General features: G+C 42.5%; 2 protein-coding genes across 2 annotated transcripts; both read left to right on the forward strand.

The window, feature by feature from the left end:
* Positions 1 to 2,101: 2,101 nt before the first annotated feature.
* Positions 2,102 to 17,894, forward strand: ANKRD34C (ankyrin repeat domain 34C). Its single transcript, XM_023193404.2, has 2 exons — positions 2,102 to 2,603; positions 12,895 to 17,894. Exon 2 carries the CDS (start codon positions 12,939 to 12,941, stop codon positions 14,544 to 14,546), a length of 1,608 nt encoding a protein of 535 aa, XP_023049172.1. The 5' UTR covers positions 2,102 to 2,603; positions 12,895 to 12,938; the 3' UTR covers positions 14,547 to 17,894.
* Positions 17,895 to 30,992: 13,098 nt separating this feature from the next.
* TMED3 (transmembrane p24 trafficking protein 3) lies at positions 30,993 to 41,714 on the forward strand. The gene is made up of 3 exons (XM_023193395.2): positions 30,993 to 31,341; positions 33,653 to 33,901; positions 40,859 to 41,714. Exons 1-3 carry the CDS (start codon positions 31,168 to 31,170, stop codon positions 41,093 to 41,095), a joined length of 660 nt encoding a protein of 219 aa, XP_023049163.1. The 5' UTR covers positions 30,993 to 31,167; the 3' UTR covers positions 41,096 to 41,714.
* Positions 41,715 to 57,910: the final 16,196 nt, after the last annotated feature.

Consider the following 57,910-nt stretch of genomic DNA (forward strand, 5'->3'; position numbering starts at 1 on the left):
AAAAAAAAAAAAAAAAAAAAAAAAAAAAAAAAAAAAAAAAAAAAAACGAGGATGTAGGAATAGATTTAAGGACATGAAAAATTATAAAGGAGCATAATTTGTAACATTATGCCAATACATTAAAATATGTAGATGAAAGGAACTTTTTTCTAGGTAAATACAAATTACCCAAAATGACTCAGGAGGGGTTAGATGATGAATATGCCAGCAATCACCAATGAATTTGAGAAGATAATCAAAGATCTATCCTTCTAAAATCCATCAAGTCCAGATGGTTTCATGGGCATGTTCTATTAAACCCTCAACGAACAGATAGTTAACTTGATGATTTGAATATTCCAGAGTGTAGGAAAAAACAGAATGCTTCCAAAATCATTCTATAAAGTTACCATAACTTTGCACCAAAGCTGAATGAGAACCCTTATCCCCTAAGAAGGAAAAAGAACACAATTTTTATTTATTAATATAGATTAAATAATCCTTATATTCACATAAATAAATAATTCCAATCTAGCAGTGTATTTGTATAAAATAACATACATTAACCAAATAGAGTTTGTTTTGAGAAATATAAAGTATTATAAAGGTGGCATTCAAATCAGTGAGAGACGAATGGACTTTTTGAATTGGTGTTGGGACAATTGGGTTCTCATTTTTGTCAGATCCTTACCTTACCCTGTGCACAAATACAATTTCCAGATGAAATGATAAACAACAGAGCTATACATTACTAGAACATTTAGGGAACTGTATTGTGATTCTGGTGTATGAAGCCTCCCTTGGCAAGATGGGAAATCTAGAAACCATGAATGATAAGACATGTATTTGAAACTACTTTAGAGAGAAAAACTCCATAAACAGTAGTCAGTCATCATAAATATTGGGTACTAGGAAGGTACATTTCTCTAAGTGATACTATAGACACTAAGTGATAAAGGCAACTTATGGAACAATATTTTTGCACTTAAAAGACAAAATTGATAATCCTCCAGCAAGCTTGATTGAAAAAAATGGGAATGGAGCAACAGAAAACACAAATAAACAACATCAGCAATAAGAAGAAGGCACAGAACAGTATCAGAGATGAACATAAATAAAAGGTGACACTATTTGTAACTTTGTGCCAGAAAATTTGAAAATGCAGATGAGATGGACAATATCCTGGGAAAATATAAATTACTAAAAATGACTCAAGAAGTAGGGATTTAAAAAACATAGGGCAAATAGAACCTCTGTGTGCATATACATGTATCTAGACAAAAATGCTGGTTACCTCTGGGGAACTGATTACTGGGGAAGGACACTGCAGGGTGGGGGAGGAGGGGGCACTCACTTTCTGTTTTTTTTTGGAAAGCATTTTAGTTTTATTTTTTTTTTGTAGAGACTTTTTTTTTTTTTTTGTAAGTCTCATTATGTTGCCCAGGCTGGTTTTGAACTCCTGGCCTCAAGCGGTCCTCCTGCCTTGGCCTCCCAAAGCACTGGGATTTACAAGCACGAGCCACTTACTTTCTAAATACAATGCCTTATGCTTTCACTCATATACAGTAACTATTAACTACTTTGTAAAAAGGAAACGAAGATTGTCAGCGAACGACTCCACGGGAAGCCCTGGGAATAGGTAGCGGGCAGGCAAAAGCATGGATTTGGAATGAAATCCAATGGCCATGGAACCAGCCCTGATCATCAGATTGCTCCCCAGTTTTGAGGATCACACTGGCACCCTCCTGTCTCCCTCTCTTTCCTACACTGTGGACAAACAGCCTTGAGATTCCAGGGCATGTGTGAAGGAAAGCCGAGGAGGGCAGGGCCGCAGAAAGAACAAAGGAGATACATAAGTTCAAATCCCTGCCAGGGTCTGAGACCTGCAACGTCAGACTTTGGGAGCGTCCCTTCACTTCTCCGGACCCCAAGGGTGGCCGCGCCTGCTCCGCGCTCACCCTTGGGGAGTGTAGGAGCCCCCTGCTAAGTTGCTGAGCGAGTCGGAGCCCCAAGAACTAGGGTCGAGGGGGTGGGGCGGCAGGCGCCTCTGCCGAGGCTGCAGGTAGGCACTTCCCCACCCCCGCGGCCCCCTCCTTCCTCCTTCCTCGCAGCTCGCACACCCACACAACCCTTGCCCGTCTCGGCTGGAGAGCTGCTTTCGGCGCCAGCGGGCAGCAGCGCGTCGTCAGCCAGCACAGCCGGCCGAAGACCAAGCCGGAGGGCTGGGGCTGCGCAGAGACCTGCACACCCGCAGCGCGGAATTGGGGGCGATTCCTGTCTTTCTTTCATGCTTCTTTCTTTTTCTTAAAACCAGACCAAACCAAATCCAAAACTCCCCTGTTCACACCGCAACTTGGAGGAGCGGTGGAATGATTTGAAGGAACTGACGCAGAGGTTTTATTCATGAACCTTGAAGAAGTTCTGGGCAAGTGACTCAACAGGACCCTCGGGGCCCGGAATAGCCCCAGCTCCCGGCGCTGGTTCAGTCTGGCAGTGCCCTCTGCCAGCCAACCCGCAGCTGCAGGCAGGGGTGCGAGACGCCCCCTGATTTTGCTTTGGGAATAATAATGACACTACCCATAGCTTGGACCCAGGTGGCCTCGCTCGGCGATTGTCCCCACCAGGTAAGCGCACCCCCCAGGGGTCTGCATTGGTCACCCGGGTGGAGACCTCGAGCTCCTGAGAAGTCAGTCCATGCTGTTTAGTCACAGGCAGGAGTGGGGAACTGGTAGGACAGAGCTTGCTTTTATCACAGGAAATTGTGGGAGACGGGAATGGAAGGCGGATTTAACATTTTTTATTTTTGCATTGACGCGTGGGGCTGAGATGCGTAGGGGCCTGGATTCTTGTAGGAAATGGTTGCGGAGCAGGACTGGGCGATAGGTGTCTGGATTTTTGCAGGGACTGAATGGGGAGAAAGGTCGTTAATTTTTGCAGAAACCTGTGAGGAACTGGCGGTGAGAGGTTATGAACCTGAAAATGTGCAAGAAATTGTAAAAAGTAGGCATCTAGGCATTTCTGGGAAATGATGGGAGAAGCACTTACCGCCCTGGTTTCACCTGACCCCCATGCTCGGCCTTCTGGAAGATGCCCATAGACACTGGCAATAATGGACGCCGGCACACTCTGCCGGCGCGGCCGGAGCCCCGGAGTTCAGTACCTCGGACAGAGCCCGCGCCCCACAGCCCAAGGCGCACAGTGAGCGCCAAACAGCCAGGCTCCCTAGCCCCTCGCCACCGCTGCTCTCAGTTCGGGGCAGCTACGTAACACCGCCCCTAGCTCCGCTCCAGAAAGGGCTCTCGAATCGCAAAAGCAAACGTGTTCGATTTCTGATCTGCTCCTAACTGCTTCCCGTGACTGCAGAAGGAAGAGGCGGAGTGTAAAGATATCTCCCAAGCTTCCGCGAAAACTACAGCCAAATGGTGTGGCCTCCCTGGGTTTCGGAAGGTGTACCCAAACTTCTTTAAAACTCTAGCATTTATTAAGCGCTTACCATGTGCCAAGGCCCCGTGCTAAGCCAGTGCACCACAAATTTGTGTCCTATGAATATCCCCACTTTACAGATGAGAAAACTGAAGCAAGAGAGGCCGAGTAACTTGTCCAGGTTTATGGAACTACCAAATGGTATGGCTGCGCTCTTAAACGCAGCCAGATTGCAGTGGTGGGAAGATATGCTTGAGTGGAATTCCCTGCGTGAAATAGTTCTGAAGTTGGGGTCAGAGGAACAGAGTTTAAATCAAAGCCGTAGCACTTACAAACGTGTGCCCTTAGACAAAATTACTAAATGTGTCTGAGCCTCAGATTTTAACTATCTGTAAATACTTGATAATGCTTTCCTTGCAGAAGTGTCAGGGGAGGGTGGCCAAGGAGATAATACGTGTGGAAAGACCGGAAACTGGGAATTGTGGTTGGGTGTTAGGGGCTGAAAGCAGGGAGCAGGTAATTAGAAGAGAAGGAGAATGGCGGTGAACACTTCCCTCAGCACACTTCAAGGGGGCTGGACACAGAGCAGGGCTCAGTGGGAGGAATTCTGGATGAGCTTAGTTCAGTGTGTAATAGCCTCTTAGATTTTTTTAACAGGACTTTATAGAGAGTGTGGACATACTGCCTATCATTTGATCCTTGTAACAATCTTGTTAAGTAGGCAGGACTGGGGTTATTCTACTCGTTTAGCAAAATTATGCTTGCCTGAAATTACTCAGGTACTTAGTAGCAGAGCTGGGATTAGAATACAGAGCTCCCACCTCTTTAGCTTATAATTCTTCCACATGGACTGGCACATCCTCAGGAGCTTGGATTATGGGGCAGTTACAGCACTAAAATGTATTTAGACAAGTACTATAAATACGTGACGTTGATGTTTTTTAAAACCATTTTGAAACAGCAGTTTCATATGGATCAACCTCATAAACATTTATTGATTATATTCTATTTTGTTCCACAAAGAATTTAAAGCAGTTTATAAGGCTCCACAAGATGTCAGGTTTGCATATATTCGAAGTAGTCAAGAAAGCACAGGTGAAACAAGATTAAGGCTATAGCCACAGATAGAATGAATACAAATTATATATATTATAAAGTCCTAGAAACTTGCTCTGGTCTCTAAGTACTAGAAAGTGTATATCCAAGTCCTTTCTTGGAGGTCTAGGAACTTTGAAGATGTCTGCAAAAGTCTGTGGACTCTTCTTTTTTGTATAATTTCATCCCTTACCCTCTGTGAGATCTTCACTGTGCCAAACAAGGGATGTTTGACTGAAAATACAATGTCAGTGTGACTCGAAGAAGGGGAAATAAAGTGTATGACATTGTATCTGTACTCAGGTAATTGTTAGTTACATAATTTCTAATGGTACACATGAGTACACCATACTTTAAAGTTTATATAAAGGTTTACGTCCATTAGCTTATTTAGGCCTTCTAACAACTCTGAAGAGATAAGCAGCTATGAAGTGATAGGAAGGACAAAATGCTAGCATCATGATTTTATATACTATGTATTTTACTTTCATACACAAACCGGCATCCCTACACAGGCAAGTTAAGTAACCTGAATGTTTGAATTGGGCCAATTGTAAGACTATGGAGAATGACAGAGCCTTTTCAAACTGAGCAGTGAATAATCCATCTTAAAACATTCAGAGAAAATTTAAAACACAGTGCCAGCCAAGCAAGACATGACTGTGGGCTACACTGGCTGTCAGACCTTTAATACGTAATCTTGGTCTAAACTACTCAGGCTAAGGATGTGAGACGGCATGGGAGTGAAAGACCCTGGATTCAGAGAGAGAAAAGTTTCAATCCCTTATTTAAGTTTCCTGTTTCTAAACAAGGAAGATTGAACAAGATGGCTCCTCTCAGCTTAAAAAATATAAGACATCTTTAGTTTTGGGGACAATAAAATAATCAAAGGACTTCAGGACAAAGATAGCAAACATTTACATCTTCTTATTGCCTCCATGAAGGAGGCATCATTTTAATTTTTGACACTGGTGATATTTTAATCTTCTGTATTTCCTCTCCAGCCCCTGTGCCATTGGAAAATATATTGGCCATCGTTATAATGGAAATGCGTCCAACAGAAAACAGCCCAGAGAGGTGAAAGTTATAGCAGGGGTGGAGTGGGGGTGGAGGGTTGGTGGGTAGAGACAAGGAGGACAGCAAGGGATGAACCAGGCAAACTTTGCTCACTTCTCAGTTTACTCTTCTTATGATACACATGAAAAAAACCCACATTATGGTTGCTACTTTTTTAAGACAAAAATATTCTGCCCAGAGCAGCCAAAGTGGATGGGATTTCAACATTTTCTAGGAATGCATCAGCTTTTTTCAATCCAGATTGTTTCTTTTCTCTCCAATAAGCTTAGAGATCCTGTAAATCACTTAATAGTTCTAGTATTCCAATTGAACAATGAGATCACTTCGACACAGGAAGGGGATTATCACACACCAGGTCCTATTTGTTGGGGGGCAGATAGCAATAGGAAATATACCTAATGTAAATGATGAGTTAATGTGCATAGCACACTAACATGGCACATGTATACATATATAACAAACCTACATGTTGTGCACATGTACCCTAGAACTTAAAGTATAATAAAAAAATAGTTCTAGTATTCCATGTTTTTAATATTTGTTCACTTTGATGCATAATAGTAGATAAATTTTCAAATTAAGGTAAATTAGATTTTGGTTGACACTTTTGTCGAATGGACCACTATTCAGTTCTACCTTTCAAACATCTCTCCAGCTTGAGTCTTTCTCTATCTCCCGGCTGTGCTGTTTCTGATCCTCTTCATCTCTCAGAGGCTCCTAGGTGACCCCCAAGCCTCCCAATCCATCTCCCACACTGTGGCCAATGATCATGTCATTCTCTTCCTTAAAATTCTTTATTGGTTCCCTATTTCCACATAACAAACATCAAACTGCAGGACAAGGCTACAAGGAACTTGGAATCTGATTTCTGCAGACCTCCCCGTATTTGCTTGCTCCGTCAGTGCACTTCCCAACCACCACCATGCGCTAACCATCAAGTTCTTGAAATGTCCATGTTCTGTTACTTTTTGCCTTTGAACTTGTACTTACTCCTGAGTGTAAGGACTTCCCCCTTTTGGTTCAACAAATTTCCACTCATGTTTTTCAAGTACTGGCTCAGTTTTATTCTCTTTGTGAGCCTTTTCCTAATCTGCACCCCGAGTCCCTCCTGGCACTCACAGCTCCTTGTTTTATATTTGTCTTCCATTCTGGGACTTATTAATTACTTTGCACTACAATTATGTCATGTAGAGGCTAAGAATGTGGACTTTGGGGTTAGACTGCTTGGATCTGAATTCTAGCTCCACAACATATTGCCTGGGTGATTTGAGGTAAGTGACTTTACCTTCCTGAGACTCAGTTTCATTTTTCATAAAATGGGGATAATAATAGTACCCACCTCATAGTATTACTGTAAAGATTAAATGACACAATGCATATAAAGTGTCCAGCACATTGCTTGGCACATGGCAAGCATACCATAAATGTTTATTACTGTCATTAAAATATACATCCACCTTCCTACTAAATTGTAAATTACTTAGCAGCCATTCCTGAATTTTATACCTCTTTATCCTTAACACCTAGCCTGGAGTAGGTAATCGATATATGTTTGATCATGAATGAATGAGCAAGTAGATAGTTGATATATGTTTGATCATGAATGAATGAATGAGCAAGTAATGCCAGTGTTTTAGTCAAGGTTTACTTGCTTATAAGTAACAGAAGTTAATTCAAGCTACCATAAACAAAAACATGCTGACTTATTGGAAGTCTTCTAAGGTGTTCATGGACTCCAAAGACAGTTGAAACTTCAGAGGATAGAGGAAAAGTACTCTCTTCCTGCCTCTCATCTCAGCGTCTTGGTGTGGTTACTTCATTCTTCTTCCTCTGCACGTCACCTTTTCTGCTTCTCTGCCCTTGTGGCTAACCCACAAATGCTACTCTTACATCCAGAGTTCTCTACAAACAGCCCAGCATAACTGGTGTTTCTCAGTCTCAATTTCAAAATCCACCCAAGGTTGAGTCAGCCCTGCACATGGGGCAGGTCAAATAATATAAACCATCAGCCTCACTCTGTGTGTGGGGGAGGGCAGGGATAATACAGAAAGAAAGAGTCACTGTAGCTTGTGAGAGTCAGAGTCATTCATTGATTCCTGAATGACCATGGGCAAGTCACTTCTTCACTCTTGACTCCAGTTTCCTCATCTGTGAAATGGTAGAAAAACCTTCCTGACAGGGCATTTCATGGTTCATGGGAGGCAGTTAACATCAGTCTGGAGCAAAAACATACGTATTAACAGTTTATTGGGCTATAAACCCTGGAGAGTAGGAATGAAGGAAAATGAAAAGTGACGCAAAGGAGGAGAAAGAGCAAATACAAGGGAATACATTATTGAGCTAGCCACAGATTCATGGCAAATGCGCTGATTATTCTGTCTTATGGAAATTGTATAATCTATTGCATCTTGGAACAGGCAATTGGGTGAGGAGAGGGAGAAGCATTTATGTAACATCTCTTTCCCATCCTCTATTTTCTATTGGTCAACATCTGTTCTACAAAGGGTTACTCCCTCATACTTATTGGTTGAGTAACCTGGTTTTTCCAGGCAACTGCTGGAGAAAGTCAGGACAGGGTCAGTTTCTTCTGGTCAGCAGAAACCAGGTATGGGGGTTCACCATTTGTAGCAGACAACAGCAGCAGTGACCTGACACGAAGACTGTGGGAAAGGTTTGAACTTTGCTAAGACCACTCAGGCAAGAAAGCAAGGTGAGTTTTCACGCAGAGGCAGTGAAAGTAGGCATGGCTATGCATATCTGGCATGATGCATGAATTTAGTCTGCCATAATTTGTAAGGCTATTGTCAACTGAGGCCATGTAAACAGCAGTCTTTTAAGCCCAGTATTCTTTTTTTTTTTTTTTGAGATGGAGTTCCTCTCTTGTTGCCCAGGCTGGAGTGCAATGGCACGATCTCAACTAACTGCAACCTCTGACTCCTGGGTTCAAGTGATTCTCCTGCCTCAGTCTTTAGAGTAGCTGGGATTGCAAGCGTGTGCCACCACACCCGGCTAATTTTTGTATTTTTGGTAGAGATGGGGTTTCACCACGTTGGCCAGCTGGTCTCAAACTCCTGACCTCAGGTGATCCACCTGCCTTGGCCTCCCAACGCGCTGGGATTACAGGCGTGAGCCACCATGCCTGGCCAAGCCCAGTAATCTTAAAATGAAAAGTGTACGATTATTGCAGCATGCTAACAGTTAGCCTGGCACATTTTATCTGGGCTACAAGAGTGAGGTAAGCACCTGATTCTGTCCTCAGACAAAGCTCTTGTATTTCATCATTTAAGGAATTTCAGATGGGAGGCCCACAGTGAAAAAAATGACAACTTGCAAAAGAACTCACTGACCACACAGAATGTTATGCCTATTGGTGGGCTAGATATAAATATTCCAGACCACAGAAAAGAACCCGGATGCCTTTTCTGCAACCTGATGCCTCCTTAGGTGCTGAAGGGGAAGAGTTAAAATAGGAACAAAACCTGAGCATAGGGGAGGAGGAGGCCACTGATTCCAACTGAAGAGAAAGAAGGATTCTCCTACATACACCATCTTTCCTCCATTTCTTTCTTCTTTGCCTCCTTTCCTGCCTCTCTTCTTCCCTCTCTTGACTCTGAGCTAGACTAGAGGTAAGTGATTTGCACCGCATGTAACATAAAAGGTAACCCAATTATCCATCCGTCTTCCTTCCCACCTTCCTTTCCTTCTTTTTCTCCTTTCTTCCATCTTTTCCTTTATCCTACTTTCTAATTATCACACAACTGAGAAGGGAGAAAAGACAGTATTTCTAGTTTGAGGGGTGCAGGGGGCTCTGTGGAGGGGGCTGACCCAGGTGATTAACAAGACTGATACTCAAAGGAAGTTGCAAAGAATTATGGAACACAGGGGATGTGGCATCTAGTTTTGTATATGTATGTGTGTGTTTTCATATGTATGTGTGGGTGCATGCACGTGTGCAAGAGAAAAAGAGAGAGAGCATATACAAGTATGGTGTATAGCATTCCAGAGTATGAAGATATTACATTTTCTTTATCTATTTTCTCCTCTTCTTCTTTTCTTCTTCTTCTTCCTTCTCCTCCTCCTCTTCCTCCTCCTCCTCCTCTTCTTCTTCTTCCTCTTCTTCCTCTCCTTCCCCTCCCTCCCCTCCTTCTCCTTCTCCTTCTTCTTCTTCTTGAGATGGAGTCTCACTCTGTCACCCAGGCTGGAGTGCAGTGGTGTGATCATAGCTCACTGCAGTCTCGAAGTCCTGGGCTCCAGTGATCCACCGGCCTCAGCCTCCTCAGAAGCTAGGCCTATATGTGCAAGCCAGGACACCCAGCATTTTTTTTTTTTTTTTTTTTGGTAGAGGCAGAGTCTCACTATGTTGCCTCAGCTGGGCTCAGCCTCCTGGTCTCAAGTGATCCTCCTTGGCTTCCCAAATTGCTGGGATTACACTTGTGAGCCATCATGCCCAGCTTATTTTCTTCTTGATGGGTTGTTTCCAGTTTTTGTCTTTTATGAATAGGGCTGCTGATGTCTTTTGGTACACATACTAGTTTATTCTCTAATATTGCTACACTTGGCCCAGGCTCTGGGTGTTTCTTCCACTGTCTCACCTGGGTTCTGTAACGCAGTTGCAATCCTCCAGGGGCTGGCTGGTGCTGGCTGGGCTGAGATTGTCTCACTCACATTCTTGCAGTTAGTTGGGGCTACCAGCTAAAACTTCATGTGCCCTTCCTGGTAGGTATTCCAGACTTCTTTACATAGCAGCTGAGTTCCAAGACAGCAAACTTGGAAGCTGCAAGGCCTACTCAGGCTTTGCCTTGGAAGTCACACAGTTACATTTTATGGCTGAAAGCGAGACACAAGGCTGACTCCTAGTGTACATACGAGGATGGGAGGACCTCATGGCCATTGTTTGCAAACTACCACAGGTGTAAACCTAGGCATGGAATTACTGTGTCCGAGTGTGGGCTTTGGTTCAGTCTAGTTCAATTTATTTATACTACCAACAGGTTCCTGTTGCTTCCTGTCTGCATGCCTCTTGGTATTGTCAGTCTGCCTAATTTTAGCCATTCTAAAATGGTATTTTGTTTTACTTTAATTTGATTTTCCTTGAGTACTAATGAGGCTGGGTATCTTTTTATGTACTTATTGGTCATTTGTGTATCCTCTTTTGGAGGAAGTGATTTGTAGGAGTTCTTTATATAGTCTGATGATGAGTCACTGTAATTTCACTCAACCCTCCCTCTTTGATCTTGAGTGATTTTCCTCTTGAGTACAAAGGAAGTGACATTTGAGCTGAAGTTTGGGGGATGATGAATAATTAAAGAAGAGCAGGGAGGCCTTATAGTTAGAAACATGAACAGTGCCAAGAGGAAAAACACATGAAGAATGGTGCATTTGAGAAATGAGATTTGAAGATAGAATGTGAAGAAGACTGGAGTGGCAGGGAATGATTCTAGAGAGGTAGACAGGCCAGGAGAAGAAGGACCCCTTTGATGAAATGGAAAGAAGCACGCTTTCTCTGGACATTCCACTCATTTATCTAGTCTTTGGAAATTCTATTTCAAATCTCCAGGGTTCAGAGACTGAAAAGCTTATTGATGCATACGGCTTTAACACAGCAATGGTGTGTAGGACCACAGAGGAGTAAAAATAATTAAAATTGACAGAAAGAGAAGAGAGAGAAAGACCATCACACACACACACAACACACACACACACACACACACACACACACACACACAGATCAGTGGGAGAACGAAGAAGACAGAAAGGAGATGGAGAGACAGAAATGGAGACTGTTGTCAATGTATTTAATAACCACACAGTGCCCTCGAATGGTGGTAGTTTTGCAGGAAATCTAGCAAAACACATAAACACAACAACATCAGACTCATGTAGTTATCAGAACAATGCATTTGAAGAAGCAGAAAGATACACACTAGACTCTTAGCCGTGGTTACTTCTGAAGAGGAGAGAGTTTTCAAGGAGGAGTGGGGGATGAATAAAGGAGACCTCTTCCTCTTTATATACTTACATGTAGTTTGTTTTATTTTAATAGCAAGTATCTATTCACATATTAATTTTTCAAAGGCATATATATCCATCTCTCAACTTCAACCAGGAAAAGCTTTTGCCTTCCAACTTAATAGAGTAATATAAATAAATAAATAAGTGATCAGGTGAATAGCGTAAGAGAAAGAATGATGTGAATCAGATGAGAAGGAAACTCAGGCATTGTGGCAGGTAGACCACATGAGCCATCTGCTCATTAGGAGCCTGGAGGCACAAAAAGCCCATGCGAAGGTGCTGTACTGGCAGAGACATGGCCAGTGTGGTACCTGTGGACTGGCGGAGCATCAGGACTGGGACACCTACCTCTTCTTATTTGTGAAGGGCCCCTCAAGCAACACATAGGTTGAAGATTTTGAGATCAGGAATTAGGGAACTGACAAAAAAATCAAAATAGAAAACTCAGGTTTGACAAACCTCAGCTGAGAAAACTTTGGTCTGAGCTTTATTTCCTAACACTTGTGAGCAAAAATGCAATCCCCTTCTCCATTCTCTGTCTCCTATCAGTTCAACCAGAGAGAAGGGAATAGCATGGCATTATTCCGAATAAGGAGAATATGAATTCTGACATCTGCTGGAAAAGTGAGGACTACAACCTGGAAAGGGATAACTAGATTGATTTTGTTTTACAATTGTTTTCACTGTCCCTACCCCATCAACCCCCATTACAATAATCATACATATTTAGTTTGGGAAAACTGCAAAAAGAAGAATATGAAACCACTCATAATCCCACTGCCTAGAATAAGGATGAACATTTGGTGTGTTTCCTAATAGTCTTTTTTATGCACACCAATAACAACACATGAAACAATTATTTATGAGGCGACTTGTTAATTACATGTGAGTCATTGCTAAATGCTGAGGACACAGCAGTGAAGAAAATAATTCAAACCTTTTTCTAAGGAATGTAGAGTTCTACATTTGTGGTAAGTGCTGTGCAGTCAACACAATAACATCTTGCATTTAAACAAATATTTACTCTATGCTAGGCATTATGTTAACTGCTTTTCATGTGGATGTTTTATACATCTCTTAGGCAGTCTTTACAATGACCCTATGAGGTAGGTTACCACTATCCCCCCATCCCACCATGACACATTATTACAGACGCAGAAACTAACTCAGCAATGTTAGATAAGTTGGCCAAGTCAATATAAGTTGGGATCAGGTTGGGATATGACTGTACCCAGACCCTGTAATAAGCATGCTGCACAGATCTGCTATAAAATATATAACATTTGTTCCCTCTTCTTCCTTTGGTAGGTTTGATTGCTACTGTGGCATAGGTTCTCTAAACTGTAGCCAATATGATGGATGATGACACTGAATTAAGGACTGATGGAAACTCTTTGTTAAAGGCTGTGTGGCTGGGGAGGCTCAGGTTGACCAGACTGCTGTTGGAAGGGGGAGCTTATATCAATGAAAGCAATGACAAAGGTGAAACAGCTCTCATGGTGGCATGCATCACCAAGCATGTGGACCAGCAAAGCATCAGCAAGTCCAAGATGGTGAAGTACCTGCTGGACAACAGGGCAGACCCCAATATCCAAGATAAGTCTGGCAAGACTGCCCTCATCCATGCCTGTATCAGAAGAGCCGGGGGAGAAGTGGTCTCCTTATTACTGGAGAATGGAGCAGACCCCAGCCTTGAGGATCGCACTGGGGCTTCGGCTCTGGTTTATGCAATAAATGCAGACGACAAGGATGCATTGAAACATCTCCTTGATGCCTGCAAAGCCAAAGGGAAGGAGGTGATTATTATAACAACAGATAAATCGTCTTCAGGCACCAAAACCACCAAACAGTATCTTAATGTCCCTCCTTCACCCAAAGTAGAAGACAGGCACTCACCTCCACTGTATGCATCTCCCTCTGACATAGAGCTGAAGTCTCCAGGCCTGGACTCTCCACTCACTGAGAAGGAAGATGACTTCTTCAGCCTCCAAGCAGGGCATCCAAGCAGTTGTAACACCTCCAAGGCTGCTAATGAGCCTGGGTCACCCACTAGGAAAGTCAGTAATCTCAAAAGGGCACGTTTGCCCCAACTGAAGAGGCTCCAATCTGAACCTTGGGGCCTGATCGCACCCTCGGTGCTGGCAGCTTCGACGCGTCAGGATGAGACCCATGGTGCCAGCACAGAAAACGAGGTCATCAAGAGCATCAGTGATGTGTCCTTCCCTAAAAGGGGGCCCCTCTCCAGAACCAACAGTATCGATAGCAAAGACCCCACCCTCTTTCACACAGTCACAGAGCAGGTTCTGAAGATTCCAGTCTCTTCAGCACCGGCATCTTGGAAAGCAGCCTATGAAAAAGGTCAGGCTCCCCACCCGCGTCTGGCCAGGAGAGGAACTCTGCCTGTTGACCAAGAGAAATGTGGTATGGGTCCATCAGGACCTTCTGCTCTCAAAGAGCCAGCATCCCTCAAATGGCTGGAAAATGACCTCTACGACTTAGATTTACAGCCAGGGCCTGACCCTCCCAGCTCCATTTCCCTTGAATCTGGCAAAGGACCTTTAGATAGAAAGAAGCTCAACAGCTCTCACTTATCTCTTTTCCACGGCTCTCGGGAGTCCCTGGACACTGTACCTAGCACATCCCCCAGCTCAGCACGCCGCAGGCCGCCACATCTTCTAGAACGACGAGGTTCTGGAACTCTGCTCCTTGATCGTATTTCTCACACTAGGCCTGGCTTCCTGCCGCCTTTAAATGTGAATCTGAACCCACCTATTCCAGATATTAGATCTAGCAGCAAACCTTCTTCCCCTCTTACTAGTGGCTTAAAATCTATGGTTCCTGTTGCTCCAAGTTCACCAAAGAGAGTTGACTTAAGAAGTAAAAAGAAGCTCCTCAGAAGGCATTCTATGCAAATCGAACAAATGAAGCAGCTGTCTGATTTTGAAGAAATCATGACCTAGAAGCTTTAGAAAGGCTTAAAATAATCAATATAGTTTACGGAAGGGACTACGGATGAGAATGCTTCCTGATCATTCCTTAATGTTGAAGTGTGGCCACTTCAGAAGATACAAAAGCAGAATGCTGCTTCACTTCTGAGAATAATCCCTGGGTTTTTAAAGGCCTACTTGAAAAGAACTCACGATAATTGGATTTTAAAGATAAATTTTTAAAAATTCTGCAAAGGAAGAAAGCCTTTGGAGTTCAGCGGTAACATAGCAAGTACAATGATCTAAGCTGAGGACATCAGTAATTTTCTATCAGACAAACAGAAAACAAGAAATTAAATCAGGAGGTAGTATTTGGAGTATGTCATTTGTAATAAATCTATAAAGTGCCTACATAGAAAATGAGGCTTTAACATTTGTTAGAATGTACAAAAGCCCCAAACCAACCCCTCAGTGACTAAATCTGGGTGTCTGGGTTCTATCTGATGGAGTAGAAGCAGAATTCCCCCATGGAAGAGGCTCTGGCCTGTGGATCCTGGCTCTGACTCTGTCAGGGCACTGTAATTCGTGGTGTGGTTGAACTCATTCAGCAATCCAGTAATATATTTTGTTCACATACTAATTTGTATGTGCTCTGAGTACCCAAATATCCATCTATGTGGCCCCTGAATTATGATATGTCATGGTAGCTTATGCCTTAGAGACAAATCTTGCCCCAGAAATGAAACTCTCCCAAGACCTCTCCCCTGACACAGGCTCTTGTGTTGAAATCTTGTGAAAAACAAAGTTAACTAACTTGGAGTTGAATGTGATACAATTATAGATTACAGATATAAGAAGCATTTCCATATTATTCTTAAAACTCGACGAGATCTACCCAAACCAGAATGATAACTGAGGAGGGGTTGTGCATAGATTAAATGGTAAAGTGGGTGGTTCTCAGGTGAGAAGCAGTGAGGACAATTCACTTTGCAGCCTAAAAATTTTAGGGGATGCAAACTATCATTTCCCCTTCAGTCATCTAGATAATTGAAGAAAAATGTGGTTTCTTCTCTTTCTGAACTATCTAGGTGAGAGGAGATTTGTAGAAATAACCTGCACAACCCTTTTAGGCTGCTTTGAGCAAACCCAAGAAGGAAAGCAGAGACTTAGCACATTTGGTATAATGTAGCCATATCTTAGATGAATTATTTTTGGTTATTTCCATTTATGTTTCCTCTTGTGCTGCTGAGATCTATTTGCTCTATGGTCAAAAAGTTCAATAGTTCCTGAGAACAGCATCATGTAGAGGAAAGAGTAAGGGCTTTGAGTTTGACATATTTAGGTTTGCATACCAGTCTGATCATTTACCAGCTGTGTGACCTTGAGCAAGCAGCTTAACTTCTCTGTGTCTCTGATCCCTCATCTGTAAAACAGGATTACTAATGCTGCACCTTATAAGGTTGTGGTGAAAATTAAATGACACAATGTATGAAAGTGCCTGCCATTGTGCCTGGCACAGGTAGAAGTCACTGAAAAAGAAGTAGCTAATTTTAATGTATTTCTTGAGACTGCTGAAGCAGTATCTCAAATAATACACATGCTACACAAAATGGAATAAAGTTTCTCTGGAAAAGTTCAAGTATCTCCATGAGATCCCCAGTTATTTTTATAAGTACTGATCTCTAAACTCATGTGTAAAGTAAAAAATTCTGCCACATAAACTCTACATATTATACAATTTTTCTATAACTACGTTTGCTAGAAATTTATCTGAATACTCCAAACAAAAGTGTTAATGATGGTTAAACAAAACAAACTTGGAGTTGTTTGGAGGGCTATCTGTGCTGTGTGTCATAGGATGTTTAGCAGCGTCTCTGGCCTCCACTCACTAGATAGCAGTAACACCCTCTCCCCAGTTGTGGCAACCAAAAATGTCTCTAGACAAGGCCAGATGTCTCCCGGGTGCATCACCTCCGTTGATCTCCACTGCTAGACCTATCGTATACGTCAAGAACAACAAAGCTGTATGGAAATGTGAGTGCTGACTGGCCAGCTAAGACCTCCTGTTAACTTAAGATAATTCAAATTGTGCTTTAGTAAGATGACTAATCAATACTAGTGTTGGGCCTTCAAGATTCTTGGCCAACACACTCCAACATGGGGCTAATGGTCTCATACTTTGTAGGAAGGGAAGAAAATAAGAAAAGCACACAAATTAGCAAAAATCTATAGCTCATGAACGTGGTTTAGTGTGGACAACTCTGTTATTTTCAGAACCATTTAATCATTAATAATTCTTACTGAGTAGAAGCTATCCCGGGCAAAGAAACAACTTTCCAGTGCATTAAAAAGAGAATCATACGACAACCATCATTCTCAGCAGCTCATTAAATGTAAACACACACATGCACACACACACAGAGAACACATTTTCCATACTTTTCCAGCTGTTGTTAGTGTCAGTTAAAACTGACCTCTGGTGGTAGTATCCAGCTGTGAGTTTAGCAAGACACTGCATCACAGCAATTTTTTTTCTAAACCTTTAGCTAAGATTTGGAAACCCAATATTTCCTAAGTAGTGAATGTGGTCCATTTATAGTAATTAGCCTAGGTGAAACACCAAACATGATGAGTTGCTCATTCAGGATAGCCAGTCCATTGCACAAATGTGTAATATCAGGTACTCTCATGCCACTCATTGCCTGCATCAGTCAGTCATGACCTTTGCATCAGCCTTTCAACAGACAGTCATCAGGATAGTATCTTATCTCATCACTACTTGACGATGAGTTAGCTGAATTAGACTGTTCTATACCAGTACAACAACCAAAATACTTTCTCATAGATTATGCATACATATGCAATTTTGTCCATGTCAATGAACCTCATAAGAATGCTTTTTAAAAGCATATTTTAGATTCAAACATGCTTTCTAGATCAGAGGTTAGCTTGTCGCTTTGGAATCCTGGAGTCACTTACAAGTTAGCTGCAAACTATAGTTTCAGTAATTCAACTGCTTAAGCATTTCTGGACTGTTTATCAAAATATATTACAGAATGTGAGACTAAAGTTTAAAGTCTGGACCTTTGGTTTAATTTCTAGACATTCCAAAGCTTTTTTTTTTCTTTTTAAAAAACCCATTGTCAACTCTCTTAGAACTTCATCAAGTAAATGGTACCTTGCAAATGTAGGTTGTGTCTGACCTTCCTCCTTTTTGTGTGTTGGTGCCTCAGATGTATCATGTGCTGCTTGAACTGATTCTCTACAGTGTTCAATCCTAGTCTCAAGCTGATGATGTGCTCAGAGATGTATCAAAATCCATGTAATGACACCATTTAGATGTTTCTAATATGTCAATAAATTATATATTGCAATCCTTCAATAGTATTTTCCACTTTTTCTCAGTGCAATCTCAAGTATTACCTTTTCCTTAAGATGAATTGACATGACTGCCTAGTAACATCAACCAAACACCCAATATTTTATGAACACATAATTTACAAAATCAGATTTTAATCAGACAAGTATTATGGTATCTCTCCTGGTTAAAAAAAGCACAGTCCAATGAATGCGAAGGTGCATTGCCACTCCGAGGGGTGAGTTTCTTTACTTGGTCCCTGATGCTCAACCCCCCGGGCTGCACGTGCCATCTGCTAGTGGCAGGGACTTACCATCAGTGGATATCCCTCCTTGGGCCCTATTTCTAATGTTCATAAGTGTTAATGTAAGCTGATTTCCATGAGCTCTTATTCAAGGGCAGGACAGCAAGTATAAAGTGAATTAGCTTGACGGTCTCTGTGGTCTCTTAAATTCTTGTACTCTGTACTTCAAATTTTATTCAGACTCGCTGATTCTCTGGACTGTTCCAATCCAGAACAGGTACTCTGGAGATTACCTTTCGGTTATCTCCTAGACTACTGAAATGAACTCAGTTAAGTAAAAAAAAAGGACTAGTTTTAGGATGTTTGTTCCCCTACTTCTAACTTTAGGAAAGAGGCCCATATTGTTTCCAGATCCTTTGAGGAGAGATTATGAGGCACAGTCTAATTCAGACTACACCCAAGATTAAATGCACTCCCTCCTCTAAGGTCAGCCACTTTGACCTCGTCACTCATTGTTTCTCAAGTACCTCCTTGAGATCCCCAGTTATTTTTATAAATATTGATCTCTAAACTCATTTGTAAAGTAAAAATTTCTGTCACATAAGCTATACATATTATACCTTTTCTATAATTACAATTGCTAGAAATTTATCTGAATATTCTAAACAAAAGTGTGAATGATGATCAAATAAAACAAATTTGGAGTTGTTTGAAGGGTTATCTCTTTAAAGGCTTAGAAGTTTGGGGTTCCTTGAGTGGAACTTGCTCCTTTTCAGAGGAAAACCTTAGAGAGGAGTGGCATATGGTGCATCTTGGTAGGCAGGGCTGCGTTAAGCACGGCAGGAAGGCATCTGAGTCATCTGCCTTGAAGAAACCCTGCTGCTTGGATAATGAACACATCAGCATGGTTATTAATGAGCATGAAGATCAACAGGCTCCCTGAACTTGAATGCTACGAGCTGTTGAAGACTTCCACAGAACAGAGTGAGGAGAGGTCCACGATGACTGAGATGACTTTCTTGTCATTTTTGTTAGAAGGAGATGAACCTAGGATCAATTTTACTTTTACTAAGGAAAATAAAAAAAAATGGGTATTTCTATATCCAAAGGTAATACAGAGAAATTCATAGCACTCTGTGTCCTCTAGTCTGAGTTACAAAATGGCATGCATATAGTGGGAAGGATAGGATCTGCATCACACAATTTGCCTGGCGATGAATGCTAAAAATAGGGAATGGGCCTCAGGAAATCAAAAGAGGCCAGTGTTTTATACCTATAACAATATCTGATTACAGCAACACAGGGAAAAGAGTCTGACAATTCTCACCAAGACTCCTAAACTAAAAGCGATTCTGTGGTCCATTCTAGCAGAGATTGTGGAAGAGTCCCTTTTGAAATCATAGTACGAAAATCTAGTGGTCCACAATGAAGGAAAAGATAATCCTTATGCATAAGGATTGGAGGAAAGTGAAAGAGATGGGAAAGAGGTAATTAAAAGAGAGAAGAGGTCGAAGTCCTGACAATGTGAATCTATCCAAATATCAGCCTGATGAAATAAGACCACCTGGATCTCCCTTCTAGAGCCATTTGTCTCCTCTGGCAGCATCACAGACACTCCTGGTCTTAGACACAAAGGATGCCTGAAAGTTAAGGGTCCAAGTTAATTTTTCTTACGCTATTACAATTTAGTAAGTGGTTAATCCTGTTTGTGCTGCAGTAGGCACTGTTGGCTGCCTCCTCAGTTTGATTCCTCCTTCTACTTCCTATCAGATCCTGACTTTGTTCATGTAGCCACCCTCTATCTTTGCAGCTTTTTTGATTCAAGGGAAGCTCACCCCATCCCCAGCTCAAAGAGAAGTCATGATTGTTCTAAATTAGTCATGGCAGTTCCATTCTCCTTACCAGTGATTGGTTAAGGGCTCCAACATCAGCCAGTCAGCACATGGCTTTCCCCTTATTGATGCCTTAGATCCAGAGATGGGTACAGGACCTAAGTCAGGCCAATTGAAGGAACAAAAGGACATTCATCCCATGACTGAAGGACATCCTTTTACTGAACATGACCAAATAGACACGTTATTTGTTTCTTTGCTTGTTTGTTCAGTAGTTTGGTTTGACAACCTACTTGTAACATGGAGGAAGAGAGTCTAAGGATAAAGAAAAGGAAAGCAAAGCCAAGAGGAGAGCAGAGAAAGGGATCCTGATGATGTCATGCTTGGAGCCCACACCACCTCTGAGCTTCCTGTTGTGTGAGATAATATATTCTTGTATCATTTAATATAGCTGTAGTTGGTTTTTAGTTTACTTAAAGCCAAAAGCATCCTTGTATCACTCACTGCCTTGAAATGCCATCTTTATAATACCATATAATATGCTAAATTCTTTATTTTAAAATTATTGAACTCGCCCATCCCATTCTGTTTCATTCTGTGACATTCCATTGATATATCTGTCTTTCTGTACCGGCATCACAGCACATCATTTAAATTATCGTAGAGTTTCAATTTGCTTTCACAAATTGTGAGTCGAGTCCACTCTCAGTTCTCTTCACTGCACAAATTATTTCTTAATATCATTTTATTATTAAAATTATACTGGGATTATGATTGGGGGATTCTATGATACCATTTAGTTATTTGGTACTAATTAACATTTTTAAAAGATCAAATCTTCCAATCCAGAAACATAAACTGTTACTCTAAAAAGTTCATCTTCAGTTTGTAATCCCTCATTAAAGTGTTTAGTTTTCTTCATAGAGATCGTATACATTTCTTTTTCATCCTATTACTAGGTAGCAAGCATTATTGTGAATATGATACTTTTTCCCATGCCATCAGATATTGCTGAGATAGCATAAATTGGTTTCCCCAATGTGATTACAACGAAAATATCCATGAGATTTTTCATTAAAAATGACAAATGATTCTATAATTCATACAGAATAGCAAAGAACTGAAAATAGCTAAGACAATTTTGAAGAATAGTAATGATATTTGGAAGATGATGGTACCAGATGACAAGATTTTAAAAGTTGCAGTAATTAAAATACTGTGATAAGACACAGAAATAGATAAACTGACCCACAGAAACAGAGGGCCTAGAACATGACCTTGAATAGGTGGAAAATTTAGAAATGATAGAGGTGGCACTGCAGGTCAATGAATGGTGATAAGACAGTTTGTTTTCCACATGAACAAAAATGAAATTGGGTCCTTATAGCATACACACAAAACCAAAATGAATAAAGCAAAACTAATCTTTTGATTATGATTTTTTGGATTTGTGCTTATAAATGAGATTAGCCCAGAGTTTTCCCATTTCATACTCATTGTCTGGCTTGATATCAGGTTTATATCAGCCTCATAAAATGAACTCATTTTATATTGCCTGAAGAAGTTTAAGTTTGAAATGAAATGTTTCCTGATTGTGTACTCACAGGTTTTTCTTGTAAGTAGATCTTGCTGGTAAAACCATCTGGACCAGGTGGGACTCATGTGTGTGTGTGTGTGTGTGTGTGTGTGTGTGTGTGTGCATTCATCCATACACATTCATACATACATGTTCATAGTGTATAGGGTCTTCATTCACAAATGAGGAAACCAAGGCTTAGAAATATTAGGTGACCTGCCCAAGGTCACACAGCTGGGAAGTGGTAGTTTGGTATTGGAACTCCCCAGTCTGGCAATCTGTGTCCAGAGCCCACTCTTTTATCAAGTACCTGAGTTTCAGATTTTAAATACTAATTGTTTTTACTTAATGGTTATACGGGTTCTTAAGTTGGGTTTAGTAAAACCAACACCTGGGACAGTGATTTGGGCTCCAACCTCTAAGGAAGGTAGGGAAGCAGGATTGAGAAGAGGGAAAGGCCTAGAAAGAGGTGATTTCAGGTAAGGTCTAGCTTTGGCTGGATTCCCAGAGGAGGAGTGTAGAGAGAATGCATCTGGCTGCAGAATTGTCCCTCTTTAGTGCAAGGGGGCTCCCATTTTTATTCTTGCTTTAGTCAGTCATAGACTGTGGGCTGAGGAGAAGATGCTATTTTTTTCTGACCCAGATTTAGGGTAATTCTTGGGAGAAGGGGGAAGCTGTAAAAACTAAGCAGTTAACAGAGCAGCTGGGGATGAGTGAGCTATCTGGTAAAGGGAATCTGTACAGGGCACCCAAACAGCATCTACCACTCCTAGCTATTTGGGTTTTATATTTCTTCCTGAGTCAGATTTGAAAGGATACATTATTTTAAGAAATTATCCATTGTTTCTAATTAATACATGTTTTGGAATAAAATTATTTACATATTATTTTGAACAGCATTGTTGAGGTATAATTGACATACAATAATGTGCATATAATGTAAAATTTGATCCTTTTGACATATGTATACACTGTGAACCATCATCACAATTAAGATAATGACCATTTTCATATTTTTCTTTTTTCTTTTGAATTCATTTTACTTTAAGTTTTGGGATACATGTTTGGAACATGCAAGTTTGTTTCATAGGTATACATGTGCCAGGGGTGGTTTGCTGCACCTATTGACCTGTCCTCTAAGTTCACTCCCCTCATCCCCTACCCCCCAACAGGCCCTGGTGTGTGTTGTTCCCCTCTCTGTGTCCATGTGTTCTCACTGATGTTGAACATTTTCATTGTCACCAAAAGTCTGCACATCCCCTTTGAATCTTATCTTATTTGCTTCTTGTCACTTCATATTAACTTGCATTTTCTAGAGTTTTATATAAGTGAAATTCTATAGCATGTACTCTGTTGCATCTGGCCCTTTCACTTACCATAATCATTTAGAGATTCACCCATGTGGTTTCATGTATCCCTAGTTCATTCCTTTTTATTGCTGAGCAGTATTACGTTGTAACACAATTTGTTTATCCACTCACTTTCTGATGATCAGTTGGGTTGTTTCCAGTTTGGGGATTTTACAAATAAAGTTGCTACAATTCATATGTAAGTTTCTGTACAGATATATGCTTCCTTTTTCTTTTCTTTTGTAAATACTTACGAGTGGGACGGCTGAATCAAATGGTAGATATATATTAGTTTTTTAAGAAACTACAAAATTGTTTTCCAAAATGATTGTATCATTTTACATTCCTACCAGCAGTGTATGAGAGTTCCAGTTTCTTCATATCTTTACCAGCACTTGCTATAGTCATTTTAATTTGAACTATTCTTCTAGGTGTGTAGTAGTATCTCATTATGATTTTAATTTTGATTTTTTAATGACTAATAATGTTGAGTATCTTTTCATGTGCTTCTTGACATCCATAGATCTTTGAGGAAGTGTCTGTTCAAATCTTTTGCTCATTTAAACAATTATGCTATTTGTTTTCCTATTGTTGAGTTTTGGGAGTTCATTATATCTTTTGGATCACCCTTTAACAGTGTATGCTTTGCAAAGATTTTGTTCCAGTTTGTGGTTCTCTTAACATAATCTTTTAAAAAGCAAAATTTTGAATTTTTAAAAATCTAATTTATCAATTTGTTCTTTTACACAGATTGTGTTTTTGGTGTCTTATCTAAGAAATATTTGCCTAATTCAAGGTTATAAATATTTTGTCAATTTTTCTTCTAGAAGCTTTATAGCTTTTAGTTTTACATTTAGGTCTATGGTCCATTTGGATTGATATTTGTATGTGGTGTGAGAGATGGGTCCAAGTTCATCTATTTTGCATATATGTATCTAATTTTCCTGGCATTATTTGTTGAATGAGTTGTCTTTTGTGCCTTTGTGAAGAACCAGTTGTACACATATATGTTTGTTTTATTTATGTAGGTATTTTTCTAGAAATTAAAAAATTGATTATAAAATTCACTTGGAAATGCAAAGGACCTACAATAGCCAATACAGCTTTAAAAAAGCATGGAGTGAATTAAGAAAATGTGGCACATATACACCATGGAATACTATGCAGCCATAAAAAAGGATGAGTTTGCGTCCTTTGTAGGGACATGGATGCAGCTGGAAACCATCATTCTTAGCAAACTATCACAAGAACAGAAAACCAAACACCACATGTTCTCACTCATAGGTGGGAACTGAAAAATGAGATCACTTGGACTCGGGAAGGGGAACATCACACATCGGGGCCTATCATGGGGCGGAGGAGGGGGGAGGGATTGCATTGGGAGTTATACCTGATATAAATGACGAATTGATGGGTGCTGACGAGTTGATGGGTGCAGCACACCAACATGGCACAAGTATACATATGTAACAAACCTGCATGTTATGCACATGTACCCTAGAACTTAAAGTATAATAATAATAATAAATAAATAAATAAATAAATAAATAAATAAATAAATAAAAAATAAATAAAATAAAAAAGCATGGAGTTGGAGGACTAGCTCTACATGATTTCAAGATTTATTATAAAGCTACAGTAATCAAGACAGTGTGGTATTGGCATAAAGACAGACAAATAGATCAATGAATAGATTAGAGGGACCAGAAGTGAACTCATACATATATGGACAATGGAATTTTACTCAGCAATAAAAAGGAATGAACTATTGGCATCTGCTACAACATGGATGAATCTTAAAACAACTATGCAAAGATTAAAGAGTCATACTAAAAAAAAGTGCTATTATATGATTCCATTTATGCAGAATTCTAGAACATGCTAACTATTGTATAGTGATAGAGAACTGATCAATGGTTTCAGGAACAGAGGACAAGAATGTGGAGCAACAGAAGAAGGGATTACAAAAGAATGAGAAAGCTTTTGCAGGAAATAGATTTGTTTATTTCATGCTTGAGATGATGGCTGTACAGGTGTATGTGAAAACTTACCTAATTGTACACTTCAAATATATACAAGTTATTGTATGTCAATTAGCCTCAATTTTTACCAAAGTACCATAAGGAATTCCCATGAAACAGTAGGAAGAATCAAAGAATGATTATAAAAAGAGAGAGGGGAGGGCATCATAGGCTGTAAGAGGAGAGAGATGTTTTGTAGAGAGGGTGAGTGGGATGGGGTTCCCAAATGGAACTGGCAGACCCTTCTGGACATATAAATAACACAAGCACAGCCATGGAGTTGGAGATGACCATGGTTGCCATAGCATGTGGGGCCCAAATGGAGACTGGACCTTGTAGAATAGAGATGATAGGTGGGATGAGTTGAAATGGTCAGGGTGAGAGGGGATGTGCTGCTTCTGTGAAGGCAGGAGTTTGAATTTAATGTAGTAAGTGATGGTAACAGTTTCTGAGCAGGAAAGTGAAATGATGAGCCCTCAACATCCTCCTTAAGGCTCTGGTTTTTGTCCACTCTCCCTGTGAGACTGTAAAAGTGAAAATTCAAAAATGTTCAGGACTGGCCAATGCCCTCATGGGAAAAGTAACTTTTGAGAATGCTTCTCTTTCTAGATTATTGTTTTCCTTTCAATTTTGGCTGGGTAATTCTTTACTCTCTTGCCAGCTTTTTGATGCCCCCCAAAAAACATTTTTAAAGTTGTATTTTTAGTTGTTTTCAGGGGAAATTTATGTTCAAATAATCTAACTTTTCTTTACCAGAAACTGCAAGTCTTTGCTATGTTTTTATTATTACTCATTTTACTGTGATGTGGCAAACAGAACCAGTATTCACCACCATTCAGTTTTCCTCTCCTTCTGGACACATGGAAGGCAAATCTCATTCACCTTAGGATTTAGCAGGGCCATGAGATCAATTCAAGATGACGGGCTATGAGTGAAAGTAATGTGTGTGCCTCTTCTGAGCTGATGCATTTAATTGCTGTTACGAGATCTTCTCACATTCTCTTCCCCTGTTGCTGTGACGGAGGAGATGTGTGTTTCAGGTGAAACAATTTCAAGATTATGGGGATCTCTGTCAGTCAGGTTCCCTGAATGACTACATGGAAGAGTTCTCTGCCTTTGAACTTGTGAAAAACATAGAATGGATAAGAAATAAACTTTTGCTGAGCCCTGAGATTTGGGGGTTGATTTTTACTGCAGAATATCTTTTCCTCACTAATACATAGACCATGTGAGGCTACTCTTCCTTTCCTTCCCTTCCCTTCCTCCCTTCCATTCTTTCTCCCTCCTTTCTTCCCTTCCTTCTTTCATTTTTCTTATTTTCTTTAGGTTTTTCTTTTAAATTGAAGAAAAGAAGCCCAAGCTCACTGTTTGAAATTATTAAAAGTCTTAATAATTGGAAGAAGAAAACCTTCAGTATCAATTCACCCAATTCCCAACCTCAGCCTCTACTTTAAAGTTTCAGACATGGACTCCCAGACAAGGACAGAATGTCAAAACATTAATGCCAAGGTTTTGGGTCTTGAATTTCATTCTCTTTCCATTCCATCATGTTGTACTTAAGAAAATAAGTTATATGATGTTTCTTTTTTCTTTTTCTCTTTTTAAGAGCAGAAGAAATTATATTTATTTATATAGAAACAAAGACCCAATGGGGTAAGAAGAAGTTTGAATTTTTAGCACGAGGAAAATATAACTCATGCATGGTGAGTAGGCACATGGATTATTCTCTTCCTATATTTAAGATATTAATGTTTCTTTACCTCACACTCAAGAGAGAATATGAGTCATTTTCACGAATCCAACATAATGTGTGAATTGCAAAAAGCTTTTCAATTTTTAAAGATCATTCTGTAGTCATTTAGTCACAATATTTTCCTGTCCAAAGCTTAAAAATTGAAGGGTTCTTTTTCTTTTTCAAATTTAAATTTGTTTGTTTAATTCACATAAAATTATGTATATTTGAAGTATACAACATAATATTTTAAAATATGCATACATTATCGAAAGGCTACATTGAGGTAATTAACATATATATTACTGCATATGTCATTTTTTTGTGGCAAGAACACTTAAAAGGTACTCTCAGTGATTTTCAAGTATAGACTACGTTATTAACCACAGATGCCATGTTGTACAATAGATTTCTTGAATTTATTCCTCTTATCTAACTGAAATTTTGTAATCCTTGGCCATTTCCCCAAGCCCTTCACCCCCTAGCCCCTGGTAACCATCACTGTACTCTCTACTTCTACCTCTCTAGACACCCCCCCTCCAAGATTCAGATACAAGGGCATCCAGTTGGCAGAACCTGGGTCCCATGCCCACACACCTTGGGACCCAGGAGCAGAGGGAGAGGGACTGTCTGCCCCTCTTTGGCTTTGTGATGAGAGGGAGAGTTTCCCACCTAGTTTGGGATTTCCCCATAGGAAAGATAGTTAAATGCTTGACAGCCACAAAAACAGTTGTTCTGGGGAAGTCGGTGAGTCTCAGGAGAGCAGTGTATGTCACCTTTCTTTGATTGGTTTGTTCAGCGAAAAACTGGTATTGGTTATAGCTCCATGGCAATGCTAAGTAGTCTGCAAAGCTTCCGTTTGCTTTAGTCAATCCACATGGTGATTGTATTGCTTTTTTGCTTCACCATCAATTACCTGCATGAGGCATGCATAAACTCTGCTTTTGTTTCAACATCCTAATAGCATGCTAGGGAGTGCTCCTGTTGGATGAAGCAATGATAAAGTTCTGCTTTAGGGCACAGATAGGTCCACCTTATACTGCCCATCTCATCATGACACATGTAACTTATAATGTTTTCAATTCATGATAGGTTTATTCAGATGTAACCCCATTGTAAGCCAAGGAGAATCTGTACATATTTAGAGAAGTAAAACATAAATGTTCAGTTAATGAAAGTCAGAATGTGAACATTCATGAGTCTCTCTTGGGTGCCACTTCTGGACTTCTGCATTCTCCTTCCCCTGAGACACAAGCACTATTTGGGTGTTTATATATATCCAATTCTTGTCCTTTTATTTCTTTTTCTTGCCTAACCTTTCCTGCTAGAATTTCTGGGACAATGTTAAATAGCAGTTGTGATAGCAGGCATTTATGTCTTATTACCAAGTTTGAAGGAAAAGACTTCAATGTTTATCATTAATCATGATATCTGCTCTAAATTTGTTACATTTTATGACATTAAGGAAGTTGTCTATTATTTCTGCTATGCTAAGAGTTTTTATCACAAATGATGTTGAATTTGTCACTTTTTTTTTCTGCATCTGTTAAGATCCTCATTTTTATTTACTGTTTTAATTATTTTTTATTGACTATTTTTGTGTGTGTTTATTTACTGTTTTAAAAGGGCTTCACAGAAGTCACCCCAGGACTAAAGTGGATAGAAAACATTTTTGTTTTTTCTTTCAAGTTATCCTACCTTTAGTACCATATATCATGCAATATTTGCCATATATCATGCAATATCAAGGTTGGAAGGAACCTTAGAGGTCATACACCACTATAATCTGTCACCCAGGTTCATGAATCATCTCTGTTGTTGCTAAGGGGTTGGTTGTTCACCTGCATCTGTTCAAATATTTTTAGGGATGAAAAATGTACTATCCTTGTCCATTCTATTTTTGGAAATCTCTAGTTCCAGAAAGTCATTTATTGTGTGAGCTGAAATGTGCCTCAGTGTCAGATTTATGCTTTGGTCCAAGGTTTGCCCTATGGAACATGTAGGACAAGTGTTCCCTGAGGTATGGGTAGAAGCAGTGTGTTTAGTGGGAAGCTGGTAGTTTTCAGAATTAAGCAGATCTGGGTTCACTTCCTGGCTTAGTCATTGACAAGCTGAGTGAGTCTGGGTACTATGGAAGATGGCTTAACAGCCATAACTCCTTCCATCCCAGTATGCTCCTCCTTTGCAGTGTGACTTTGCAACTCCTCTAATCCAGAGGTAGATCCCATTTTTCCACCTCCTTGAATCTGAGCTGGCCTTTGAACTTGCTTTGGTCAACAGAATGTGAAGAAAGTCATACTGGAAAAGGTCTGAAGCTTAGGTCTCTGGGGCCTTGCTGCTTCTGCCTAGTTCCTCTTGGGATGCTGCCCTGAGCCTGCCATATAAGGAAGTAATCTAGCCTATTAGATGTGAGAGGATACTTGGAGGAGAACTGAGATGTCCCAGCCAACAGCCTGCAGCTCTGACTTGAGCTACTTCGAAGTCAACTCCTGCCCTGAACTTATGCAGGTGTTTTCTTAGAATTTAAATGTAAGACTTAACATTTAATCCAGAGGAATTTATTTTGATTTTTAAAGATGGGGTCTCCCTCCGTCGTCCATGCTGGAACACAGTAGTGCAATCACAGTTCACTGTAGCCTCTGACACCTGGTGTTAAGCAATCCTCCCATCTCAGCATCCCAAGTAGCTGGGACTACAGGCCCACACCACCATGCCTGGTTAATTTTTGTTTGTTTTTGTAGAAACGAGGTCTCACTATGTTGCCCAGGCTGGATTCGAACTCCTGGCTTCAAGCAATCCTCCCACCTCAGCCTCCCCAAATGCTGGGATACAGGTGTGAGCCATGGTGCCCAGTCCGAAATTTCTTTTTGTTAGTCTTAGCAGAGCACTCCACCTGTGCCAAGGCAATCGTGGTTTTTTTGTTTGTTTGTTTGTTTTTGAGACAGAGTCTTGCTCTGTCACCAGGCTGCAACCTCCACCTCCTGGGTTCAAGCGATTCCCCTGCCTCAGCCTCCTGAGTAGCTGGGATTACAGGCGCGCGCCACCACGCCCAGCTAATGTTTGTATTTTTAGTAGAGACCAAGTTTCACCGCATTGGCCAGGATGGTCTCGATTTCTTGACCTTGTGATCCACCTGCCTCAGCTTCCCAAAGTGCTGGGATTACAGGCATGAGTCACTGCACCCGGCCAATCGAGGTCTTATATCTGTCATTTGTTTCTCCACTTAGTGCATCTACATCAGATGATTATTACTTCCATGTTTTCTATCAGTTCCTAAAAAAACAATGTGAAATAGGACAGTGCCAGGGAAGGAACCTTAAGGGACACTACTAAACACCTCTTCCATGCCTGTCACTGAGCCAGTCAATATTATTAACTATGTTATACATGCATGTTATTTCCAAGCCTACAGATTGCTTTCACACGTTAGCATGCTCATCCATGGTGAAATGTGTCCAGCGGAGATCTATATGGGCAGTAACATTCTTTCCTGAAATCAAGATATAACACGTCTAGTAATGCTCTCCTGAATAAATTATTTATTGAGTATCGATATCACAATCTATGTCGTTTCTCTTTGTTTATTGGATCAGTGAATATAAAACTATACCCATAGTTACGATTATACAAAAGACTCTTAAGTCAGTGGTCATGGGTAAGACAGTAAACCAATTTATCTGCTTTCAGAGCTTTTAAGAAGTTAAAGTGCAAAAATGACAGTTTTGTGCAAAAAGAATTTTCAGCGAGTCCTGACAGTCAAAATATACCTGAAGTCGCTGCGAGACTTTACTTGGGTTTTCATGAGATCGTTTGTGTGTGAGCACGCTCGTGTTTTTCCCAGAGCAGATGTAAGGATGGGCCTTTACTTACTCTTCCCACCCCATCCCCCACCCCCTTCGCACAGTCTCACCTTGGGAAGGGTATGGGAATGAAGAAAGGAGTGTTAATCGGGTTCCCAGCTTTCCCTTACCTTTCACCTAGCCCCCTAACTACTGTGGGTGTTAGGTTTGGGCACACCCATTTCAAAACAAGGATACTGGTTCTTGAGGGAAGTGTGAGACTGAAGTTACAGAGCCTGTGAAAAGCAGAGCCATATAGAGGCAGTAAAACCCCACGTGCTTCGTGCTGAAGCACCTGGGGGGTGGACCTGGGCCTACCTGGGGGGATGCTCAGCCCTGCGGGTCCGGGAGCGCGCAGAACAGTGGACAGGGTTTCTCCCACTTCTGGGTAGGGGCGCGCTGGGCGCTGGGTGGAGGCCCGCCTACCCTCCGCCGAGACCCATCCTCCGAGCCGGGAGAGGCGGGGAGAGGGCGTGTCCCCTGGCCCAGCGCGACCAGCGCGCACGCGCAGCGGGCAGAAGTGGGGCCCCGTCCCACTCTGAGCGCGCGGCTGCGCACTGTGCCGCCTGCCCTCCCGGAAGCGCGGAGCTCGGCCAGCGCCACGTCTATCCCCTTACATACTCCTAGGGCTCCACAACCGCCGCCCCAGCTGCGAGGGGCGCAGCCCCCGAGCCGCGGCCCTCGGGACGGGACCGAGAGCATCATGGGCAGCGCAGCCCCACGCTCCGCCTCCGTGCTGCTCCTGCTGCTGCTCCTGCTCCTGCTCCGGGCCGAGCAGCCCCGAGGGGCCGAGCTCACCTTCGAGCTGCCGGACAACGCCAAGCAGTGCTTCCACGAGGAGGTGGAGCAGGGCGTGAAGTTCTCCCTGGATTACCAGGTGAGGCCGGGCGCCCGGCAGCGCTCCCTTCTCCCTCCACTCCCAGGTCTCAGCTGGACACTGGCGCGCTCCTGACTGGAGGCGCTCCCACAAAGGCTGTAGGGAGGGTGCATGGGGTGGGAGTCCCCGGACACCAGTTGACTTCCCCGTGTGGAGGAAGGTTTTGGATCATTAGGGCCCACCCGAGACGAGCCTGGCCTGCGAGGAGATAGCGCCGCTGGTGCGAACCCGGGATGGGGACGCCAGGGCGGGTCCCGCAGCCTGGAGAACTGGCCAGAGAGATCTCCGCAGGCGCCCGAGACACTAACGAACGCCAGCTCTGATCGGCTGGACCGAGGCTCTCTAATCGCAGTCTTTTGGACCGCCTTGCGCCTTCGAGTACTGAAAAATGGCAGCGAGAGGAAGTGGGTTCATAGTTTTATTTTATTCCTCCCCTCTCCGGCGTTTAAAGTTCGGGTGAGGTGAGGGCAGCAGAAGTGAGAGTGTGCGCTTTGGAAAGGAGGGATTACTGCAGCCATTGAGGCCTGGCGGTGTTTACAAGGAGTGGTGTGGCTGCATGACTTGGCTCTTGCCATATGGCTTAGAAAAGCTCAGTTCCTGTACTCCTGTCTCCTTTGAGAGAACCCGTGGCCCACAGGTGACAGGAGAAGGTCTTGAGTGAGTAGTCTGCCCCCAGTATTTAGTGAGCAGGTCTAGGGTTGGGGGCCAAGTGGGCATCATACTCAGACAGCTATCTGCTTGTGGACGCATGTTGACAGGCACTTCAGAAATGAGGTGCCACGGGCAGCAGGAATGGGGCAAGCTATTTGACCAGTTCCTCTGTGCTTAAAGGTACTGAAGGAAGCTTGCGCTTGGAGACAACTTATATGGGCAGTCTCAGTCACTTATTTGTCCACTTTCACATTGTGTGGACAACATGCAAATTGTGACTGGATTAACATGGCAACCTAGATGCATTGACAAAAAGAATGATAATTGTGTGGTTGCAGAGACCTTAGATGTCATCTGTTCACTGCCAGCGCAGAAATCCCTTGTCAAAGTGTGTCCAGCCTGGGTTTAAACATACTCAGCAACAGGATGCTCACTGCTTTACGCAAAGCTTGCTGAGCAGGACTAGTAACTTTTGTCTGGACAAAGAGGCCATTTAAATTTGGAAGCAGATGGAGGCCATTGACCGTGTCCTTTGATGGATCTTGGTTATAGCCATTGCCTACCTGTGAGATTTTGCCTTATGTGGGTCTTATTTTTCTTATGTTACAAGGAGAGTTTGAACTAAATGATTCCCAAAGACTCTTCCACCGCTGACACTCAGAAATTCCATGAATTCCTCGATCAATATTTTTCTTCTTGCATTCAATCAGTAACAATATATTGTTAATAGCTACTAGACCCATTCAGCAAGCCAAGAATGACCCTTGCTGGGGGAGAGGGAGCACCTGTCTGTTATTGGAAGGGAGAAGCAGGAGGTGCAGCATGCATGCTCTAGGGTGGCCTCAAATCAGATCCCACATCTCCACTGCACCCCCAGGGGGTTAGTTTGCAGTCTGACAATTGGCCAGTAATTGGCTGGCACTTTTTGGGCGCTTGCTTTATGTTGGACACTGTGCTAAGCACTTTAGATATGATAACTTATTGAATCCTCACTTCATGGATAAAGACATGTCCTCAGAGAGTAAAGTAACTTGTTTAGGGTCACATGGCTAATGAGCGGCAGTGCCCTAAAGCAGTGATTTGCTGCGTGTCTTGTGTTAAGTATTGAACAAAGAAAGAATCAGTGGCATCTAGCTGCATTGGAATAGTTTCTTGGATATCCCTCCTCATCTTGCTCTTGATTTCTGGAAGCCTTATCAGCACCATCTCATGAAGAGCAGTTATCCTGGGGTATGCTTATTCATGCTTCAGAATAGTGCAGTAGGTAAGCGTTTGGGCACTGGAACCAAAAGCTCTCAGGTCAGATCTCAGCTCTACTTTATCTTGTGTAACCTTAGGCAGTTACTTAACCTTGGAGCCTCAGTTTCTTCTTCTGTAAAATGGAAACGATTAGGCTCATTGAACCCCTGCAGAACAATCTTTGGAGTCAGACAGGCACAGATTCAAATCTTAGCCCTTTCACTTTCAAGCAGTGTGACCACAGCCAATTTATTTAACCTTGCTCAGCCTCAGTAAAGTGAGAAGTGGCATAGCACCTGCCTTAGAAAGTTTTGAAGATGAAATGACAGAAATGTTTGTAGAGTCTGATCACAATGTCTGGTTGGCATTTGGTAAGTGGTGATTGCCCCTTTGATAACAGCAAACTTCTTATGGTTGTCAGGTCATCACTGGAGGCCACTACGATGTTGACTGCTATGTGGAGGACCCCCAGGGGAACACCATCTACAGAGAAACCAAGAAGCAGTACGACAGCTTCACATACCGGGCCGAGGTCAAGGGCGTTTATCAGTTTTGCTTCAGTAATGAGTTTTCCACCTTCTCTCACAAGACCGTCTACTTTGACTTTCAAGTGGGCGATGAGCCTCCCATTCTCCCAGACATGGGGAACAGGGTCACGGCTCTCACCCAGGTGAGTGAACATTAGCAGTTTGGGGCTGCTGAACCCCCTGGCGCGTTCCTCCTCATTGACCTCTGTCTAGGCTGGTGGTCGGAGTCATCATCCATCCAGCTCCCAGTCTGGAAGTCTCAGGGTTGGTTTTGCCTCTTTCTTCACACCTAGTCCTAAAGAATGCCATGCTCTTCTTTCAATCTTCCTTTCGACTCTCTAACCAGATCCCTGCAGTACTTTCTTCTGATATTCTTGTCTCTACTCTTTCATTCCTGCTCAGTCTTTTGCACAGTACCACTTTTGAAGTACCTGTGTCATGTGTCTCTGCTTATATGATGTGCCTGTATCATGAAGACCAAAGTCCTACTTTGTGTGATGTATTAAAGTAACACAAGGTACTGTTACAAAATAAATGCCAAACATCAATGGCTTAACAGAATAGAAGTTTATTCTCATGCATAATCTAGAAAAGGTTGGTGGGGAGCTTTCCTCCATGGTGTGACTCAGGAATCCAGGCTCATTCTTTCTTGTCATCTTTCTGTCTTCCCTTAGGGCTTCAGGGTCTTCTGCCTGTAGCTGCCAAAGGAGGAGAAAATGAGAAAAGTCCATCTACTTCTTAAAAGCCCATGCCCAGTGAGAATACATATCACCTGCTCATGCCCCATGGGTGAGAACTTAGTCATGTGGCAAACCTGGATGAAAGGAAGGCTGGCAAGTAGAGCCTTAGCAACAGCTCTACACTATAGAGGAGAAACTGTGACATTTTGGGGGGATAGTCATGTCTGTCACCCTTGGCTGTCAAGGTTCATTATTCTATTATCCCAGCCTCCTTAATCCGTCTTACCTTCTGCTATTTAAGCTCCTCCTTCCCTTTCATATGCAGGCTGGCTTCCTGAGGGCTGAATGGTTTACTTTTGTGTCCTCAGTGCTCCAGTGCATAAGGTGGGGCACAGGAAGAAGCTCACCAAACACTTGTCAAATGACTGTCAGGGCCCAGGGAAACCTGTAAGACAGGAATAACCATTGATAGCTGCACGTGTGCCAGAACCAAAAGCACAGCGTCTTGAACTTTCAAGGAGGCCAGATGATCTGGGCCGCACTCCAAGGTGGCTCCATTCCTCTGTGGCTCTGGGCACACTCATGAATGCCTGTGGATTCATTTACCCAGTCTTCCACCTTCCCTATGCAGTTGGAGGCTAGAGCTGCACGGTTCAATACAGTAGCCAGTATCTAAATCTGGCTATTTAAATTAATTGATATTAAATTAAAAATTCACTTCCTCATCTGCACCATAGCAACACTCCAGGTTCTCAGTAGTCACAGGTGACTAGTGGCCATGCACAGAAAGTTCCATTGTCCAAAACTGGGTTTGAGCTTTGAGCTTGGCAACATGACTGCTGTTAGAAGATCCAGCCAAGGGTGTGTATTGTGTGTAAGATCTTTTGCAACCAATACTCATGAGAGTTTTATTGGCCACTATTGAAACAGCCTCTATTCGGAAGATTCTGTAAGTCTCCAAAAGCTGAGCTGAAGAACTTCCCCCTTAACCAGTAGAAAACAGATTGGTAGGAAAAGCTTTAATGAATTAGGTCAACAGAGACATTCTTTCCTGGAGCCTGAGCAGTAGTTTGATTTTGTTGCAGGAAAGGGTGATTTATGCTTCCCTTTTCTTCTATCTTAGAACCTCTTCTTTGCTCATGCTTAGCCTCAAAAGAGCCGTTTCCTTCCACCTCTCTGACCCTGCTTCCTTGAACCATCTGTGTCTGCCTTTGAGAGTACTTGCTTTTGTGCCGACATTCACTCAGTTTACACACTGTGCCGGCAGTGGATGGCTCTGTGCCTGTGCTGGGCGCCCTGCAAGGAGCACAGCCCTGCAAGCCAGTTGGCCATGGGGCACTGTGGTCAGAGCTGTATGAAGTGCCAGGGGTCTTGAGGAGGCACTGATGAATTCTTCCAGGAGTCAGGAAGGCTTCACTGGGAGAGCTTTACCTTAAACTTGACAAGGTAGAAGCTTGGCCTCCTCGATGAAGAGAGCAGGTGACATTTATGGAGTGTAACTTTCTTTCTTCTCGCCAGCCCTTTTCATCTTGCTTCGCATGGGTCCCCTTTTACCCAGCAGCTGCTGTCTCGCCTCTCCCCAGACTTCTTGCAGTGCAGTCGTGGGCCAGAGGCCATGGTTTCTGGCACAAAAGTAAGTATTAGGTGAAAGAACAGGTTCCATAGTGACCAGGGCCCAGGCCAGGGATTCAGGCCCAAAGGACTTGTTTCAGGCCTGAGCTCAGGAAAACCAGGCTCCTAGGAGAGAGGACCTGGGCCAGGAGAATGTGACTTCAGGAAAGCCAAGCTCGAGGGGCTTCCAGGCTTCCTGAGAATCTGGGCAGATCCTGGTCAGAGCTGAAGGTTTCTGACAGAGGTCAAAGGCCAAGAGCTACCTCCCTGGTGGCCTAGGAAGGGTTAAAGGTTTTCCTAAGTGCTCTGAGGCCAGCTTCTACTCCCCTGTCACTGAGTTCTTAAAGAATTTAAAGAAGCAGATACTTGGGTCAGGGGAGGCCTGATGAGGTGAGGGCTGCAGGAATTTGTCAGTGGTTACAGACTGAAGACCTCAGCATCCACAGGTGGCTGGGACAGGATTGGGTGTCCCCATGGAGATGGAGGAAAGGGATGGTGCGAGAAGTAGGATGGGTCAGGGTGTCACCATGAAGTAGCAACTGTCATCCCTGTGAGGCTCCAGGACGCTGGTAGCCAGCCAGGACTGGTGGTCTTAGCAGGGCGGAAAGTCACACACAGGAGGAGAGCTGGGGAATCGTGGCCTGGGAAAACAGGACCCAGAAGCAGAGGGGTTCCGTTGGTTTTCTGCTGGGTGGGAAGCTGGCTGAGGGACTGCCTAACTGAAATGTTGTGGTAACAGGCTGAAGAGGTTTGTTTTAGACGAGCACTAATGGAAGATCTCAGTGGATGGGGAAGTAGCATGTTTTTATGGTGAGGGTGAGCATCCAGGTGTCTGTGATTCTCAGGGATATATTGCTCTGGGGTCTCTCGCAGGTCTGTGTAAGGTCCTGAAGGTGTCTGCAGGTGTTAGTTGCCAAGAAAGCTGTAGAGTATCACCTATTGCTCCATTACCCTCTTGGAACTGGTCCCTTTGCTATCACTGACCTGATCTGATCTGATCTGATCTGAGATTGTTCCTTTAAAGGCCACCGAGGCCTCTTCATGCAGTCCTAGTGCTGGTTTCTGGCCTGTGTCACTGGATCTCGGCCAGAGAAGATGGCTTCACATAAATATCTGACTTATCCTCTGTCTTGGTGTCTACACCTGTGATTTCTGTGTCCTCCATCTTCTTCCCTTCCTCCTTCCTCTCCAGTGATTCTGGGTCCTGGGAGAAGGCTGGAGATGCTGACCAGTACTGCTGAATTCCCAGGCCAAGGCCTGCAGTCCAAGGAGCCCCCAGTCAAGTGAGTCCAGTGTTTCTGAATGAGTTTGTGACAAATAAGCTTGGAGAATGGAATTCTAGCCTGGAAAATCAAATGAGCCCTTCCGTAGTGTTCTCTGCGGATTTATACATACAAATGTGTATGCATATGTGTACCTATGAATACATATCCGTGTGCCACACACATACATATACACATATACTGTGACCATGATACACACATGTATACACTTACGTGTGTGTCTCCATCCGTCCCACTGATTTCAAGAATGATCTTCTTTGTTATCAAGTCCTGTGATTTCAGTGCCATCAACTTCCCCCCAATCCACTCTTCCCTGACATGGTGACCTTCTTAATTGAGGCCTGCATCTTCTCTTCCCAGTGGAATTGCAGCCACCTAAGTGGTTTCCCTGCCTGTAGACTGGTTCACACACATCCCTTTCTGCATCATATCTGCCAGAGGCAGATTCTCGTAAAGTGGGATTCCAATCTTGCCAATCTTCTGCTCACAGAGCCACATGGTAAAGCCTTGGACCTCAAGGCCCTTTACTGTGAGCTTCCACCTCCCCACAGCTGCTTCTCCATGCATCCCCATCACCATGTCAGTCCCTGATCCCAGACCAGGCCCTGTATAGTTCTTTGCTTGTGCTTCTGCTGCCTGGGATGTATTCTCATCCTCAGCCTGGTGACGTCCTGCCCATCCATCAGGGCTCAGCTTGTCTTGTCCCATGTCAAGTACTCCATCTTCTCTGGCAGGCTCAGCGTCTTTCTCCTGGGTGTTCCCACGACTCTGCATACCCTTCTGTTGTTGGCTCTTTTTACATTGCATTATAGTTGAGTAATTTTTTCTCTAAATTGTGAACTTTCTGAGACCCAGGACTGTGTCTGGCTCTGATTCTTAATTCCTTGGGCCTAGCACAGTGCCTGGAAGAAAAGTAAACATTGAATAAATGTTTGAATGAAGGAATTAGTGGAAGTGTGAGCGATTAAAACTCAGCCATGATTTGAAATCCTTGTAACTTCATCCTACAAGTGTCTATCCTGAGTCCCCCAGCCCCACCTTCAATCCTTTGTGATTTTCCAGGGATCACCAGGGTGATGTAAATACAAAACGGATTTGTATTACCAAGTCTGCCTCTATAGGTAGTGTCTGGCAGGGAGCACTAGGGAGGCTTCTAGAAATGGCATATATTGAGTTAGCTTTGACACGGGTTCACATAGGTTAAGCCCGACTCCACATTTACCTCTTTCCTACTTCTTTCCCAGTTTAGTGTTCTATTCCATCTGTGAGAGTTGACATACTCTAGTGAGCTTTGGAAGCATTCCCCGGAGAGCTAGGAGGAGCAACCACAAATGTGACCATTGCCCCCAGTGCAGAGACCTGCACCCGAGCTTTCTCTTCTGGTGGTTGGCCTTTGAAGCCAGTTTGCTTTGGAAGTTCCCTTTGGAGTCAACTTCCTGATGTCTGGAACCCTTCTTAGGATCATTTGTCCCTTTTTCAATATCAAATATCTGAAGGTATAGCCCACCTACCAAATGCGGGGACGTGAAGAAACCCAATGCCGACTACTCTCCAGTTGTGAAAGATGATATGTAGCCCAAAATAATAGGGCATAGAGGATGTCACTGAGAAAACAAGACAGAGGTACTCACTGGGGGACAAATAGGCTTATTCTTCACTTGATACTGCTTCTTGAGCTGGTACCCAGTCTAACTCTATCAGTTCCATCTGCTACACAGTGATCATGCCACCTTTCTACGTGTGACATTTCACCACTTCTTACACATGGACCAGGATGAGAGGGCCAGCCACGGTGTGCAGGAGAGTCCCATAGCTTTGGGAGGTAGACCTGTTGCCAGAAAGATGGAAGCTGCTGCCCTGTAATGCAGAGGATGAAGGGAAGCTTTTGTTCTCCCTTACATAGTCTAGTTCAGCTCCTAGAGTGGCCCAGAGTTAAGGATACCCAATGAGGCAAGTAAGGGTAGCACCACTGTTTGGCAGTGGTTTCCTGTTTGTCTTCTGGAAGTGGTTTAATGTGAGAGAGAAACAAGGGTGTTGGGGAGGGAGGTCACAGAGTGACTTAGTCTTTTCTAGTTTATTGTACTGTACTTTACAAATAGTTTGCCTTTGGAGTTTGGGAACTGAAGTGAGTGTCTGGTGCATGCTTTGTGAATTCCTCTAGCCTGAGAAGTCACTGATAGGATAGAATTTTCTAGGTCTTGGATACATGGTGTTTTAGAGGCTGCCTCTGAATAAGAACTCAGTGTTTTCCCATGGGCATAGTGTGTTAGTTGTCTATTGCTGAGTAACTAATTACTACAAACGTAGTGTCTTAATGCAATACTCACTTATTACTGCACAGCTCTGTACAGTGTGAGCCTGAGCAGGGTGGCCAGTTTCTTTGCTTGGAGTCTCCCAAGGCTGATGTCAAGGTAGTGGCAGGTTGGGCTCCTACCTGGAAGCTCTGGGGAAGGATCTGCTTTTATGCTCATTCAGGTTGTCAGTGGAGTTCAGTTTTTTGTGGTTGTAGGACTGAGGTCCCCATTTCCTTGCTGACTGTTGTACCCTCAGCTCCTGGAGGCCTTTTTCTGGTCCTGGCAGGTGTTCACCTCCACCTTCAAAGCCAGTGTGGCACATTGTATTCTTCTCATGCTTAGAAACTGTCTTGACTTCTTCTGCAACTAGCTGGAGAAAGCTCCTGGCGTCTAAGGGCGCCTGTGATTAGATCAGGCCTGGATAACTTCCCCATCTTCAGGTCAGCTGTGTCATATTAACATGATGCAGTCACAGCGGTGACAGCTCATCATATTCACAGCTTTCTGGAATTAGGGCAGGGGATCTTGGTGGTGATGGGAAGGACATTTTCAGACTTCTGCCTACCACACTGAATATTTTTGCAGGTAAAGAAAGTTATGATGTAGTATGTGTTACACATAAGCATATGTGTCTATGTGGTGCCTGTTTATATATATGTGTCTTTGCATGTGTGTGCATGTGCTTACGTACATGAGGCATGTGTCTTCACGTGTTTGTGTTTATACATGAAACTATAGGCTGCAATTACATAATAGAATGAGCATGAGCAGTGGATTCAGAGTCCAAACACAACTGTGGTCTAGTTCACACTTCGCTGTTTATTAGTTGTGTGACTTTGGGCAATCTGTGTAGCCTCTTGGAACCTCAGTTTCCTCACCTGTATGTGGGATAAGCCCTCATTAACAGTGAGGGTAATGATCCATGCCTATCAGGGGTATTGTAAGGACTGGATAAGAGAGTATGGGGCAGTGCTTGAAAGCATAAGCTCAGGACTCCGACTCTAACTCAGCCACATACTAACTGTGTGGCTCTGGGCAAGTTACTTAACTTCTCTGAGCCTCAGTTAGGCTTGTTGTGAGGATTAAATAAAACCACGTAAAACCCTTAGCATAGATTCATAGTTAGCATTCAGCGGATGTGACCTAGGATGTTGACGACAGCATTTGCTGTTTGCTGGATCCCACATATGTCTATGGGTTAGCAGCGTGACTGCTTTTCTCTTCCTGCCCAGATGGAGTCCGCCTGCGTGACCATCCATGAGGCTCTGAAGACGGTGATTGACTCCCAGACGCATTACCGGCTGCGGGAGGCCCAGGACCGGGCCCGAGCGGAAGACCTTAATAGCCGAGTCTCTTACTGGTCCATCGGCGAGACGATTGCCCTGTTCGTGGTCAGCTTCAGTCAGGTGCTACTGTTGAAAAGCTTCTTCACAGAAAAACGACCCATCAGCAGGGCAGTCCACTCCTAGCCCTGGCATCCTGCTCTAGGGCCCCTCATGTCCCAGCCTGGAACAGCTCTCGTAGGTCTCCTAGGCGCGTAGCCCAGGGTGGAGGCAGAACAATGCTGCTGTGGTAGCCCTTTGCCTTTCATGCCCATGCTTGATTCTTGCACCTCAGCAGCTGAAGGTCTCAGAGACCAGTAATCAGAAGGCATCCGACTGCATTATGTGTGCAGCACTGAAAAGATGTTTACAACTAGGCTAGGGATTAGCCACTGTGGGAGGGTGGGCAGGCAACGGTTCAGCGGCCTGGCTGGTAGCAGGAACTCCAAGTGTCCAGGCCTTTTGGGCAGCTCAGGGCCCTGCCTCTGTTTCATGATGCGTGGGTCATTTGTCTTGGGTGTCCTATCCCATGTGGAGAAGAAAGGGGCTCTAAGTTCTGGCTTTTCCTCCCCTGGGGTTCTCTGTACCTGAGGTTACCAGGCCCTGGGCAGTTTTGCAGATCTGCTTACCCCAGGTGAGCAACAGTGTCAGCCATGCAAGCAGGACAGAATGGTGACTGGGTACCCTTGGTGAGCTGTGTATTTCCTAGGAGGTAGAAAACTGTGGGAAACTGTGGCTAATAAAAACTAAATGTGAGCATCCTGGAGACTTGTGCCTTTATTTCTGTCCCTTTCTGGGGACTCCAGAGCTTACTGCAGAGCATGGGTGTGTGCATAAATAGAGTGTGAGGTGCAGAGGGTGCTGTGCAGAGATGTATAGGGTGGGCAAGAAATCACTCCTCCCAGGTGAATGAAAGCAAAATAGGAAGTCTCCTCACGTGGTCACACACCATGTTGTACAATGGAACTTTGCAAATGCTGTTTCCTGTGATAATACCTTCTCCCTGATATCTGCATGCTCTGCTCCATCATTTCCTTCTGACCAAAAGACACATTATCAGTGAAGTCCCTCCCAGCCACTCTTCAAGATGGTACCATCTCATTTGCCCTTAGTCCTCCTTCCCATTGGTAAGAAATGAATGCATACCCATCAGGTGTCTGTGCAGTAGCTCTGGAGGGAAGATATAACATCTCCGCTAAAGGAAACCTATCAAATCTGAAATCCTGTACCATCTGATAGGCATTAATGCATTGTAGGAAAGGAAGTGAAATAATATCTTTAAAAAGATGCCCCGTAAACCTCACTTATTTAGCTTGATTAAAGGATAAATATTGCTTATCTTTCATATGTTTTTGATATTTCTTTTCTCTTATTTTAGAATTAAGTACTGGGTATATATAAAAGGTTACTTGCAAAATATGTCTAAGGTGAAATATGTCTAAGGTGAAAAACAATATAAAATCCTATGCTCCCGCTACCTAGATTAAGCACTGCAACATGACTCATTGCTTCTGGAATGCTCTCTACTTGCCCTTCTTCACCCTCTGAGGGAACCACCAGCCTGAATGTAATCTTTATCAAGCACTGAGAAAGGAGTTTAAAGAATTGAAGGACACAGCTTTACTAAAACTCACGTTGTCTTCCACTTTTTATGGAAACTAGGTTCTTTCAACCTTAAAAACCAAAAACAAAAACAAAAATAGGAATGCTGGTGATACCTGTTTTATTTATATAACCTTGTAATCATTTATCCGTAAATATGTAGATTCATTGAGGGGACAAAAACCCTGCCCCACTGGTTGATTTAGGAAATAAGGTTGGCAATAAAACGTACTGCTTATGCAGTGTTTATGTTTTGATCAATTAGGTACTAATAACAGTTGTAATAACTACCCAATCCAGAAGAAATATTTTTAACACTTACAGCTTTACGGTTAAACAGCATATGAAACATTTTGAAATTGAAGATTTTTTGTTATAGAGAAATACAATAGGGTACTCTATATATAAATTTCAAACAGAGTAATACAGTTCCATAAGAAAGATGAAATGGAAGTACGACTCTAAGAAGGACGGAGAAAGATGGAAAATTTCTGAGCATTTATGTATGGATGATGATGGGTATCACATCATCTTGGTAATTAGAATCCACTGATACACTTAAAATAGTGATGTAATTTTTCAAAAAGTAATGGTTTAATATATGGTAGAAATTATCTCCTTTGTCACTATTTAAATTCATGATGAAGTAATTTAGATATCAGCTTTAAAAATGTATGAGGCTGCCCGGCCCGGTGGCTCAAGCCTGTAATCCCAGCACTTTGGGAGGCCGAGACGGGCGGATCATGAGGTCAGGAGATCGAGACCATCCTGGCTAACACGGTGAAACCCCGTCTCTACTAAAAATACAAAAAAACTAGCCGGGCGAGGTGGCGGGCGCCTGTAGTCCCAGCTGCTCGGGAGGCTGAGGCAGGAGAATGGCGTAAACCCGGGAGGCGGAGCTTGCAGTGAGCTGAGATCCGGCCACTGCACTCTAGCCCCCGGGACAGAGCAAGATTCCATCTCAAAAAAAAAAAAAAAAAAAAAATGTATGAGGCCTTAGAGTTTCTCCAGTGCTTTTAGAGGATATTTAAGCAAAAGAAATAGGAAATGATGTTTGCATCTGGATTTTCTGGAGAGACTCTTTCCTTGATATCTGGGAAGCTTGGTGAAAAGGGTGTCAGCACTGGCATTTTAGTAGAAAGAGGACTGGTGGGTAAGATACTGAACCTCTCTGAACCTTCATTTCCTCATCTGTAAAACGGGCAGAAGGGAGTATTTTTACTGGCCAGGGACTTGGGGCTATGCATTGGTGAACAGAATTAGGATTCACCCTGTTTTCAGTAAAATCCCTTTAAATTTGAGGCCTGGATGGAACTGACAGGTGGAATTTGGAAGCACATCTATTTAGCTTACATAGGAAGCAGAATCTCCCAGGGAAAAGACATAGGACCTCTGACTCTAACTGAGGTTCCGGATTATTATGAGCGATTTTCAAAAATTGTCTAATGGCATCGGTTTGCTCCATACCATAGATTTTAAGAGACAGTAGAGCTTCTGGGATGAGATCCCCCATAAAATAATTATGGATCTGCACTGGCAAGCTGATCTTGACTCCAAAGACCAAGAGTTGGTTTGTGGTGCTGACTCTGAACCTTTGCGATGCAACTGTCTGGTAGTAAAATGGCTTTGTGTGTAAGAAAGCTTTAATCCTCGAGGCCCAGGCAACTTTACTTTACTGCAGAGCGTTCTCTACAGGATGACTTTAGTGGGGAGGTGACGTTTTCTTTGTTGAAAGATAATTTTCCAAAGAAGGATAAAATCATAAGTGTTATACAAATATAAAATGAACGCATGTATTAGCGTTCTCCAGAGGGACAGAACTAATAGGATGTATGTATATATGAAAGGGAGTTTATTTTTTATTTTTTTATTTTTGAGATGGAGTCTCGCTCTGTCTCCCAGGCTGGATTATAGTGGCCGGATCTCAGCTTACTACAAGCTCCGCCTCCTGGGTTTACGCCATTCTCCTGCCTCAGCCTCCCGAGTAGCTGGGACTACTGCCACCTTGCCCGGCTATAAAGGGAGTTTATTAAGAAGATTGACTCACACGATCACAAGGTGAAGTCCCACGATGGGTCCTCTGCAAGCTGTGGAGAAAGGAAGTCAGTAAAGGCTCAGTCCCGAGTCCAAAAACCTCAAATGTAGGTTTGAGCCACAGTGCAGCCTCCTGTCTGTGGCCAGAAGCCCAAGAGCCCCCGGCAAACTACTGCTATAAGTCCAAGAATCCAAAGGCCGAAGAACCTGGAGTCTGATGTCCAAGGGCAGGAAGCATCCAGCACGGGAGAAAGAGGAAAGCCAGAAGACTCAGCAAGCCATCTTATCCCACCTTCTTCCCCTTGCTTTGTTCTAGTGGCGCTGGCAGCCGATTGAATGGTGCCCACCCACGTTGAGGGTAGGTGGGTCATCCTCTCCCAGTCCATTGACTCAAATGTTTATCTCCTCTAGCAACACCTTCACAGACACACCCAGAAACAATACTAGCTATCTAGGCATCCTTCAATCAAGTTGACACCTAATATTAACCATCACAGCATGTTAGAGATTTTATTTTATGTACTAATCAATGAAGGAACCAGACAGATGTCCTAATGATTCAAAAGATAATTCAAAGGACAGACACATTTATAGAGAGCTGTAAAACAGCTCAAAGACATCGAACCAGGCTAGAATCAGTAATCCAAAAGGATATGCTATGTGGAGAAAACACAAAGTTGCAAAAATAGCTCAGAGGAAGCTTCACATCAAATAGCCTGGAGGGGTGTCCAGAAATGCGTAGTTTATTTTATTAAAACCATTTTTTCCTATCACTTCAAAAGGGGCTCCTGAGCTGTCACAGCCCCTGGGCAGTGGCATTGATTTCTAGTTTAATTAACAGCAAGACCACCTGTTCCATGTTCTCTCTGGTTCTGTAAAGACTCATCCCTTGGCCTCTTTATGTCTGGGGTGGGAACAACTTTTAGCTATTGCTAGTGTTGGGGCTTTGCCTTAACCCTGCCCAACGTTTGTAAATATTTCCTCCCTTAAACTCTCCTCAACTTAAAATAGGGAGGAGGGAGGGAAGAAGGAAGGAACAATCACTTGTTGTGGATTCGAGGTGCTATAGACTGACTATTCTGTTTCTCCCCAGTTAATATGTTGAAATTCTTCCCCACAAGGTGATGGTATTAGGAGGTGGGACCTGAGAGTGGAGCCCTCCTGAATGAGATTAGTGCTCTTATAAAAGAGGCTTGAGAGAAGGCCTGTTTTAGTCTGCTTAGTGTTGCGATAAAGGAATACCCAAGTCTGAGTAACTTATAAGGAAAAAATGGTTTATTTCGCTCACTGTTTTGCAGGTGGGGGCATCTGGTGAAGGCCTCAGGGTGCTTCCACTCATGGCAGAAGGCAAATGGAAGCCAGTGTGCAAAGATCACAGGGTAAGACAGGAAGCAAGAGAGAGCGGTGAGGTGCCAGACCTTGTTTAGCAACCAGCTGTTGTGGGAACTAATAGAGTAAGAGCTCACTCATTCAGCAAGGACAGCATCAAGTCATTCATGAGGGATCTGCCCGCATGACCCAAACACCTTCCATTAGGCCCCATCCCTAACACTGCTATCAAATTTTAACATGAGATTGGCAAGAGGACAAACATCCAAACTATAGTGGGCCCCTAGCCCCTTCTGCCATGTGAGGACTCAGTGACAAGACAGCCATTTATGAACCAGAAAGTGGGACCTCACCAAATACTAAATCTGCCAATGCCTTAATCTTGGACATCCCAGTCTCCAGAACTGTGAGAAATAAATTTCTGTTATTTATATGTCACCCAATCTATGGTATTCTGTCATAGTAGCCTAAATGAACTAAAACTCTAGAAAACAGGCATGGTTAGAACGAAACTGCAAATACGCGTATAACCACCCCTGGGGTGGGAAATTCTGGGAAAAGGCTGGATGTTCTTTTAAATGTGCAAGCGTATCCTTCAAACACAGAGACCTGTGTATTCAGTGTATGTCTTCCAGCCCTGTTGTTTGATCCTGTATGCGAATATGCCTAGCACAATACTGGTCTGAAACAAATACTAATTTCCCTCTTTCTACTCACACACACCCAACAAAACACTAATAAATAAACTTGATGTGATGGTATCTGGGAGAGTCTGGCCATCTAGATCTATCTATAAGAATGTATTATCAGACATTCTTGCTATTTCTTGTTGGAACTGGCAATTCAACAGCTTTTATTTGCTTCTCCCTGTAGTTTCAGTGTTATGTGCTATAGTCATTTGAGGGATGGTTCATTTTATCTGGTCACAAGCCTTCTAAAATGAAATAGAAAACAGTTGTTTCCTTGGGGTTAGTTAGGGTGGCAGCACTCAGCCAATGGCCATATCTTTTTCTATGTATTTGGGGGCTTGTGTAAGAATTCTAAGAGCTATAAAAGTAAATATAATATAGTTATGAACTCCTAAATGACATATAAACTGTTGGAGACTGTTCTGCTTTTCATAGAAAATGAAGCTGCTTCTGCTGAAGCTCTCTAGTGAATGCGGAAGCATGTTACTTTCTCTTGGAATTTGATTCAACATTGGTTTAAAAAGTCACCTTTCTTGGTAACTGTATCCACTGCAAAAGGAAAGAAGCACAAGGGGGCCAGTGGATTGTGTGATATAGGAAGAAGAAAAAGTCATGACTTTTCCTCTTAGGATCACCAAGCAGTCTTTTGATGACAATCTGGCTTCTCATATCATTTGCCTTTGAAAGGAGAATATATTTGAGTTGCATTTTTAATTGTAAAAAAAAATTAAAAACCCCATTCTCCTTTTAATTTATAAAGTAATCTTTCAGGCAATTAAAATATTAACTAAAATTAATATATTCCCCTGACTTCCCTGCAAAGCAACTGGGCCTTAAGCAGGTCTAAAGCCTAGGTGGGCTGCACCTGGGACACAACCTTTGGGTTAGCCATGCTCACAGCCAGCACCCCAAAATGTGCTGGGTTTGTATTGCACCTGGTGGACAGACATCTGGGAACTGCAGAACAGTGGAGTAAGTGTATGTGTTGGATGGAGTTGGGGGCAAGGATAAGTTACAAAGACCCTATGTCATCTTCAGGTAGTGACCTGGCAAGGTGACCATCCTCCAAATCAAGCCTGGAGAAACCACAGAAGCAAGAGAGAAGCCTGTATCTGAGGAACTCTCTCACACACACAGCTGTGAGAAACTGGAAGAGGGGTCTGTGGAGAGAGGTGGGAGGACACTGTAGCCTGGGGGCAGAGACCCCCGGAGAGCACTCAGAAGAAAAGTTGGAGGCAAAACATTTCCATTCTGTGCCTGCCTCTCCCATGTGTTGCCTTAAGGCACCCGCAAGAGTGGGCATCCTTGTCTTGTTCCAGTTCTTAGAGAAAAAGACTTCAGCTTTTCTTCCAGCCCTGCTGTTTGATCCTGTATGCAAATGTGCCTAGCACAATACTGGTCTGAAACAAATACTAATTTCCTTCTTTCTACTCACACACACCCAACAAAACAGCCGCCCCCTTTGCCATGAATTCAGTGGCACAGCCCAGGTTGCTGGTTGCTGTGTGGGGCAACAGCAGGTAGATCAAAGACCCTGTCTGGGTGGGAATCCAGTCCTCCTTGTCCTCCCCTTTTTAATGCCCAGGGGTGGTGGATTAAAAACTAAGGCCACCATTTTGTTCCAAAGCAGTTGTTTTTGAGAGTTTAAAGTGAACTTTGAATGAAGTTGTCAAGTATTAGCAAATGGGAATTTTCCATTGTGATTTTCTCTGTCCAGGGGTTCCCTTCCTGGACGCCAACCAGGGCCTGGCCTTTAGTCCTTCTCAATACACATTACCGGACCTCATGGGAGCATGACTCACAGCCCCAAACAGCTAGACTGCAGGGGATACAACAAATGGATACAAAATATTGTTATAGCAGAATCATTGGAACATGTTGTAAAGTAAATGGATATGCTTTGGTCAAGAATAGGCAGAGGCAGACATCTTGGCCAGAGTGACTCAGCAAGTTTAGCACACAGGCGCATAACTCCACTTGTTATACAGCCCGTTTGTGTAAGCCCGTACTGGGCTCAGAGCCACTATTGTCTGTAAAAGGTGTAACTGCCCTGCTGATGTTGCACATACAGCTTGTGCCCAGAGACAGAGTGAATCTGTTGACCCTGTAAGGGAGAGGCAGCCTGGCAGGCCAGGGAATGCAGCTGTGTGGGAGCCGCAGGAGCCGCAGAGCCAGAGCAGGTAACAGAGATAAAGGCGGATAGCGTGAGAGAGCTGCTGAACAAAACCACATTTCACCTGCCTACAGCCCCCTGAGTGTTCTTCCTGCTATCTGCCACCCATCCACCCACTCCCCTTGGACCTCCAGCATGGGCTGGAACCTGACACTTGGTGTGACACATGTAGACCACAATTTTTTTAAGTAGCATCATAAATATAATCTACAAGAGAATATTTTAATAATATTTTGCTGTAACAAGAAGTCATAAAAAGAACCAAGTAGAAATGCTATATATGAAAAATATAAAAGTAGAATGTTGAAAATGACAGCAACAGGATGGCTATTTAGAGATAGATGCCTGGTGCTCATTCCCCACCTCCTCGCCCCACCACACCCCAAGAAAGGCAATGACTAAACAGCTAAGGTTTGACTAACATCATATTGAACGGTGAAAAGCTGAAGGCTTTTTCTCTAAGAGCTGAACAAGACAAGGATGCCCACTCTTACCACTCTTATTCAACACAGTGCTGGAAGTCCTAGCCAGAGCAATTAGGCAAGATAAAGAAATAAAGGTCATTCAAGGAGCAATTCAAATTGTCCTTGTTTGCAAATGACATGGTCTTATTCCTAGCAAAACCTAAAGACTCCACTAGAAAACTATTAAAATTGACAAACAAATTCAGTAAAATTGCAGGATGCAAAATCAACCTACAAAACACAGTAGCATTTGTATATACAAATTACAATCTAGCTGAAAAAGAAATCAAGAAGGCAATCCCATTTATGATACCTATAAAATAAATAAAATACCTAGGTATATATTTAACCAAGGATGTGAAAAATCTCTACAAGGAAAATTGCAAATCACTGATGAAAGAAATTGAAGAGGATAAAATTCCCATGCTCATGGATCAAAAAATTAATATTGTTAAAAGGACCATACTACCCAAAGCAATCTATAGATTAAATGCAATCCCCATCAAAATACTCATTATATTTTTTGCAGAAATATTTTTAAAATCCTAACATTTAGATGGAACCACAAAAGACCCCAAATAGCCAACACAGTCTTAAGCAAAAAGGAACAAAGCTGGAGGTATCACACTACCAGACCTCAAAGTATACTACAAAGCTGTAGTAACCAAAACAGCATGGTACTGGCCTAAAAACAGACACATAGATCAATAGAACAGAATAGAAAGCCCAGAAATTAATCTACATATCTATAGCTGTATTAGTACATTCTCACATTGATATAAAAAAATACCCAATACTTGGTAATTTATAAGAAAAATGTTTAATTGGCTCACAGTTATGCAGGCTGTATAGGAAGCATAGTAACATCTGTTTCTGGGGAGGCCTAAGGGAGCTTTTACTCATGAAGACAACACTTCACATGGTGAAGCAGGATTATGAGACCAAGAGGGGAGGTGCCACACAGTTTTAAACAACCAGAATGTGAGGACAGCACCAAGAGGTGCTAAACCACTCATGATAAATCTGTCCCCATGACCTGATCACTTCCCAGCAGGCCCCACCTCCAACATTGGGGATGACAGTTTGACATGAGATTTGGTGGGGACATAAACCCAAACCGTAACACAGTGAACTGATTTTTGACAAAGGTGCTGAGAACCTTCATTGGGAGGACAGTCTTTTCAATAAATGGTGCTGAGAAAACTGAAAATCCACATGTGAAAGAATGAAAGTAGACCCTTATCTTTCACCCAACGCAAAAATCCACTCAAAATGAATCAAAGACCTAAATGTAAGACCCCAAATGATAAAACTATTAGAAGAAAACAAAGGGAAAACACTTCAGGACATTGGTCTGGGAAATGATTTTATAAATAAGACCTCAAAAGAAAAGGCAACAAAGCACACACACACACACACAAAAGGGATAATACCAAACTAAAAAGTTCCACACAGCAAAAGAAACAATCAACAGAGTGAAGAGACAATCTGAAGAACAGGAGAAAATATTTTCAAAGTATTCATCAGATAAAGGATTAATATCTAGACTGTACAAGGAACTCAAACATATCAAAGATAAAAAAATCCAATTAAACAAGGACAAACAATCTGAACGAATATTTCTTAAAAGAAGACATACAAATGGCCAATAAAACATATGAAAATATGCTCAGCATCACTAATTATCAGAGAAATGCAAATCAAAACCACAACAAGGTATCATCTCACCCCAGTTAGGATGGCTGTTATCAAAAAGACAAAAAATAACAAATGCTGGTGAGGATGCAGAGAAAAGGGAACTCTTACACACTGTGGAAGCTGAGGTGGGAGGATTGCTTGAACCTGGGAGACAGAGGCTGCTGTGTGCTATGATTGTGTCACTGCACTCTAGCCTGGGTAAGAGAGCAAGACCTTATCTCAAAAATAAATCAATAAATCAATAAATAAATAAACAAGAAAGGAAAACGGATGAAAAAGACTTTCCAGGAAAATAACCAAATGAAAAGTGAGGTAATAGTCATAGCATCTGTCAAAATAGAATTCAAGGCAAATTATCATACTGAACAGGAATATTACATACTGATGTTAAAGGAACTAATGGAGGGAATGATAGAGCAGGTAGAAACCACCATCATCAACGTGCAGAATTAATAACCGTATTAATTGAGAGCAGCGGACAGGATTGTCTATCAGGCTCCAAGGGAGACAATCCTGTGCAGCTGCTTCAAAACTCTCAGATGTGGTGATGCCTCGCTCACACAGGTCATCTGACCAATGAAAAAGCTCTTCAGCCTGGTGAGATGGATGAGTCAAAAGTGGGAGTAGAGGGGATTGGGGCACATTCAATCTATTATTTTACCAGAATCTTCCTCCCACTAAGACATGTTAAAGAGTTGGCTTTTCTCTTAAGGACAACCCTCCAGCAATAGTCCCATAATTTATTGCGATCAGAAAGATGGTGCCTTCTGAGAGGCTTGGCCGGTATGCTGGGGCAAGGCAGGCTGCTTTCCAGACAAGGTAAAACCCGCAGGCCCATTCTTGCTTATCATTCAGCTGTATGTATTTCATGGTGGCCTCCTTCCAGGCCTGGGGACCTACCTGGTTGTGATTTCCCATGGATTAATATCTCCCTCCTGGAGCACAGTTGGGTGATGTTGTGAACAAAAGCCATCTGATCTAGTGTTTACAATGTATTCTGGGCTTCCATATTGTATGATGTGGGACATGGAGTCTAGCAATTTAACTTCCTCATTTCCAAACTTTCAGGCTCACTTCCTCTTCAGCCTTAGGGAAAAACATAGCTGAGGTGAAGCCTGTGGCCACTTTATTCCCAGTCTGTACAAGAATAAATGGCCCCTGACTGCTCAGTGTTCCATCTCGCCCGGTTTGCTTCCTCTGTGCTTTGACATTTGCATAAATCCTTCTCTTACACTCTATTCTGACTGCCCGCTTGCAGTGGGACAGTCTTTAAACTCTGTGTATTCTAGGACGTTCATCTCCAGAGAGCCAAAAGCCAGAGTGCATCTGTGCTAGGACTTTACCTGGTGCAGGTCTACTGGGGAGACCATTCCCCTGTGACATTTATTTAAGCAAAATTTTAAGAATGCTGATAGAACATTCTTGGTCAAACTCACAGGCAAGCAAAATCTAACACAGCTGAATGACAGGATACGGAGCAAGTTTGGGGAGAACCTGTTTTTCCAGCTCTGGTGGCAGTGACAGACTAGAATGTTGGTAACTCCTCCTTGCTCACCGGCAAACTGCAAATTGGAACTTTTAGGTTATGTAGAAAGCAACTGTCTTTTTCCTAATATAACTCTAGATATAAGCCTTTGTATACCCTCAAAACTACTGAGCCATTATAATTCTGGAGATACTAACATAGTTTAAGGCTATTTTCCTTCTGCAGGTTTGTGTTTTTCAGTTGAATATTTGACCATAGGAAGAAATAGTCTTCAGATATGGCTTCTTCACCACTAACTACTTTACATTTTTTATCACATCCTGGAGAAATCATTCAAGAACTTGATAAAACTTTTACATATTTTGTTGGCCTATTTTCAGCTTTCAATAGTGCGCAGGAAACAGTAATGGCTTGGCTACCTTTGTTCAATATAGACTCCTGGTGGCTGAAGCCCCCACACCCTTTGTTTAAAGCCACTGTGAGAATTAGAATTAGTAGGAAAGAGTCCTCAAATGACAATATAATATTTCAAACTAAGTGAAACAGGGCTGTACTCAGGCAGATTCTCCTTCAAACATGGTTTGAATCCAAACCAATTTTATTAATGTCTATGCACTCACCTCAGCTCTAAGAAATTGGGAAAAACATACCCTAAGCATTTGTGGTTTGATAAGATTATCACAAATCCAGAGTAGCCTCACAGACAGCAGCAAATTAGTAGAACCTGATTTGCTATTAGCTAATAGCGAATTAATAGAACTAATAGTTTAAGATTAACTGTTCTAACCTAATTATCTTGGGCTTCTGATGTAAAAAGGAAGATCCCTGTCTCCTCCTGACATCCAGTTCCTTAAAATCAACCCAAGCAAGTAAGAGTAAAATAGAATTTAAATTACTGAAACCAGGAAAGAGCCGTAGTCAAAAATCACTAGCTATGAAGAGTTGCTGTCAAATGCCGTGATATTTGAACTAAAGGGAGGGAGAGGACTAGAACAGTCCTATAGGGTTAAGACTTTCCTAAAAGAAGAAGGTTTTGGTCCTGGAGGGCCAAGTGATGGAGCTTGGAATGGCAGCATCTAGGGGACATGTGTGAGCATCAGTGGCAACCCCTTCTCTAGTCCTCATTTCAGAGTGGCAGGGCAGGTGGGGTCAGAGGACAAGCTTTTCAGGCAGGTGTGCAGGAGATGTGGCAGGTGAAGGAAGGGTCGGGGGGAGCTTTGTAGCCCCAAATCTCAGGAGAGCTGGTGAGAAAGGATGTGGACAAGGCACCTCTGACTCGCAGCTTGCTTCTGCTTCAACTTTTCCCCACACAGTGCAACTCTTCAGCAAATCAGTGACCTGGATCACAAAAGGAAAAGTTACAATTCAAGACCAGGATCACAGCAAAGTAACAAATAGAAGGCACGCAGGGAATGTATTTCGGAAGAATTACTTCAGGAAGCCAAACACTGCACACGTTTTTTCCCCCCATAGTCTTAGGAAAAGGAAAAAAACAAAACAAACAAACAAAAAAAAAATGAGACTTCAGAAAAGGTTATAAGAAACTGTAGAAGGGATTATAATATAACAAAAGAGATGAAAAGGAGCTGTCCAATCTCAGGAAATGTGTGGAAGAGGAAACACCATTTCAGAAATGATAGTTAACTTTAAGATGCCAAAATGAGAACAGGCGCTGCACTGCCGAAATCAAGGGAGGGACACTAAAGAAAGCTTTGAGAAGACTGTCTGAAAAACAAATGGAAAAATAGAACAAAAAGCTGAAAGTTATTAGGGAAAGCCAGACAGCTTTGTACAACAAAGATATCCATCAGGCAGATAATTGGTGTTCCTGGAGAAGAAAACAGAACAAATTCCAAGACATAAAAAAAGAAAGCCTTAATAAAAGTCAAGGAAGACCTAAATCCTCAGTTTAAAAAGGTACCTTGCGTAAAAAATAAAGCAAAATGATGAGCACAGATAGATTCTGGTGACATTCCTGGGCTTCTAGGAAAGATAAAGAAACAAATAACATTGAAGTTTCATCAAACAAACAAACAACAAAGACAAAACAGCAAGTAACCTGACAGAGGGAGAAATCATGTGGCCTTACACTTTTCGTTGACATTTGCTGAGATGAGACCATGGAATAGTGTCCTCAAGGAACTCAGGGAGAGAGTGTGGACCCAGGGAAATGATACACTCCTAACTTGTCATTCAGATACAAAGGCCACAGATGGCCTTTCTAAAACTAGAAGGAATTCAGGGCAAAGAGCACCTTTGAACCACTCTTGAATCAGCTACCCCAGGAAAAACTCTACTGAGCAAGGAAAGAAAAGGGGCCATCATAAAAAGGGCAGGTGGTAAGCAAGCATTTCATCCATTAAAAAGTACAAACATTTCATCCATTTAAATATACAACTATGAACAATCTAAGCACAATAAATTTTATGAAGTCAAATTATTTAAGAATTGCAATACAGCAAATTGAAATTGAGAATTAGGAGGTGAGGGAAGATAAGAGAAAATGTAAATGCTAGCTTTCTAACTTTTCATGATAGAACATTAATGACTACAAAAGAAATTACATTGAGTTCTTGCTAGGCGCCAACCACAGTTCTTAGTGCTTTATGTGTAGCATTTCATTAATCTCTCACAACAGCTCAGCAGCATAGGAACCATTAATATCCCCATTTTACAGATGAGGAAACTGAGACACAGAGAATTTAATCTTTTCCCAAGACTATGCAGCTAGTAAGGAAAATAAGGAAAGCCATTTGGTCATCTCAAGAGGCCCTGAAAACTAAGTTTGTAAGATCAATACAAGATATTCCTGATGAAAAATTTTGATAAAGGAATAATTGGTCAGGGATAAGGGTGGCAGCTGAAGTGTGGCTGTGGAGTCTGGAGCTGCAGATTCACTCTTTTCGCATTCTGGAGCCAAGGAGGTGGGGCATTTCTTATACATGAGGTTGTAAATCTCCCCCTCTCTGAACTTCTGTGGCTCTGGCAGACAGATGTTAAAGCATCAAAAAGCTAGGCCCTCACTGGCTGGCTAGTGGAGCTGGATCTGGGGGTGTCTTGATAAAGCCATCAACAAACTACATTAGGGCTGGGCACAGTGGCTCACCCCTGTAATCCCAGCACTTTGGGAGGCTGAGGTGGGTGGATCATTTGAGGTCAGGAGTTTAAGATCAGCCTGGCCAACATGGTGAAACCCTGCCTCTACTAAAAATACAAAAATTAGCTGAGTGTGGTGGTGGGTGCCTCTAGTCCCAGCTACTCGGGAGGCTGAGGCAGGAGAATGACTTGAATCCAGGAGATGGAGGTTGCAGTGAGCAGAGGTTGCAGTAAGCCAAGATCACACCGCTGCACTCCAGCCTGGGAGACAGAGCAAGACTCTGTCTCAAAACAAACAAACAAACAAACACATTAGCACCCTAGGTAATACTTTTACTCTAAGTGGATCCAACCCAGCAAACTCCACTCGCTACACCCACTAGAGTTGGTCGATTGATTTATAAAATAGAGGGACATAGATGTTTCCAGTACATGAAACACTCAGGACGCTTATGATGTCACAACTTCCAAGTGTCAAAGTAGTTATAATAATAACAGACAACAAATGCTTTGTGCATCTATCACCAAAGCAAGGGGCTTGAAAGCTCTGCACTGTGGTGGACCCTGGTGGAACAGGCCTTACTACTACCAAGCCTGTATGTGAACTGATTGGAATCCATTGGATCCATCTGCTTTAGCTGTTATCGGTTGCAAAGTGTCATAGTCCGCTGGGGCTGCCATAACAAAGTATCCAACAGTCTGGCTAGCTTAAAGAGCAGAAATTAATTTTCTCACCATTCTGGAGGCAGGAAGTCAGAGATCAAGGTGTCAACAGGGTTGGTTTCTCCTGAGACCACTCTCCTTGGCTTGTAGATGGCTGTTTTCTGTGTCCTCACATGGTCCCTTCCCTGTGCATGTCTTATGTCCTGATTTCCCCCTTTATATAAGGACACCAGTTATGTTGCATTAGGGCTCACTGTGGTTAATGTAATTACCTTTTTAAGCCTTATCTCCAAATATGGTAACATTCTGAGGTACTGAGGGTTAGGAATTCAACATAAGAATTTGGGGGAAAAACAAAAAACAAAAATAGAATAATTTGGGAGAAAGGGAGGGACACAATTCAGCCACTAACAGATAGTGTTAGATAAATTCCATCTAAGTCTTTCAACCTATGCTGCTTTTAAAAAATTAAATTATATTCTACTAGAACTACCATTTTGTCAAGACTAGGTGCATTTCATAGCTTGAATTACTTACCTTTTTCCTGATCTCTTTTATAAGATATTGATCACACGCTCGCATCAGCAGGAACGTGCACAGAAGATTCCTGGTGTACAGAACAGTTCTGTAGCGATCAAATCCTGCCTCTGCTCCTGGGAGCTGTGTGAGGATGAGTAAACCACGTGGTCTGTCCCCTCTGACTGTCAGTTTCCTCACTTGTAATAAAATGTGGTATTAAGGGAAATATACAATGATATTCACTGCAGCCTTGTGTATGGTGATAAAACATTAAAATATAACTCAAATGCACATGGACAGGGGAATGAATAAACAAAATGTTTCATGCTTGTGTATGGGGATACTTTATAACAGTTGGAAATGAATGAAATATTTCCCAATAAAGCAACACAAAATAATATTGAAGACACGCCAGAGTGTACAGTGAAAAAGCAAAACCATCCAATATGGTATCACTTATATATCAGTAAAAACACACATTAAACACTATTCTATATAGCTCATGGGAAAAATAATGTGTTCATGTATAATATATAGTAAAATTATAAAAACACAGATTGTAAAGAAAAGCTTACCTCTGGGAATTGAAGATAGAAATTGGGATGGGGTACAAAGGGGACTTCCATTTTATCTGTGCAGTATTTTTTTTTCTTTAAAAAGCTGAAGAATGTGTAACAAAAAATTAGCATTTGTTAGTCCTGGGTGGCAGATATGTGGGTGTTTGTTATGTTACCATTAGTACTTTTCTGCATTAAACATCTCAAAGGCAAAGTAAATAGAAGGATGGTAATTGCCTTGGCTTTACCTCTTACGGCTATCGCAAGGTTTCAATAATAAATTATTTGTGAAAGTTCCTTGCAAAATTAAAAGCTCTGTACAAATATTAAATTTTAAGCTAATCTGTTGCATTTGGTGTTGATTCTATTAACGTCCATTTCAAAAGTCCAGTGTCGGATAGCTCCAAATTTGGGGTGGTGTTGGCAGTGATGATGGTAGTGGTCATGATGAGGGTGGCAGTGATGGTGGTGGCAGTGCAGCTGCTAGCAGGTGGTGATGACAGAGGAGTGGTAGTGATGGTGATGATGCTGGTGATGGTAGTTATGGTGGTGGCAATGGTGTCATGGCAGTGGTGATGACATGACGGTGATAGTGGTGATTATGTTGGTGATGACGGTGGTGATGGCAGTGGTGGTGGTGATGGTGTGAATG

The sequence above is a fragment of the Piliocolobus tephrosceles genome, chromosome 6, assembly GCF_002776525.5.
Source record: "Piliocolobus tephrosceles isolate RC106 chromosome 6, ASM277652v3, whole genome shotgun sequence".
NCBI lineage: Eukaryota > Metazoa > Chordata > Mammalia > Primates > Cercopithecidae > Piliocolobus > Piliocolobus tephrosceles.

What these genes read in the sequence shown, in the direction of transcription:
- ANKRD34C (XM_023193404.2), top strand. Translation starts at nt 12,939, where the DNA reads ATGATGGATGATGACACTGAATTAAGGACTGATGGAAACTCTTTGTTA.
- TMED3 (XM_023193395.2), top strand. Translation starts at nt 31,168, where the DNA reads ATGGGCAGCGCAGCCCCACGCTCCGCCTCCGTGCTGCTCCTGCTGCTG. An exon ending in AGTTCTCCCTGGATTACCAG is followed by an intron (nt 31,342 to 33,652) that starts GTGAGGCCGGGC and finishes TATGGTTGTCAG; the next exon opens with GTCATCACTGGAGGCCACTA. An exon ending in GGGTCACGGCTCTCACCCAG is followed by an intron (nt 33,902 to 40,858) that starts GTGAGTGAACAT and finishes CTTCCTGCCCAG; the next exon opens with ATGGAGTCCGCCTGCGTGAC.